The sequence below is a fragment of the Chelon labrosus genome (assembly GCF_963514085.1).
Source record: "Chelon labrosus genome assembly, chromosome: 4".
In the NCBI taxonomy this organism is placed as follows: domain Eukaryota; kingdom Metazoa; phylum Chordata; class Actinopteri; order Mugiliformes; family Mugilidae; genus Chelon; species Chelon labrosus.
This window is the reverse complement of record NC_140340.1, coordinates 9,306,211-9,364,243: the sequence shown is the minus strand read 5'-3', so window position 1 is coordinate 9,364,243 and position 58,033 is coordinate 9,306,211. Positions and strand designations below refer to the sequence as shown.

The 58,033-nt window shown below is 41.6% G+C and overlaps 4 protein-coding genes across 8 annotated transcripts; 2 read left to right on the top strand and 2 right to left on the bottom strand.

Moving 5' to 3' along the window:
- Nucleotides 1-290: 290 nt before the first annotated feature.
- Nucleotides 291-2,659, bottom strand: LOC311487353 (amphoterin-induced protein 1-like). The gene is made up of 2 exons (XM_084543605.1): nucleotides 2,385-2,659; nucleotides 291-2,098 (listed from the first exon to the last, which is right to left on the bottom strand). The coding sequence occupies exon 2, from the start codon at nucleotides 2,043-2,045 to the stop codon at nucleotides 510-512; it is 1,536 nt and encodes a 511-aa protein (XP_084399731.1). The 5' UTR covers nucleotides 2,046-2,098; nucleotides 2,385-2,659; the 3' UTR covers nucleotides 291-509.
- Nucleotides 2,660-14,737: 12,078 nt separating this feature from the next.
- LOC311486509 (G-protein coupled receptor 61-like) lies at nucleotides 14,738-16,429 on the top strand (the record flags this gene model as incomplete). Its single annotated transcript, XM_084542382.1, has 1 exon — nucleotides 14,738-16,429. One exon carries the CDS (start codon nucleotides 14,738-14,740, stop codon nucleotides 16,139-16,141), a length of 1,404 nt encoding a protein of 467 aa, XP_084398508.1. The 3' UTR covers nucleotides 16,142-16,429.
- A 4,895-nt stretch (nucleotides 16,430-21,324) lies between these two features.
- Nucleotides 21,325-50,553, top strand: ampd2a (adenosine monophosphate deaminase 2a). Of its 5 annotated transcripts, none has more exons than XM_084543726.1 (19): nucleotides 21,325-21,409; nucleotides 21,747-21,810; nucleotides 39,302-39,432; nucleotides 39,749-39,879; nucleotides 40,817-40,885; nucleotides 41,817-41,928; nucleotides 42,057-42,243; nucleotides 43,259-43,400; nucleotides 43,487-43,576; nucleotides 43,676-43,805; nucleotides 43,929-44,123; nucleotides 44,214-44,345; nucleotides 44,443-44,606; nucleotides 44,705-44,831; nucleotides 44,916-45,079; nucleotides 45,220-45,340; nucleotides 45,693-45,866; nucleotides 45,969-46,079; nucleotides 46,559-50,552. In XM_084543726.1, exons 2-19 carry the CDS (start codon nucleotides 21,801-21,803, stop codon nucleotides 46,772-46,774), a joined length of 2,406 nt encoding a protein of 801 aa, XP_084399852.1. In that variant the 5' UTR covers nucleotides 21,325-21,409; nucleotides 21,747-21,800; the 3' UTR covers nucleotides 46,775-50,552. The 5 variants fall into 5 exon arrangements, with proteins under 5 accessions (XP_084399852.1, XP_084399853.1, XP_084399855.1 ...); XM_084543727.1 differs by having other exon boundaries at nucleotides 21,360-21,393; XM_084543729.1 differs by lacking the exons at nucleotides 21,325-21,409; nucleotides 21,747-21,810 and adding an exon at nucleotides 24,902-25,274 and having other exon boundaries at nucleotides 46,559-50,553.
- Nucleotides 50,554-50,672: 119 nt separating this feature from the next.
- eps8l3a (EPS8 signaling adaptor L3a) lies at nucleotides 50,673-57,534 on the bottom strand (the record flags this gene model as incomplete). The annotated part of the gene is made up of 17 exons (XM_084542906.1): nucleotides 50,673-51,065; nucleotides 51,882-51,967; nucleotides 52,224-52,328; nucleotides 52,422-52,518; nucleotides 52,614-52,657; nucleotides 52,872-53,283; nucleotides 53,418-53,563; nucleotides 54,227-54,301; nucleotides 54,405-54,475; nucleotides 54,584-54,683; nucleotides 54,794-54,918; nucleotides 55,005-55,060; nucleotides 55,247-55,446; nucleotides 56,884-57,042; nucleotides 57,140-57,204; nucleotides 57,295-57,377; nucleotides 57,470-57,534. 17 exons carry the CDS (start codon nucleotides 57,532-57,534, stop codon nucleotides 50,873-50,875), a joined length of 2,082 nt encoding a protein of 693 aa, XP_084399032.1. The 3' UTR covers nucleotides 50,673-50,872.
- Nucleotides 57,535-58,033: the final 499 nt, after the last annotated feature.

Here is a 58,033-nt window from a genome sequence, read left to right as displayed (position 1 = left end):
AGCAGCGGCTTCGGTCCAACGTCTCATAATCTTATCATCCAGAGCATAAAGCGTCTGGTTAATCAGAAAATGTTTGCACGTTGTTTTTCCTCTAAATAAATAAGTGCTCCTCAGTGGTTAATGTCTATCCTGAAAGAACCTTCTAGGACTTCTTTTAATTGCACAGCGAAGTAGTTGCACATTTTGAAAATCAAACTCAGGACGTTCCCGAACACGAATAAAAATTTTCAGATTTTTAGTAAGAGTGAATATTTAAATTCTCAATCCTGCATAATAGGTCAAGTTTTTAGGCATAGAACAGATGTTTTAAAAATTGCTTTCACTGGACACTGCGTGGGTAGTTTATTACCTATCAAAAGTACAAGCTACTGCAACGGTACCACCATCTGTGAGAGCTGACCGAAGCTTTGTTTGGAAAATGCTAACGTTTGCATTTTGCGCACACTCAAAGCGATAGAGAGGAGCAGCAGGTCATCACCGTCTTACCCCGCAGGCTCCGCCGCTGACTTTCACACCACCATGGGGGTATCGGAGCACACAGAGCTGACAGACTCTGCATCAGACCTCCTTCTCTCCCTGTCCCCCCCCTGCCACTCCTCATCCTCCTCACCTATCGGATTCAACCTCCCGTTCTGCTCCAGTTGATCCTTGGAGTCCTGAAAGGGCACATGTCTGTAGGGGAATCCTCGCTCCTCCGCTCTTTCTTGCCCTGCCTCCTCGTGTGCGTGAGGGAGGCTGACAGTCGAAGAGTGGAGGCTCTCCACGCTTTTCTCCAGGTCCTGTCCCGGACAACAAGCGCAGCGACAGGGAGTGAGGTAGAGGTAGATGAAAACCATAACTATGGTGACCAGACATCCGACGAGGGTGGTGTAGGCCGTTTTGAGATTCTCCAGTCCTCCACTCATGGTGAAGTTAAACACCTCTACGGTTACATACAGTGTCTCATTGAGAGAATCACTTACAGCATAGCAGGTGTAGACCCCTGAGTCTTCGGCCTTCAGGGGTCCAATCTGGAGGCTGCCGTCGTGACGCATCACAGTGGTCTTGCTTACTGGAGGCAGTGGGATGTTTCCTGGCAGAACCCATCTCTTCACCGTGTCCTTCTGCTTGGTGTCACAATCTAGTACCAAGAACTGCTCCAAATAAGCCTCTTCATTCAGAATTTTCACCTCAGTGCAGTTCAAATAGATCTTGTTCAGATCCACCACCGCCATCTTTTCCTTCCGCAGGCCTGGTATCATGCATGTGTGGTTTCTCTTGTAGTCAACGGCAGAGCTGAGATCCTTGAGGAGCCACTGCGCCACGAGTTCATACAGCTCACAGCTGCAGGTCAGAGGGTTGTTGTGGAAGTACAGACCATTCTTGATCCAGGCGGGCAGGGACTGAAGCTCGTGAAGAGACAGGGATTTAATTCGGTTGGAGGAAACATCCAGAAGCCTCAGAGTCTCCAGGCGGCTTCGCTCCTTCACCAGCTCCAGGGGGAAGCGTGAGATCTGGTTTTGGCTCAGATAGAGCCTCTGCAGGGCACTGAGGGAAGAGAAGGCAGTGCGATCTATCTGAGAGATGCTATTGTTATAAAGCAGCAGCACCTCCAGGTGCTCCAGCGGCTCGAAGATGAACTCGTCCAGCAGGTGGATTTCATTGGAGGACAGGTCCAGGTAGCGAAGCTTTGTCACATGCACAAACGCCTCAGAGGAGAGGAAGCTGAGGCCGTTGTTCCTGAGTACTAGACTGTGCAGACTGCTGAGACTGTAGGGCGTCCACTCAGCAGGAAGCCTGGTGATTGAGTTGAAGCTGAGGTCCAGGACAGCCGTGTATTTCGGAAGATAGGTGGGGACGGTTTTTAGATTCGCACTGGAGCAGCTGATGATGTTGCTGGCACACACGCAGGTCGCGTCGCAATCCAGGTGGCTCCTCAGTGACTGGCCCCTGACTCCCGCCGTTGGTGACAATAAAGCAAGAAGCACAACTGTGACGACGAAGCTTCTCCTCCTCCTCCAGGCTGCTACGGTGACAGGCTGAGGAATCCAGACCGAGCCCCCCATCACGTTAAGGGTCTGTACGCTGCAGGATTCTGGATGTTGGTCTTCACAGTGAGCTGCAAGCACACAGAGTGATCAATAAATACGCAGTTTCACAGAAAATCCTAATGAAAGGCATGTTAGTCCATTAGCTATGGGATGATAATGAGATTGTAATGCCATTTAATGCAGGCAGGCGTGGTGCATTAGAAGTTATGGGTATCAGCAAAAATGTCATTAATAATATATCACGTGATCCATAAAAAAAAAACACAGTCTAATTAATGATAATAAAAACATTGTATATAAAGCCTGAAAGGTTGAAATCTCCCAGCACGCAGGGGCATCCCGCTGCTGCTTTACCTTTTTCTCGGTTTCAAAAGATCCGAAGCGACAAGAGGGGGAGTCTGTAACAGTCCGGTGCAGGATAGCCGCATCATCCTAGTCACAGCAGCACATATCCGAGGTGATCAGCGGTATCCCCAACCTCTACCCTGTCCATGATCGGGACCTACAGGCGAGCGTAGTCTACCCCCGTACGGCTCAAAATGACCGGAAAAGCCCGTGTGCGGTCCTGGAGAGGAAATGAAACCATGTGATAGTTGATCCATGAGCAGAGGAGGGGGTGTGTCACATTTCCTCTCCCACTCCCTCTTCTTCTTATTTACATCTGCACACACAGTTGGCAAACGCATTCAAGGTGCAACGTTATTCTTCAGTCTGCAAGAACATTAAACGATCTTTGTAAAGATTATCACGTGGTGAAGAAAACATCTGGGAAATTAAATGAAATGAGGATGAGGAAGAGGACTGTCCCTTGTTATCATTAGGCTAAAATGGAGCCTATTATGCATTTCTTCTGAGACAATAGTCAGAGGTTGCATGGGATCTTCAGGGATGATTTCATTTCATTTCCTTTCAAGGGAAATGAATGTACTGCGGCTCATTCAATGCCACCATGTCTCTGATGATGAAGTCTTTCCTTCTGGATCGTCTCATTACTCCGGTGAAGGACAGGGCAAACACTCATTCTGTGTGTGTGTGTGTGTGTGTGAAATGGTGCTGCAGCAGTCTTTAGCACAGCACGTGATGTGCATGCAGCAGCGTGTGAGGGATCAATGTGGAGGGTGCAGAGCGACGTGGGCGCCGTGAGGTTCCCGAGTGCAGGGTTCATCAGACAGACGCAGGTGGAATCAAACAGAGAAGGACAACAGGTAGGCAGGACATGGACAGGTGGAAGGGTATACCGCTGTAAAAAGCAATGCAAAGGAGAATTTCTCAACAATGGCAGTGAAAATTGGTCTGTGTATTGGTGAGGGAGTAAGGGACAGCTGGCCAGGAAGTAGAAAGGCAATCAGAGAGAAGCAGACCTTTTGACTTGCCACTGCGGGGAAAGCACAAGTGCTTCATTCAATAATACATCTGTGCCTTCCCTACCGTGAAAAGTCAAAATGTCAGCATTTCACCCAGAAGAACCGTCTTCACGCTCTTTATATAGCTTGTGTATAGCTGCAAATCACTAATGATATTAATTACACCTGTAACTCCTGTCAGAGGTCAAAATGTCTGCCGTGAAAGAAGTCTGTTTTCAGGGTGTGGCAGAGACGACCACCGGAGCCATGATTGGAATCTAAAGCAGAAGAAGGTGAAAAGGGCAACGGTGCTGACGTCAACATGACGGACGACCGTCCAGCTCAAGCTCATTCATCTGCCCCGGCTATCAATCTTCTGGGTGACACGAGGTCGCCCCGCACACCCTCATGATGAAATTGTCTACAGGTCGCAGTGCTCGAGGCTTCAAGGTCAGCAATCAGGGTGATGGTGAAGGAAGAGAACCGTGTGCAGCGATTGTTGTGTGATGAATGCAGGTAGCATCTGGATGGTGTTTTGGATGATCTGAGTGAGATACAGTACGTCCAAGAACGTTGAAGAAAGGCAACTGGACTTCACCACTCACTCCAGTAGCTTCATCAGTTCTAAGGGACTAGTGAGGAGTTGAGGCTTAAACAGGAACATCTGTGGGTGTAGCTCAACAGAAACTTGCTTGACCAGTGTCTGTTAATGGCCAGATACTTAAGCACGGTTTATGCCTCGGCCTAACCTACGCACGTAGCCTACACTGGTGCGAGCCATTTATACTTGTGCGCTCGTCAGTCTGGCTCGCTCTGTAACAATGTCTTTTTTTGCCAGTCTGGTTTATTTTTGTTTCTACTTCCTGCTTCCCTTTCAACAACGACGACTGAAACTTTCACTGAAATTTCACAGAAGACGAGTCATGCAAATGTTTGTATCTCCGAACCTCCTCAGTTAACCTTTCCTCAGTGTGTTCCATCTTTATTGATCCAAAACAATGAATTTGAAAATTACTAAAGCAGCAACACGCTACTACCAAGCGGACCAATCACAGCTCTTGCGGTCTACGTCGCTGCAACTTGTAGTTACATTTCTGGGGAGGTGCACGTCAGGCACATCAGGCTACGGCGTTGGGGTCTGGGCTGACACCGTTGCTATGGTGTCAGATTGACCCAGAAGCATAAACTGCACATTACCTGTCATTGTCTCTGTCCTCTTTCCCTAATGACTGGTCCTCTAACGACTCATTATCAGTCAGAGGCTACAGTCTCAAGGTGTGAACGGGGGTGACGGAAGTTAAGACTGTATTGTAAATGGATGGGCGGGACAAATCAGGGCAGGACTTTGATGCAGGATCGATTCACACAGCGAGGTCTCACTTGCGGGACAGAGTTACATCGAACCTCTAAACCTTACTGAACTGAAAACGGTTAAGATTGTCATATTTCATCATATGCCACTATGGTCTTGCACTCATAACTAAAACTCTCATATAGACTCACGTGTCTATAAAGTACAGCGCTACTGAGGCTCAAGACTCGAGTAATGATTCAAATAAAGAGCTGATATGATGTTCACTTTTTTCCAGTATGTCAATTATTCATCAGTTATGGGTGATAAGAGCAATAAATAATACATACAGATAAAATGCTTGGCCTCTAATTGTATCTCTCCATTCCTATTCCCTCCAACATTTCCCCTTTATTCCATGATGATGATGATGATGAAGTAATACTTTCAAAGATGCGATCAAGGCATTAAAACATAAATGGTCGTAGAAGCTCAAAAATATTATATAAGAATAAATATTAATAATAAAACTTACAATGCAATAAGAAATATAGGGTATATGAAATATCCCTGTGGATGATAGTATGGATCAGCCTCTGTGGAGGGCTGTAACTTAAGAAACGCAATCTGCTGTTGTCACCATTCATCTTTTTGTTGGTTGTCCAAATTGGTTTGTGCAAATTTGTTTGTATTACATTGTGGACGTAAGAGGGAACTCACAAGAGACGAAGACACAGCGCAGAGTCAGAAATATCAAACTCTTATCACACTATATAGAGACATGCTTTTAACTTGAAGTGCATCATGGCCCAACCCCAAAAAAGATAATCCAGAAGACAATTCACTGTTCAGCAATGGTTTGCAGCATGGTATTTTGATGAATAGAGCAGTGCAGGAGGACTGCAGCCTCCACGAGACATGGATCTCAGTAGCGTTAATTACTCATCTGTACCAGATAGTATTGCACGAGTAGCCGGTGTCGGATTTTGTGTATTTCTCTGCGTGAAAGACTTGAATTACTGTTTTAAAAAAAATGACACTGTCCCACTGCTGTAAATATGTGTATTGATCTGCAGGTAAAAATAGTCCCCAACAAATACTCTATTTACTCCTGTTTGTGTAATAAACAAGTTTCAAGAAGACATTATCTGAGATAGTGATACTAGTATATGTTTCTGACCTGTTTTAAAGTTAGAAGTTATAGAACATTTAGAGACTGACATTTAACCTGAAGAGATCAGCCACAACATTAAAACCACTTACAGGAGAAGTAAATAACATAGTTCATCTTGTGACAATACAATGTTCTGCTGTGAAACTTTTGGACCTGGCATTCATTGGTGTGGATGTTATTTAGACATGTAGCACCCACCTAGACCAGACCAGACACTCCCACCCCATAGCAATGACACTCTTTGATGGCAACAGCCATCCCCAGCAGGATGCAGCCTGACACAGGTACACACACAAAAACGATTTAGGAACAACTAAAAAAAAAACATGAAAAACAGCACAAGGTGTTGACCTGGTCTCCAAATTCACTAGATCCCAAACTGATCAAGTATCTGTGGGATGATCCACAGAGGCCCCTCCCCTCAAAGGCCCCCACTAAAAACATTCTGTTGCCAGACACCACAGGACACCCTCAGAAAGCCCATGTCCATTCTCTGATGAGTCACAACTGTTTTGGAGGCACAAGGGAGACCTACACAATATTAGGAAGGTGGTCATAATGTTATGCCTGATCGGCATATGGCATATACCCAGACTTATCCTTTAAATTCATTAAGACACATACACAATCCTGATCACATGTTGTGTCCTGGAAGATGTGATTTTACTTTCAGAGAGAGTCAAGTGAACTCTCGTCTTACTGTCCAAAAAAAACAACAACACTAATTCAACTTGATGTGCATTCAGCTGAGGAGTGTAGAGCAGATTTGGTCAGTTCACTCTGAGAAGATTTACAGTTCTCCTGTGAGTTATAAACAAGATGCAGCTCTGGGCCAGTGGCGGCAGGTTAAGGTAAAATCCATCTACAGCGCTCCATCAGCTAAATGAGGTCAGCCTTTTTCAGGAGAAGAGTTGTTTGCTGACCACAGCTGGAAAATAAATGGATGTAAATGTTTTATACAGCATGAGACAAACAGTGAGTGAGTGTTGAAGAGGGCAATCCAGCCTTTAATAAGTTATGGTAGAATATGTGTGGCTGTACAGCGTAAAAGAGTCAAATGGCAAAGCTACATGTCACAGCCACAGTGACACTCACAGGAGAAAAACAGTCTGCTGATTCATATTTCACCTGGCAAACAAAAAATACCACACGACAAACATCGTAAACTAGTAAATATACATTCAAGTTCCTCATTTGCATTTACCCTCATGTGGCTAAACTGTAAAAAATAATGTGATACCAAAATAGCTCTTAGGTGTATTACTGTTAACTCTGTGTCACTGAGTGAAACAGGCGGCTACTGTACCACAATGTACAATATAGTGGACACACTGCCACCATCTGGCATAAGCAGCATGTTCAGGGGCCTGATGATTAAATCTGGATAACGTTTCAGAGTAAAACCCAGAGTCAGCCTGCTTCTTTCAACAGGCTTCAACCCAGACGGGCAAAGATTTCTAAGAAAAACATGTACAACCAAATGTGCTTTCATAAATTTCCATGTAGAAAAAAACACTACAATCAGATGTTACTTCAGCTTTTATTGTAGTTCACCAAATTATTTCAATAGGCTTTCAGACGGTAATAAGTAAATAATTAGATATTATGCTTATGTGAAAATAGCAATGCTATTTTAAGTCCTGCACTCAATATTACTGAAGAAAATACATTTCATAATTAACATAAAGTTAACCTTTTTGTGTTATAATTGATTTGCATCATTGTCCAAGCATCATTTAACGCTGTAGCTGCCAGATGTAAAGAATGTGTATTTACAGTCTGTTTAACTCGGGAAACTGATCATTTTGTGTGAACAATCTTATGTTAACGTACAGAAAAGTACAGTAATTCTGAAACCATGAAGTGAAGCATCTGGAAATGTAATTAAAGGATCACTCTCAAAGATTTTCCATTTATAAATTAATGAACCAACACCCCATGGGATGTAAATCACCATCCATGCGCAGTTACTGACACGCGTTCAGTGAGCCAGCGGCTGTCTTTTGCCGCAGAAGCCAGGCAGAGCTAAAACCTTGGTCTTCAGCTCAAGTCTGTGAAGGGCACATACTGTCAGTGTCGCCAGATCGGACAGTTTCAAGTACAACCGGGCAGGTAAAAATAATTCAATCATCGTTTTTTTATGCTGATTTGGGATCAAACCAAGGTGCACGTGTGTGTGTGCGTTGAGTACGTTGCTTTCCAAAGAGCAGAGAAGGCTCCATCTGCCGTCAGAGTACATGACGTTATCAAATGGTTTCGCAGTAGCCGGATGTGGGTAGTTGTAGTGGTTGGCTCCTGCAGATTGTCGCCGGATGATTTCTATGCTTCATGATAGGCTACAAAGTTATGAAAAGAAGCCGACCGTCAGAGATGGCATCATCCAGGTCAGAAGACATCATCTGGGGTCTGTAGGTCAATTCACAGACCCTGGATGACGATATTAGGTAACTCCAGACTCAACGGGGAATAGCACTAGCGTTTGATAACAAAATATTGGTGAAATGAACAAGTTTCGCGGCAGATAATGTGTTATTTACAGGCTGCATTTCGGTGCCCCAGTCACTCCCACTATATGGATATACGCAGATCTAAATATCTCCCGAATGACTACAAATAACACAAAAGTCATATGGGTGAATAAACTATTGTATTTTATGCCACAAATAAGGTCCAGGTTGTAAAAAACAGAAGCTCCCCTTTAACATGGAGGTCTTCGGGTACTGTCTGATTGCTTTTGGAGTCAGCCTCAAGTGGACGTTTGAGGAACTGCAGTTTTTGCGACCTCTGCATATGTGCTTCATTTCTAGATTCTCTCGTTCTGTATCGTTCTACAAAGAACCAACATGACTGACAAAGTCTCACAAGCAATCCTGTCTGAACATCTGGAAGGTCAACACACGTGCAGTTAAAACTCATCTCCATCGGTGCCGCCAGAAAGAACAAAACAGAGATCTTCAGGATTGCCCCTTTAGGAACGCTCATTCATTCATTCTTCTGGGGGGGTCACAGCTGGGGCCTATCATGCCTATTATCTGTAGCTGCTGACTCTACGAGCTCCACGACATGGAAGTATTTGGATGGACCACATCATCATACCAAAAACATACATTGCTTAATTAAATCCAGATGTTTGAGCCATCTGAACGCACTTTGTTTATCTTCAGTGGGAAATAAAAACCTGCAGCCTAATGCGTTTGACTGATAATATAAACCTTCCTCGCCAAGAGTCTCCAAGGCAACATTCACCAGTCCAGGTTTTATCTCCAGTAACATCCCTCCAACACTCTTTTACTCTTCCGAGCTATCTGAAAATGTGACATGACAGGTGCTTGTTAGACGTTTGTAAAGAATCTCTCCGTCAGCCGTGTCAGGTACTCCAATCAGCTGGAGTGAACGATCTCTTTGTGCTTTTTGCTTTAATGTTATTAGACACACAGCCGGTTAATGTTCGCCCATGCTTCGGTGCACCCGTACTAAAAGCGCATTTGAATTAGAGTTGATTGTTTGTGTAGGCTGTAGTAATTGTGTTTTGGTAAATGTAATGGCTTGATTTTTATTTCTGAGTGCTGCTGTTATTTGTGCGTCCGTATCTATGGGTAGTTATTATTGGCAGTAGGGGCTCTCTGGGGTTATTGCAACGTCTTTTGCTATTTCTGAGTGCGAATGTGGAGTCTATTTTCAAGGTTGCCATGGAAACCATTGTATTTGTGGTGGCAGTGATTGGTGCTGCCGGCCGAGCAAGACTCTGCTATTTTTGTCATGAGTCAACACCTGATATGCACACTCTCACATACACACACACTCCGTCTCTCTCTCTCTCTCTCTCTCTCACACACACACACACAGGTGAACATGCCTGAATACAGATGCAGAGAGACATTTACACTCGCACAATGCACACGCCACATACCTGCAATGTTGTGTCACTCATATGTTGCATTTGAGACGCGTTATGTGTTACACAAGCACATTTTTCCATCTTTCCTTAGTGTTGCCAGACGTCTTGATGCATCCTCACCATGACAACAGTAGTAAGCGCTGTCTATTACATCTCCACCCTAATGCATCTAGTTGTTTTTCTTTTTTTTCTCATGTTCTGCTATGCCGTTTTATTTTTGAAGCTTTGGAAAGAAGAAGCAGATGTTGTCAGCTCACCAGATGCAGTACATGCAGAAGATACTGGACGTCTACAACAGTGATATGTGATGTTCGAAGATAAATTGTGTCTGAATTGTGAGACCGTGGACATTTCTGCAAATTGTCAAGTAGTTATTCACATGGTGCGCATTGGCATAGGGATAAGTAATTCATTATCTGTCCATACTCATGTATATGATGTCGTCATTTCGTCATTAATGGATCGATTACTGATCCAATCAAAGCAGTTTTTAGTGTCATACATGAAGCATAAACTGTATAAACTGACAGCAACATCACTCAACCACCGGTACCATGAACCAGTGACAGCCACTGCCCATTGTGACTGCATCTACTTTTCCTAGTGCAGCAAATACACTAATATGATGAGAGCAACAAACCGCATAATATTTCAACCAGAAGACCTCCGTTCTCACAGTGACTTAACCAGCGACATTATCATAATAAGCCTATTAGGGAACTAGATTAATCAATCAGTGCCTGAGAGGTGCTGCAAATTAAAACATGCTTTTTAATGGTCAAAGGGGTGCAAGATGCGATTCACATGAAATGCAAATGTTGTGTGTATTATCACGGGTGGACCTTACAAATGCAAATGAAAAACAACCAGAACTCAGCAGCGTCATGCCCACTCCTTCAGAAGAGAAGCCTTATCCATAATAGCCCAGATTTCATTGTCCTCCAGCAGACAGAGCAATGAGATGGACTGTATGTGAAAAAGATCACCGTGGCAACAGGAGCCCCAGATTGAGAAGCTGGGATGGTGGTGGAGTATGAGGCCTGGCCTAATCAATGCCTCACTATCTCATAAGTCTTGTACGGTGGCCCTGAAGTGCAAATCACAACGGCAAAAGCGAAAACACAACGGCAAAAGCGAAAACACAACGGCAAATCAGAAAACACAACGGCAAATCAGAAAACACAACGGCAAATCAGAAAACACAACGGCAAAAGCGAAAACACAACGGCAAAAGCGAAAACACAACGGCAAATCAGAAAACACAACGGCAAATCAGAAAACACAACGGCAAAAGCGAAAACACAACGGCAAATCAGAAAACACAACGGCAAAAGCGAAAACACAACGGCAAAAGCGAAAACACAACGGCAAAAGCGAAAACACAACGGCAAATCAGAAAACACAACGGCAAAAGCGAAAACACAACGGCAAAAGCGAAAACACAACGGCAAATCAGAAAACACAACGGCAAAAGCGAAAACACAACGGCAAAAGCGAAAACACAACGGCAAAAGCGAAAACACAACGGCAAATCAGAAAACACAACGGCAAAAGAGAAAACACAACGACATTAACCAAAACGGAAAGGGTAGTGAGGTATATTGACTTCTAAAAGAAAAACATTCTTGTAGGATTCTGGCGGATGGCCAGATGGTTAAGTGTTTATATTAGTGTCAGGACCAGCAGACTTGAAGTTGGGAGTGATAGTTTGGGAGGCCTAAGAAAATATGCTATGTAGGAGAAGATGGTATGGTGTATAGTATGTGTGATATGAGCTCATGTTCAGCTGGTATGCATTAAGTTGTAGACGAAATGCATGTTGTGTTTTCTGATTTGCCGTTGTGTTTTCTGATTTGCCGTTGTGTTTTCTGATTTGCCGTTGTGTTTTCGCTTTTGCCGTTGTGTTTTCGCTTTTGCCGTTGTGTTTTCTGATTTGCCGTTGTGTTTTCGCTTTTGCCGTTGTGTTTTCGCTTTTGCCGTTGTGTTTTCGCTTTTGCCGTTGTGTTTTCTGATTTGCCGTTGTGTTTTCGCTTTTGCCGTTGTGTTTTCGCTTTTGCCGTTGTGTTTTCTGATTTGCCGTTGTGTTTTCGCTTTTGCCGTTGTGTTTTCGCTTTTGCCGTTGTGTTTTCTGATTTGCCGTTGTGTTTTCGCTTTTGCCGTTGTGTTTTCGCTTTTGCCGTTGTGTTTTCGCTTTTGCCGTTGTGTTTTCTGATTTGCCGTTGTGTTTTCCCTTTTGCCGTTGTGTTTTCGCTTTTGCCGTTGTGTTTTCGCTTTTGCCGTTGTGTTTTCGCTTTTGCCGTTGTGATTTGCACTTCAGGGCCACCGTAGTCTTGTGCTGGAGTGCACTTTAATCCAAGAAATTACAAACCGAATCATTAAATGACTGACGAAAATAAATAAACTGGCTGTGGAGCGAGGAATGGGGGATTAGGTATTATGAAGAGGTACACCTGTAGATGCCAGGGTATATTAACACCAAGAGGTCATTTGGGGGTCATCTGTTCAAATCCATGCTAGCAGCTCAACAAGGCTTTAATGTGCATTATACTCTAGAAAACACTTTGGATGTACAATAAATAGAGAGATGACTTTTATATTTGTGCAATAAGAGGAGAACAGAATCATTACTCCCTGTCAAAAGGAGGGACTGTTTTAAAACTTGGCTTGTCAGACTCAGCGCTGCGCTGTTACAACTGGCTCAGATTACAAATGTACATGAGCCAGGAAGCTAGATGAGCGAGCTTATGCGGTTACTGTCCGGTTATAGTTTTGTCGGGCTCCAAGCAGCAAATTAACTTTCTAGCAAACTAGCAAAAAAGCCAATGGATGGCGTTTAGCAGCATTTAGCATATAACATGTACACATATGCAGCATATTAGTACAACATGCACACATTTAGCCTGTTAGCGTGATATTTTAGCATCAATCTAAAGTTGCAGATCAGTGGAGCATAGGGAATAGGTGTTAACTACTAAAAATATCAATCACATCCCAATTTATACATATTCAGAAAATTTGACAAAAAAGTGAGGACACTAGGACCCTGTGGAGACAGTAGATCTGGGTCCTGCTTCTCACTGCCTCCTGCTCCATCTCTGCGGTCACTGTGTGTGAGTGGAGGGGGAAACCAGAGTGTGAGCTGGTGCCTTTGCAAGCATTTACATCAGCATCGTTTCAGAAAAATCTCTGCTGCCACAGCTGTAGTCATCCAGGGAGAAGGATGCACAAGGCAGATCAAGGGATGGGAAAAGACACAGGCTCTTCCAGTGGGAAGTACCTCAACAGCATTTACAAGGTACAGTGACTGATTTCCACTGTGCACCTCAGCAGTGGGAGCTCAACCAGGTTTTCATCCTCAGAGACCAAAGCAGCAGACAGCTGCATCAGGAAAAACTCTGATTCAGGTACATAATGCTCTCTCTGCCTTCTTCTCTGTCTGTTTCTTCCCATCGTTTCTTCCATCTTCCGCTAATCTGCTGGTTATGTACTGCTCAGTGCAACAAATACATTTAATTTGATTGTATTCCATTATATAGAATGCTGGCCGTGCTTTACACAATGGGTGAAATGCATTAACGGTCAATATATAAATGAGTAGGCGGTAAGACATGACCAAACCAGGCAGGAGGGTTAAACTGAACTGGGAGTACTCCTATGTGTGATATACAGTCATTGCTCAGTGAGGGCAATCATTCATAGGTGATGAGAGGGGTTAGAGCTCAATTTTAACCCAGATTCTTTTGCATTGCTATCACTGTGGACGAGAGCATCCTCGGCTTTTGTGACATATGTGGCAGACAGCGTTCACAGGCAACTGGGTTTTCTTGATCTGACACACTCATACAACAGCAGTCAACCATGTCTGTTTGTTGTCTGTGATAGCTATGCACAGTTAATATGCACGACAGCCTCTGCAACCTATGAATACCCTTGGGTTTTCCATCCCAAAACGTTAAACTCACTCATACCAAGTGGTCAGTGCTTCCTTAGTGGGAAACAGTCTATTCCGGTGCAGGTGCACGAGAAAAATCATAGAGTACACCCAATCTCAGACCTATTTAGATACACAGGCACACACTGGCAAGGCCTGGAAGAATGTGGGATGGCTGGAAAAAGGTGGCCATAAACATTCGGTTAAATCTCCGGGCGTGCAAATTCAGCAAGAGCCTTCACTTCAGTAGGTGTAGATGTGGCGGAAAGGAGCTATTGCCTATATGAGGACAGGGCTGGTTTTGGCGATTTAGGTTGCATTCATGCATTGACAGGATGTGTGCCTGAAAAGTATTTATCACCTGCTGCTGCTCCAGAAGGACCACGCCGGATTTATATTTGACCTTATTTAGAAAGTCTATTAATACAAAATGAAAAAACTTTCCACAACGTTTTATTTGTTTGCATGTGCTTTACATTAGAAATATGTTTTGTTTTTTTGGGAACAATTGTCTGTGCAAGTGACTTTACTTATGATGCTTTATGATTCAGCCTGCGATATACTGCTAAAAATGTGCTAAAAATTTCCACGCCTTGATTAATGCATACTTAATTGATTAAAGTGGTTTGAGGACTGGCTTTGGATTACATTATCAGTTAGATTGCCTTAACACAGATTTGAGAAGCTAAGGAGGATCGGATAAAACTTCATCCGAGTGAGTTAATCTCGCTGTCAGGTGGGGAAGAAGTGAAGCCTTGCATTAGCAAATGATTGGAAGGTTTGGTTGACGAGACCGAGAGTTGCAAATCAGGTCACCCATTATATGAACACACACATGCACTTACACTTTTTCTTCTTCCTTCTTTAGGGTCGGTTGTGACTGATGGCAAACATGAAGATTTGAATCCTAAAGTCTGAAACTCGTAACGACCACAGGATCATCTTCTGGACTACAAGGCGTATATTGACCACTTTTTAAAGCCACTGTTTTCTGGCCGCACTTCCTGACTTTGAAGGATGGGTGATGGGCCTGTGACTGCTCCTGCCTGCCTGAATCATCCCGCCCTTCAATGGAGCCGATGTGGAACTCCTCCCACACACCTCCACAGCCCACATCCAACATGTCTGCCACCTCTCTGCATGAGGGCTGGGCTCTGTCCCAGTCACTAGCCCTACTGGCGATGCTGCTCATGGATCTGCTGGCTGTGGTGGGTAATGTGGCTGTCATGGCGGTCATTGCCAAGGCCCCGCAGCTCCACAAGTTTGCCTTTGTCTTCCACCTGTGCGTGGTGGACCTGCTGGCAGCCCTGGTGCTGATGCCCCTTGGCATGCTCTCAAGCCGAGCCTTCTTCGGGGAGGCCCTGTGCAGGAGCTACCTCTTTCTCAGTGTGTGCCTCGTCAGTGCTGCCATCCTCTCTATCTCTGTCATCAATGTGGAGCGTTACTACTACATCATACATCCAATGCGCTATGAAGTAAAGATGACTGTTGGACTGGTGGCTTCAGTGCTAGTGGGGATTTGGGTCAAAGCTCTGGCCATGTCTGCTCTGCCGCTACTCGCTTGGTTCCTGCAAGGTGGAAGAGCTCCTCTTCTGGAGAGTACTGGGGTTGGTGGAGGAGGTGGTGGGTCCGTCCCATCTCCCCCTGCTCAGGGTCACAGGCGCTGCTCACTGCACTGGACCGGGGGAGGCTCAAACCGCTTGGCCTTCATGGTCCTTTTTACTCTGGTGTATTTCCTGTGCCCACTACTGCTCATTCTTGTTGTGTACTGCAACATGTTCAAAGTGGCGCGGGTAGCTGCCATGCACCACGGGCCACTACCTACCTGGATGGACACACCTCGGCGCCAGCGGTCGGAGTCACTCAGCAGCCGTTCTACAATGGTTACCAGCTCCGGGACGGGCACGGGGACAGGCAGAGCGACTCCCCAGCGCCCCTTTGGTGGAGGAAAGGCTGCAGCAGTGTTAGCAGCAGTTGGTGGGCAATTCCTTTGTTGCTGGCTGCCCTACTTTACTTTCCACCTGTATTCAGCACTGGCGGCCAGCCCTCCAGCCGCACTGGCCTCTCTGGAGGAGGTGGTAACCTGGATTGGCTACTTCTGCTTCACCTCCAATCCCTTCTTCTATGGCTGTCTCAACAGACAGATCCGGGAGGAGCTGGGCAAGCATCTGCCTTGCCTGTTCCGTCGAGCAGGTGTCGAGGTGGAGGACAGACTGCCCAGCCGTGAAGGATCCATAGAGGAGAATTTCCTTCAGTTTCTTCAGGGAACCGGCTGCAACTTGGATCCTCAAAACTCTCACAGCACTTCCAGTCCTAAGGGGGAGGCCTGCTGCCCCGTGACTCAGCCCCAGTCACCTGAGCCGGCACAGCCATTACCTATTGATTTCCGTATCCCCGGACAAATTGTAGAGGAGACTTCAGAATTTGTTGAGATTGAGCAGGGGAAAAACAACCATATATATACGGACAATTAAGTTTATATTCTGGAAATACCTTTGAAGATATTAAGTGTTTCAGGAAAGCTCTTCATTTAAATAAATTGTACCTTTGAATCATTGCACTTTGCTTCATCGGTTTTCATCCCAGGTTTTGAAAACTGTCATGGTTATACATTTAAATGCAGCTGTTTGAGATAGATTTCTTGTTTCTTGTAAACAGGGAAATTACTGCTAGATTAAAAAAAAAAAAAAAAAAGGCTGTATTTTGGCCTTCCACACAACCGCTCAGCTCTGTATCATAAATGACTCAGTGAATTAATATTGATGTACCTTGCCCTTTTTTTAAAAGATAAAAATAACATGAATTAGGTGTTTGCTTCAATGAAGGAAACTGAAGAGATTTCAGAGTGAAATGTTTTCAGAACATCCCTTTTGATCTCAAATTAGGGAACGCTTACTGAAACACACTGGCTCCCTCTGAAATAATTTGCCGTCCTCTAGTTATTGGATAAACCGCCTTTAGGATTCAAACACGAAGATTAAATGGTACTTGCAAGTCAATTATTTTTAATAAGAGTTTTATAAATTACTGCGAGTAATGTCAAAGAAGAAAGCAATAAAATGATGAGAGCTGATTAGTAGCTGGGCTTTAATCAGTGACAATGCCACTCTTGAAGCCACTCTGATGACAATAGATTAGGAGGTGTACATATTGTGGGCCTAACCTCTCATGGAATTGCCACAAGCTGTTTACAGATAAACTTTCATTGGTGCTCGTCCGAACACATCCCTTCATTAATCTCCTCAAAAGAAAGACAGATCTAGCGTGACTCCGTTTACAATGTAGGTGGACTTTATAAACTCATCTTTAGGGTCACCCAGCTTTCTGCCATGTGGTGTATTTATCAGTGTGTTTGGATGTAGATCTTAAAAATCTCTTGTGCACCGCATTATGTTCGAATATGATTCTATTCTTTACATTGTTTAATGTGGCAAACTGTGTGTTATGTTTAGTAAAGCTACTGTGTAAGTTTGCACACGCATTTTCTTTCTTTTTTACTGGTGAGCGTGTAACACGACAAGGAGGCCAATGTATTTTGACGAGTATGCAGTAACTGCCTTTGTTTTTTCAGATGTGGAGATTTTTTATCCTGAAGGCGAATGCGTGTCAATTTTATTTATTTATTTATTTATTTTGGCAACCCTGCTCATCAGGGTTTTTACAGTACCTCAGTGCAGGAAATACCCTTATTTTATAGCAACACGCAGTTTCATGTCAAGTATGATTCCTACACACTGTTTCAATGTTGTAAGGAGACTAAAGCGGACATGATTTTCCTGCTGAGGCGTTATTAGAAATAAAGGTGCAGACCTTGGTTGGTTTTTCATCTTGATGACGAGTTGAAGTGGTATTTTTTCTTAGAGATGTTAAACTATGTGTGGAAACAGTTGACTAAAATCTCTCTTATGTATCTTGGAAACAGGGTTTTTAAGAAGCTTTTTTTTCAGAGGGTGTTTTAGCACAAAACATCAATTCAAAATCAATAGCTTGCCAAGCTTAACACCTTCTTTTTCATAATGTCTAAATATCCCAAACTGTGAATGATGTTGAGTGTTTGTGTTAGGATTTTTTTAATGCTGTGATTAAAATAAAGAATGACTTCCACTGTACTGCGATGATATGAGTGTGTGTAGAAAATAAAAACATGGCTAAAACTTGAGCGAGAGATACTGTACTTGTAATAAAGAGTTTCTATGTTTGTAAAACATTTTGGATGCATTCTCCTAATTACATCCGTGATGTGGGGCTCGTGTGATTTACATTTATTTATTTATAACATTTATGAGCCTTTTTTTTTTTTTAGCATTTAGATCTCAGCTGCTTTATTTTTGTAGCCTCTGATTCTCTTTGTGCCTTCATCTGTCTGCCTTGCCTTGATGTCCCAGTGAAAAGAGGGGCGGTGGGAAAATACAGTTCAAACACTTTGACCTTAAGGTAACATTTAAATTTCAAAGGCCAAAATCGGCAGCATGACCTTCAGCGGAAGATAGATAGATAGATAGATAGATAGTGTTTCAGTTGGAAGATGCTGTTGCACGACAGGCCTCACACCTCACTGATGGACCTCAGTCAAACCGCCCCCAGCTTCAGCAGGCTCTGCCATCCCCATGGCAATTATTACCTAGTGACATTTCTCTGTGCAGTAGTGGGCGGTAGGAGGAGCCTGGAAATATCCAACAAGACATCCTTATCTGTGACTTCTTAAAATACATTCTCCAGACCAAACCGGAGCTGACATTTGCTTTTGTTATGTTTTCACATTCTTAGGACCGCTAGTATGACTATATCATGCCGTTAACTGAAATAACCTCAGTCAACTGTACTCTGTTGTTAAAATTACCTCTAAATATTGCTGCGATTATTTCTACATTAACGCATAAATGTCAGGGTCCGATAGATCCTCTCATTATCCGAATTCTTAATGGTTATTTCATATTGTTTGAGATGTTTCTACACAGACATTTTGTTTATATATATCCTTGCATTCCCACTGAAAGTTAAAGCTACAGGACATTTACATTTAAGTGAACGTCCGTTACATTCAAGCGAGAGTTTGCTACAGGGGTCCACACAATGCCGATTGGCTACATCAGTGCCAGGTAGATCTTTATGTATTTTGCAGAATACTGGATTTTGTAATCTATTTTCTGCTGAGATGAACTTGGGCTAAAGGACGCGTTTCACACCAGCCAGCAATGATTGTTTGCCAGAGATGAAGGGGGGAACCACTGCAATGATGGATGTCGCAAACGGCAACTAGGAGTCTGTGGCAGGACAACAAATGTTCAAAGCTGCAAATGTAACTTAGGCTCCATGTATTCACCGTCTCTGTCGGTCAGAGAGGATGAAACAGAATCTCTGAAGCATCAAAGGAAAAATTTCTGATGCTCCGGATAACAAAGAAACTCATTGTGCAGTGGAAGGATTACAGTCTATAAAGGATCGCCATCGACGGTAAGGACAAGCTTGCATTACCGTTGGTGCTTATTTTTTCTCGTAGCACTGAAAGAAGAGAATGGACTGAGGGACTAACTCAGACTGTAGACATACTTTATGGCATATGCATTCGTTAGCAGTGTTTGTGTAATTACTCTCACTACCAGAAGGGGGAGCCAAAAGTTCCACACTCTGGCTTTAAGACTTGGCTTCAAATGAACATTCTTGTCCTCAGTGTACACAGCAGTTGTTCATTCAAAATATTATTTCAGTTGTAAGTGTTAGTGGCCTCATTCGTGAGGGTCGCAGCCAGATTCTGTGGCAGAAACAGACCTCCAGATAAGGCCAAGGAAAACACCAATATATGTTAGATTGCAACAGAAGAGAAATGATGGGGACATAGTTAGGGGTAGGTGTGTGTCTTCTTCAAGAGGACTTAAAATGTACTGCACATGTGTGTGCTTGTGCCAAAACAGGCACTGGTGAGAGAAATAATCATCATCCCAACCTTTCAGCTACAGTAAACATTACCTCAAAATCATATAAAAAAACAGGATCTGTTAGAAATCTTATCTTTTGTCGGTTTTAATAATGGTTTGAATGACCCACATGGTTGACTGAAATGTTGGACTTTAGTCTTAAAAGCCCTGAGTCAGCCAGCACTGTGTGGTCATGTGTTCCTCTTTTTAGTTGTCAGTCTGTCTTCCTGTTTGCTTTAGTAAAAAATCTCTTTGACTGTTGCACAACAATGAAATACAGCACATAAATCAGAGTGAACTTTACTTCAATTTACTTCTTAAATTAATTAACATGTATGATCTGGTCAGTAGGTATAGCTTTGCAATACTTGCAACAGCTTTGCAATACTACATGTATCTGACACTATATTATTTGTAATAGCTAAGAGTATATGAGTAGCTTAGAAGTGTTAAATCACTGCCTGCATAAGTACTTCTACTTTCGATGAAATCCTTCTTCTTTTTTTAAGAGCAATACTCCTATTGGAATTTGTCATCATTTACGACACTCATTAATTGCAAAAAGGCGCCACTCCAGTAGTAGATTGTTGAAGCAGCTCGTTAAGATTCTCTTGTTCTTTTTCATAATCATCGTATTACCATTTTACACAAGTTTCACTACGCACTGTTGCTCTACTTGCACAACATACTTATTCACATACTTACTAGGTTCATACTTACTTCTGACTGTGCATATAATAGTACATAGCTTGTCTTGTGCCATTCACAGGCTTATATTCATATTTAGTTTATACTGCAAACATTTAAGACCGTTTTTTATGCTGTATACTGTGTATATTTTTTGTATTCTGTAGTATTTTGCTGTAATGCAACAATTTCTCTTGCGGGATCAATAAAATCTACCTTTTTGGCCAACAGACCAACGGGTCTGTTTTCTTCATAATGTGCAATAACAAAAACCATGTACAATCACTACAATCACAATATTTTTTAATCTTTATTTGGGTGTTGGTTACTTGGGGTATTTTGTATATTTTGTATATTTTGTACATGTATGTCCAACAGTGCTGTGTGTGATGGAGATGTCAATTTCCTTCAAAAGGGATTAATTAAGTCTATCTATCTATCTATCTATCTATCTATCTATCTATCTATCTATCTATCTATCTATCTATCTATCTATTTCTCAATATGTATATCCAGCCTTCGCTATTTCAACATTTTATTTAACTTTATTGGGCTTGTTACCTGTAAATACTGTATATTGTATGCCACCAAACTGTAGTAACTAGTTAGTTGTAAAACTGGATACAGTCTGTTTGTTCCCTTAATAAATTTTCTCTTATAATAGTGTTCTTCTCTTACCATATTCTGTTTGTATCTAACTTGCAGCCTGCAGCTGTGACACCTAAATTGGGATCTTATCTTAACACTGGAGACAAATTAGGTGTTTGCATTGTTATTTAATTTCATCAGCAGCCATCTTTGACATTTTACTGTCAATTATACACACAACAGAACTCCTTTCAAAGATTGGAGTTATCTAACTCACATAGAAATATCCTTCTTTCTTTTTGTGTGTGTTTATTTCTATAAAATGGACCTTTGAACCAAGTTTTAAAAGCCCAGCCAAAAGGCAAAACGAGAGAATGGCCCCACAACGTCGGTATTCGATAAGGGACTTGGACCCCACAACTCCATAAAAACAAGACACACACACACACACACGCGCGCGCGCACGCTCAAAACTTCATCTTTGGAGAAAACTGGAAACGCGTCAAAATAAAAACCCACCACCCAGCCGAGCAAAGGTGAATAAAACCTCCGGTAAGTGGTTACTTGCGTTATTAAATAACACCAATAGCACCTCCTCATTTAGTTTATTGTCCGTTGCTACGGTTTAACCGCTGTCGAAAGTAGGAAATAAACGTTAACGTTCCAGTTAAGAAACGTTAACCCTCCTTCATACCTTAGCATCCAGCTAACTAGTTCAACCTAAGCTAGCGACAAGCACGTGTTCAGTGTTGTTTTGTTAAATGAGTTATTTTAATGCAATTACACGATGGTTTCTAACTTTTCAGTGACGTTAATCAGCTACAGGGTCAGCTGGCTAGCTAGCTAGTTAACACACCTTCCCCTGCTGTTTTGTTTGTTTCTACTTCAGAACATTTCCTGTCCTGTCTTCTCCCACATCTTAAGTGCTAAAGAGTCCTCAACCATGGCAGGGGGTGAGTACTCACACGGTTATATTAAATGTTAAATATACACTACACACAGTAATACACAGTAATCTTATTTATTTACAATTCTAAACGTTTGAGTCCAGTTAGTTTACACCTCACGGGATGTAAGCTGTCAGTAAGTCACAGTTATATATGTGCACCAGAGACTAACTAATGCATTGTAATGTACCAACACTGCATGACTGTTGTAATGTACAGATTATGTTGTTCTGTTATTTACTCTAGGCCATTGTCATTACAAAATAATACAAACATGCGTCACTACAACACTTTTAAATAGCACTACAAACTACAGCCCCCAAAAAGAAAAACACAGTTGAATCAACAGCTGTCTCAACATCCATGTTTAAATATCAATATATGTATTATATATGAAGATATGATTTAGTGCATGGCTGTTATGTTAGAATGTACTCATTTTCTAGAGTGTACCTAATGAACTGGCAACTAGGTGTATATATCCTCTGACACAGGCTTTCAACACAGGGCAGAGTGTTGTTTACATAGCCTAAAGTCACACTTATATTCCAAAGGCATTTACAATCTGTAAAATATACAAAACTCAACAGACCATTGCCTCACGTGCCCTGAATATGTGCATATTTGTAGCTAATGTGCTATAATATAAGATTAACTCCTAATGTTTAAAGGCTAATAATTGAGTAACAGACTTTTGGAGACAACTTTTTTTTTTAGCCACAATGGTAATTGTAAACAAAGAAATATAAGAAATGCATATACAAATACGGAGTTTATAATGTTGTGAACATTTGGTGGAAGTCATGTTTCAGCACAGTTGAACACAGCTATTAAACAAAAGAGGAACAGTTATACTGAAAAGGGATCATTTAAATCAAAACATGAAAAAGAGAAACTGAATATACAAAGAGCAGATGTGAGGCAGGTGAAACACTTTTAAACATTACGAACAGCGTCCTAACTTTTTTTTTTATTAATATAATACTTACTCAAAAAGGACAAAGTGCTCAGTTTCACATCCGTTTTTGCAAATGGTTAGTATCCCTTTTCCTGGTGTTTATCAGAAGCCGTGCTATTAATAAGAAAATGTAATAACATGTATTATTGGGTATAATTGTGTTTTAAAGTTCACATTCCCTATGAAGAGACTGTTTGTGGAAAGGGAGCACACTGTGTCCTTTACTTTTTTTTTTTGCCATATGGCCTCTGCAAACAAAATGCTGAATTTCGTGAGCTTTGCTCTGAAGGAGTGAAAAAATATCCCTAAGCAGCCAGTGATATGCACACTGGTCTCATTTTAAGCAAGAGGCTGTGCAGACAGACAGCTTGACCAAGCAGCAGAAGCAAAGAAAAATCCTAAACAAGAGCTTTCAGGTAGTGTATCTGCTTTGTGTTTCCTGCTAAGACCTTGAGAATGTAAGTAAATGTTTAGCAAGAATGTCTAACATACTGTTAGTGGTATTTTTTTTCCCCTTTCTCACAAAAGTGGGCCTCTGTTTTGGCCTTTGCTGTTGCTGCTGCACCAGATGGTGAGTGCACAGTCTCTCAAAAACTGGGTCAGATTTCAGAAAAAGCTGGTGACTCCCTGAAACGTGTTTTTCTTTTAAGTTTTCAAATATGAATGATTACTTATTTCAATTTGTCATCTGAAATTGTCTTTCAAAGACGTCAGTGTCAGAGATATTTGAATTGAAAGACTTTTTTGTTGTTTGATTGGTGCACGTCTTCATATCATAGTTTGAACACTTATATATATTGTGCTTTAGCTTTACAGATCGGTTGGGTGTTATTGTCTCAACTGGACTGGTCAAACTTGTGTCATTAAATATGCGATTAGTCAGTTTATCGATGCGTTTTTTCTCCAGATTTTACATGCGAAAAGTTTTACTCTGATCCTGTAGTGCAGTGAAGTGTAGTTTTTTTGTGTAATTACAATGACAATGGAGGTGGTGTTGTGAGAAAATCTTCTAACTCCAGTACTTATGCAATCCTTTAGTGGCATCCTCGTTAACCATGTTTTGTACTGTATATACTTTGTAAAATTCACCCCGCTTGATGAAATTATTTATTTTATTTGCATAGTTTTAAATTTGGTAAACTGAGTTGCCTGAGCAAAAGTGGTGTAATCTGAAAGGAATTTGTTTCAACTGCATACAATTTTTACACCACTAGATGGAGATCTCTAACCTTTTTCTGTGTCTCTCTTGGTCAATACTCTCTGGTTAGTGATACAATCCAAAATATACTTTAATGTCATTAAACATAATCAACAACTAGTGTCTTCTAGCTCCAGTAATTCACTGATGCATTTTTTGAATATATGAATGTTGTCTGGTTATGAGTAAAATACTTTCACTAAGCCATTTTGGTCAAGATCGTACTTAAAAAAAAAAGGAAAAAAAAGCAAAATTTATGTATGGCTTCATTATACGTACTGGAACAAGAACTTCCAAGAGAGTCTGAAAGTAATAGTGAAAAGCGAAAATAAAGTGAAGCGCTTGATTTTGAAAGGCTCTGCAGACTTTTGGAAGCTTATGTTTTTACAACACTTATAAAAGAGCTGGTAAATGAATTCTTATTATGGTCCTAAACTACACTCTCCAAGTTGGGGTAATTGTGCACGTACTGTACTTATCATAGGTTGTATTACTAGCCCTTGCTAGGTATTGGCTGGCACTATTTATAATACTTCATGTCGGGCGGGCTGGTGCTGTGTGAGTTTTAGGCGCTCTGTCTCCCCTCAGAATTTTCCAGCAAAGAAGATTGGGAGTTCACTAGTCAGCTTACACACTAAGTTATCTGCGTTGTCCGTTCGGTGTTCTTTGATTTTTTTTATTTTGTCATTTCTGGAGCCTTTGTCTTTTTCTTGGCTGAATTGACACATTCCTATGATATCTTGTGTATCTAACTGCTATTTTTGGACGAGTGGAAAAACTTTTGTCCTTCGTTCACCTTGGAGCTCAGCTGGGGGGGGGGGGTGTAGTCGATCTCCGGACTTGCTGGCTGTCATGCTAGCCACATACTTTCACTTGCAGTGCCCTCCTCTGTGGTTGTTTTTCACTGCATGGGCTGTTGGAAGCTCATTCCCTGGTTGCTAGGGCAACCAGGGAGGATGGCCCCCAGCAGGAGCTGGGGAAGCCTTGGGCTGCCTTTTAGCTCGTTGTTGTGCAGCATGCCTGCTGACCTGCTGCTGGCTGGGAGGAGGAGGAGCCAACTTTGCAGAGGAGCCTCTCCCGGGCTGCTATGGGTCCTGCCGTCCCATTGCCTCACCATGAAACAGAGCAGAGCTAGAACTCCTCTCTCCCTCTGCTGGCAACTGCACAGCTCTGACTCGCTCAGCTCTAGTAGTAACTGGAGCTCAAGCAGCAAGATGTCATCCTCTTCCTCCTCCTCCAACGATGGACAAGGGAAGCCTAAACCTAAATCCCCATTTCACAAGAGGGGAAGCCTGCAGAGCACCACCAGCCCTGGTTAGTGTGTGTGAATGGGGGTACCATAGAGAGAGAGTGAAGGAACTCTAGGCTGTTACATAGATGTGGAGAAAATTAAAGATGCTTGTGCAGCGGTGCTTAAAAATTTATGCCAGAACATTAGGAGAAGGAAGTGAGTACCAAGGTGGAGATGACCGCAAATCTAGTTGTTTAATTTTATTTTTATCTGTTGTTGATACATTGATTGAATTTGTTTGACGCTTTGCTTTGTTGGATATTTAGCATTCAGCACGGATGAGCGTTTGCATGTATTGCACTGATGTCATCCGCTTAAAGAACGTATGTAAATCATGAGTAAAATTCTTACTATATTATTACTAAAAATGCTGTGAATTAGAGGATTAGACAGAGGATTGACAAATCTGTGCACAAATACACACAAAATGTGGATCTTTCTAATTTTTTAACTGATTACTGCCATAATCTTCACAAACGTCATATAAGCTATTATAACTCACTCAGATAGATGTATTCATTATGTCTTCCTTTAAAATCCAATTAAATTTGTAACATTTATTTCACTGATATTCAAACTTTTGTTCACTGGTGCATTTACTGTTGTTCTGCAGCCCAGTGTGATGGGTTACTATTGGCTCCTCAAATCTTAAAAAACACCGAAACTAAACTGAAATAATTTTTTAAACATTTACTTTCTATGTTTACACAATATTCAGAAGAGATTTGTTTGTAAAAATTGATTGATTGGCTGAGGATGTGTGGATTATTACTGGATTGTAAACGGACGGCCCTTTTGGGCGTCTTCCTCCTCCCTTACTACCGTTTATCAGAGTGTACCTGCTGTGGCCTTTCCTTATCTCATCAGCCAGAGACAGAGCAGAAGGATTGGTTTATCTTGTAACTCAAACTTTCTTGTAATGATACTTGTTAAGTCTGCTAATCCTTACTTAAGCTCATCCTCCTTGCAAGTTTCAAATAGATTTGTCTTTTAGATGCAATTATTAATGAGGTTTGATTTAGTCTGTTATTTAGTTTTCATTAGTGACAGTGATTTTTGGACATTATAACTGACATTGAGTGGATGTATTAATCGATTTACAACAAAGCAGTTCTGTGTTACGTACACATTTCTATGAATGCAGTATTTGCTACTGACCCTGGATTGACACTGGTGTATTGAAACTTGTTTTAACAGGCCTGTCTCTTACAGGCATATGGGTGGATTAATGTGGGGTACAGTTGTGTCAGTTCACAGGGATTGCGTAGGTGTTTTTGGTGTGATGGGATACAGGCCAAAGATCATAGCTATATGATTATGTTTGAGGTTGAGGCTAACTAGTCTCTGTGGGGAGAAAGTAGAAAGTTAGACCAGTAATTTATCCATGAAAGCAATTAAATGTTAATATTGATTTACTTTGAAGCAATATCCTCAGTGTGCCGTAGCACAGCACAGAAGTTGAGCGTTCGAAGAGATGCAGCAGCAGATCTCGAGCAGTAACTCATGCTGACACACACTATTGCACTATTTGCTGAGGAAGCCCGTCTTTGCTGCAGTAATAAATAACTTAGAGGTCTCTCCATCCATGCAGTCATTTAAGTCCTCTCAATTAGTCGCTTGGCTGAGCCCTCTGCACTCACACTCTGTCTTAAGTGCTGTATGTGGGCTACCCGTTGTGTACTTCCATGAGAACACACCACCCTTGTTACTGTAAATAAATTTACTGTAGCTGCAGCTTGAACAGTTGGAATTTTAACCAAGTCACAAACTGAAACCATCAATATTTTCTTTGTTACTTCCTGTAGCATCTTCAGAAATTGCTCTGCTTCATTTCATCTCTTACCTTCGTCCAAATATATCTCTTCACCACTTGTAAACATTTTGAACAATTTTTTTATGTAATAGTTTGGGTTGGGTTGATTTGTTGGTGGCAATATTGATTACTCAGTCAGCTTTTCCCTCTACAGGAATCTGTCTCTGCCTCGATGCCACTCTCTATCACTGGACCATCACTGCATCACATTAAGCAGAATATGTAATGTCTAGGCTGTGCAGCTGAAGTTACATGACGTGATATATGGAGGTTATTAAAGTTTCTGTCACAGCGGTGCGGGGGAATCTCCATTTTGAATTATTGCCGTGCTTTCTATTGCTCCCAGATACAGATTCTCCCAACTTGATCTTTTCTAACTCAACACTACCTTCTCTGGAGGCTGTTTGATCATCTATTTGATGCTTTAGTTGTGACAGATTTTCCTTTTTCTTTTAAAGATTGGTTGTGAAATCAGTAGGATTTCCAAGTGATAGTGATTCCTACATTGTTATCTGGATTTTACACTGATTTGTGTCTATATGGATACTTTAAAAGTACTATAGATGCTCTCTGGTGCATACATTTCAGATACATAATTGTATTTGCAGGGTAAAATTTGATTTCTACTCCTGCGATTTTTAATTTTTTTACCTGCACTGGTTTGTCTGTACTGTTCTGTAATGACACCATTAAAACACTAGGCGGAGACTGGTCAGCTGTGGTGAGTTTCACTCTGTAATTCACACAGTGGTGAGTGGAACTGGGTAGCTCTTATTGGAGTTGAGGTTAATAAATGTTGATCAACAGTTCATCACTGCGGCACAGAATATGGAGAAGACATCTGAGTAGATGGTGTTTATGGGCTTGAACAAAGGAGAACCTTCTGTGCTAGTCTGGCCGCTGAGTAACGTGAACTAGGAAATGCATTTTGGACCAATCACAACCGTTACAGTCTGTGTCACTGTGACGCGAAGTCATATATCTGGGGAGGTGCACGTCAGGTTACAGCGTTGGGACTGGAGTTATGTTGTACCTACACTGTCAAAGTGACGCGAGACTATAACTTACGCTTAAGCTGTTTCTTCTATAACCACACCACCTCGTGATCTAAACAAAAACTATGTCCATTATAACTGGGAGACCAGTCCATTTGAACTGTCAGTTCCACGTTAGTCTGCATGCTTCTTGCTCACTATACATTATTGACTGTAGTCATCCTGCTGCTGGTTCATTATTAACTGGATATACTCTTTTTATCATGGTATGCCTCTGTGGGTCCGTCTTGAATTTATGCCTACTCTGTATCTCATGACTTTCCAAATCATGTGAACTCTGTTCTGTTACCCCCAAAGGACTTTGTTACACCCTTTCTTGAATCATTAGCACATCTGCATGTTGTTGCCCTGTGGACTCTAACCCTGTTGGCAACCCCCAGCTGATCTCACTCCCACTCCCTGACTATACATTAGACTGAAACATGTAACATGCTGCATATCTTCACTCTGGTTACAGCACAGGGGGAATAACCACTCCTGCCGAGAAGGTGTCAGTGAGATATATTCTTCACAAATGAGAGACAAAGCAGAACCTTGTAAAATGCAGAGCATTATAAGAACCAGCGATAGCAAATTTAGGACTATGTCCAATCACAAAGAGAGGTCAATATTTCCATGTGTATACAGGCGTTTTCTGATGACCCACTCTTTCGACAGAGAACTTTAACATCACGTTAACAAAATGAATGTCCTCACTTCTCTATTTCACCACTAGGGGGTGGTTCTATAAAAGTATTTTTTGTGAAGTCAGGCAGTTTGAAACAAGTTGTCAGTGTCTTGAGTCTCTGGATGCTCAGTCAGATGCGACTGACACCTGAGGACCCGTTTGCTCTGTGTTTGGATGGAAAATTCCAGGGCTTTTCTTTTGCTATGAATAGCTCGGTTGCTTTCCATGTTACAGAGGAAGTGTGTCAGTTCTGGAAAAGAGATTTTGAAGGGCTAGGAACCAAGGCCTTGAAAACTATCACACCAACAGGTGGGCCTGTTGCTGCTGAATGCGACCAGATAGCAAACACAACCGCAATAACAAAACACACAAACACACACAGAAACACTCAGCCGCTAGGCTCAACATCATACCTGTCTAACATTTCTTACTGGGGTGATTTGCAGGATGACAGACAGTGCTTAAACACATTGTTACAATGGGTTGTATTTCATAGCTGAGGGACAGTTAAGTATGCAGCTTTGGTCTGTCTCTGCTCCCAACATGACTCCTAATGAAGATCCGCTTTCTTTTAACTCATGTCTTTTTATTACAGATGAGCTAGTCTCAGCAGACATTTGGTCTCAGACTGGTCTTTTTATTATCTTGTGACCTCACTGAGTCACCAAACCACTTGCCCGCCACCTGCTGTTCATTTAATAATCTCCCAGGTTCTCACTAGGAATATGTGATCACCCATGTCCCCGCTCGCTGATGCTCTGAGGAAAGGTGCAGTCAGTTTCACCACATTTATCGTGTGCATTGTCGCTGTTTATGTAGCCATTTGTCCAATCAGAAAATTGGCAAAGTTGCACAAGCCCCCACGGCAATTATCAGATGACAAACAATTTGTTGTTTTGCTGCCGTCACGTTTCTGTCCCTGGCGAGGACTTGTCAACAGTGTCTGATGTTAACCATAGATGGAGCAAACATTCATTGAAAGAATGTTTTTATTCCACCCAAAGAGAAACAATCGGATCAAGCGTCTGCATGCTTCTTAGATGCTAATATTTTCCTAATGAATGGATAATGAAAGGTTTACGCCTCTCGTCTCAGTCCGATTGAAAGTCGTGGTACTGAATCAGACACAAATTGTTACAGTAAATAAACATGTTACTCTTACAGAATTCTTCCATTGTTAGTTATACAAAGCAAGAATGGTGAGTCCATACAAAGAGCGGTGCCAAGGTGTGTACACATACATGTGAGTGTATAGTGTTGTTCATGGAAACTGAACATGTGTTATCAGAAGCCTCCTCGCTCAAATCACCTCAGTGAAGCAATAGTCCTTTTATTGTCTCTGACTTTGATCCTTGACACAGGCATGGGATATTGACCTCTGGATGTCCATGTAGTGCTGTGTGTTACATGGCGACACCGTGTTCCTCTTAGCTATATTCAGATATAGTGAGAGCTGCACTGACAGAAGTGACACAGACTATGCTCTGGATAATCGCACAGGATTGAAAAAAGGGATGTGACCCAGTTCATGTGTCTCCTTTTGAGTGTGTACATCCACAAATGTTTTTGCATGCGCACACAGTCGCCAAGGGAGGACTTACTGTTTTGAGAGCATTTCTGATGGCCTGATGGAAGCATCAGTCCAAACGCTGGGAATCACTTTTATCTGCCCACTTTTATTCACACGGGATTTATTGACGATGGTGTTAACAATAATACCCGCTTCTCCTCTGGGAGAAAGGGAGTTTATGATAAGGCTGTTGATAAGGCTCTTGGGAAAAAAAAAGATGTGTTAGCCGCAACAGAGATAATAACACAAAGGGTGAAACTGGGGTTGAAATAGCAAACAGAGTGCCCTTTGAGGAATGTGATGGTCTAAATTGAATTCACACCAACATGTGTTTCGCTGATTTTTGGTAGCAAATCCTGCTACGTTGCCTTTTCTGTTGTTATGTTCAGAAGAGAAAGTAAAAGAAAAAGCCTGCAACAAGTTAGTACAAGTTTATAGAAATGTAATGCATGTATGAGAAAACCGCACAAGCCCTAGGCCTACAGGATAGGTGACATGCCATTTACTGAACCGCCTGTAGACATTTCTAAGCTAACACAATGAAATGTAGACAGTAACCTCCTACATATATAGGTTCATCTGTAGTCTTTGTGAATAGATTTGAGATACCATCCTTGTGACATGCTAATAAACTATGCACTGAACTTGTTTATTGTTAGGCTACCATAGATTTTATTTTGCTGGTGCTATAATTCAATATGAGAGGTTTCAGCAGACCTCTGTAGGCCGCTGATTAATAGTATAAAAGCACACCCAAATCTATAATAGAATTGTGTGCAGCCAAGTAGCATTGTGGGTGGCAGGTGTCAACATGAGGAAGAGCACATGGAATACAAAAAGGCATGGGCCGCATCGGGGCTGTAATGTTTCGGATAATGTGGCTGTGGTGCATGCACGTACGTAACTCTCCACGGAAACAAGCCACCGAGGTGGCGGGTTCTTTGGGTGGGTGAGGTTCAAATTAAAGATCAATTACATGTGACAAATCAGTAGGCTCAGTCGTGCTAAGTTTTAGGCTTGTGTTGATTTTGTTTATTAAAAACCCATTTGCTGCTTTTTCTTTTTGCAGAGTTTTAAATAGATTGTTGATTTCCTGTGGCGTAGTAAGACCTCAACTGAGCTGTAGGAGTCCCACCCTCAGTACACAGGAAAAAAGTTTTGTAAATATATTACTGTATCCCAATGTAGCTGCACATCTAGAGCAATGAGAGTATTGTGTGTCTTTATTGAAATGCTGTGGATAGTGGGTCAGGGCTGATTGTGGTTAGAACGGTATGTACGATTTCACTAGTTTCCTCTGCCATTAAAATGCATATAAAATTTCAGTGTGTTTTTACTCTCAGTTATAAATGTCTATAAATCACGCACAGCTGGTACTGCTAAGTTTAAGTGGAGTTTTTTTTCATCATCTTCTTGCCAAAGAAGATCAAACATGCAGTGATTTCTGGATGTCACGGAGCTACTTTAACGGCAGGTAGAGCAACGTTGTTGACACGTGTGTGGGAGTTCAGTGTTATCGAACTAAAATGAGGATCTGTCCAGAATTCAGTCCTTGTTGTTGTGTGCCTTTTGTGTATCTTTCATGTTTTGTATGCCTACAGTTGTGCGACCTTCATCTGGAAGGTTTGGTGACGCTGTTTGCTTCGAGTGTTGCTTTGAAAAAAAAAAAGCAATAGCAAAAAAAAATTAATGGAGGGTTAGCACAGTTAGTTTTGTGTTGTGAAATACAGCAAGCAGCCTTTCCCATGTCGTGAGAGAGGAAGGAACTAGCCCCACCATTGGTATCATGTGATAAGTGGTGAAACATGGCATTCTTTATGTAGATGAGCTCTCTTGAGTTTAAATGCAACCGTTCTTGGTTATACAGATATTGACATATACAAAAAGTAATCACAGACACTTCAGCCATAAAAATAATTAAAATCACGAAGAATAGTTAAACTGTGTTGTGTAAGGAAGTGACGTTCGCAGCATGACACAAACAGAGCAGCATCAAAACAGACATGTCCAACTGTAAACACAATGAAAAACATTGGTTAGAGAGAGAGTAGAGGGTGATACCAGTAAAACAAAATCACAGCAATAAGATGATTAAATTCAGACACAAGTATTAGCAGCTATTTATAAATAAAACTCCACATTGTAACTTCTTTTCAGTTCAGACATATTTGTATTAAAGCACTGGCGTTCACAACATAGTCCAGAGGTTTACAGTCTTGAACATAACTGAAACAGTGTGTTCATAAATAAGAGGTGGGAGGTGGAGAAGAAGTGGGAGTGGCCACTTACCCAGGGCCTCCTCCATTTTACAGCACAATAGAGAATAAAGTGGTTCACCCCAGCCCGTCCCCTTTTTTGCCACGTGGTATATTCCAACCCAGTATTTAAATCCGGGAGCTTGAAGGCTGTGCTGTTAATGCACCGAAGACCGGTATAATCCAGGAAGCAGCTGAGAGACAGAGAGAGAGAGGAACAGCATCAGGGGAAAGAGGAAAAAAAAACTGCTTCACCAGCACACTGGAGGTAGCGGCAGTTGCAAGAGGAGAAGCAACGGGAAGACAAAAGGAGGGAGACTGTCTGCTCCCAGTGTCAGAGCTGTTCTCTCTATTTGCTGTCATTCTCTCTCTCTACCACGGTACCAGCGGGGGAGGGTACATCGACTGTCCCGGGCCTAGTTACATGTCCCAGCATCCCGCAAGAGCTCAGACAAGGCCACTGCGACCATAACGGAGACTGTGAAAACAGGACAAGACAGACAGATAGAGGTACTGTAACCTATGCTTAATCAAGGACAGTACCTTATACTGTAGGATTTGCTAATATGACTACTGTGTTACTAGAAGTTTCAGCAGCTATGTGTTAAGTGTTATCACTCCAAAAATACTGCACAAGAAAGCTTCTAGTGACAGATGAGGAACCAGCCGACACAGTTTAAGCTGTTAGCTAGCATGTAGAAGACATTGGTGGGAAATATCGAAATGAGGACAAAGAGGAGATGAGGAGTTTTTTTTGTTTTTCTTTTTAAATAAGAAAGGATACAGGTTTGGCTGTTGTTATAATTCAGATTTTTGAAAAGCTGAATATGTTCCACATTTTATACAGAGTGGTTTCAGTGAGTGAACATCTGGGTCGTTAAGTCCCTGCTGCTGTTTGCTCCATTTCAGTGTGATGCAGTGCTGTAACCCAGAGGATTAATCAATGAAATTCTTCAGAGTCAGAAGGCCAAAACAAAACATATGCAGTTTATCGCACTTGCTCTACATGACTGTACAGGTTGCAGCAGTGTGTTAATTCCTTAACAGATGCTGCTCAAGCTGGGAGAAAATAAACTGAGGCAGTTTGTTCGAGAAGATACTGCCTGAGTTTTAAATGTCCACCTGAACATGTTGACCTTCCTGGTGTTTAATGAGAACAGCTGGCGTCTGTTTTCTGTGTTGATGTTGTTTTTTCCTGTTCCTGGGTTTATGTATATATGCCCCAACTGTTTAGATAGTGAAATTGCAGGTAGTAGTTTTTAGCTTGAAAATGTCATCACCCATGTTTGCTCCCTTCTGAGTGAAGGGTACCGATGTTATACTTTAGAGACGAAGACCCAAAGCAGAGGTTTATTCTCGTCTTTGGTTGCTAAGGAACATCGGAAGTGTGTGTCATCTTTCTCCCGCTCAGGGAATAAAGTGAAATCTGTTAAAAAAAAAAACACGAGTTTCTAAACAATGGAACCACAGTCATGGCAGACCAAATACTAAACCAGTAGTACAAGATACTACTGTACCCACATAAACACTGCTTTATATTTATGCTATCAACAGTAAGTCTCATTCTGAGATGCCCACAATGCATTGTTTGCATTAGGCATGTTTTTATTTAATTAATTTGTCTCTATGATTATTCTTGTGGTTTGTTAATGGTACATAAAATCTGGTTGTGTTGCATATGTCTGACAACTACATTTACAGACACAAGGTCAGTACACAAGTATAACAATATGTAGGACTGGGTGATATGTCAATATTATTGCTTTACTGACTGTGAGTGTCATTTAATTTTGACACAATCAGTTATGTATTGTTATGCAAATTGATGTAGTCAAGGGTAATATTAGAAAACATACTGTAATTTATAAATAGTAAAATGATTGAATTATTGAGTTATACATTGATTTCAGAAAACATTGAGTTTCATTTATTAAAATATATATCAACTTTACTGACGTATTTCTAATTGTCATTACTTTTTTTCGCCATCGGCGCCAGCTAAAAGGATTTTCACTATTAATGATTATTGGCGGTGGATGCAGTCAGACTTCAATATGCATCTGCAAGACACTGACATGTGCACCAATTATGCAAAATATCAAGAACACACACCGAGAAGCATTGCTGGCTGTTTGTTGCAATTAAACTAACAGTGGTAGATGCATTGTATAATTTATGGCATTATGTTAGGGTGTGTTCATTTTACAGTTAGAACATAGAGGAGAAAACAGCAGTTAATGTCTCCCTGCTATTATCGCCACATTCACTTTTGGAAAATAAATTAAAAGTGAAATCACGGTGAGATATGGCTTCATTTCTAAGTGGCAGAAGCCAACAGAGGCTCAATCTGTAGTAGTTCTTTAGGTTTTTTTATACTAACATATAAAACACATTTATATGTTAGTTATATTTAAAAGTCTTCCTTGTGTCTTGGTGTAAAACAAAACATGGTACAACTTGTTGGCATTTTTCCTGATTTTAAGAAGCACTCTGCTTGTTCTTTTGGTATTTGAGCACCCAGCAGCGCGTGCTTTGAATTAAGGATGAAGGAGAAGAAAAACAAGTTGAGATCCATGCAGATGAGGCAGTGCAAGGCCAGCTCTATTCACCAAAATGCCTGTTACCTTGGAGGTTGTTGTTTTGGTTAAATCTGTCGCTGTTACTCTGTACTGTGAAAAGATGACTAAGAACAAGGCGTGTTTTCTGAACAATATCCTACAGTTCATACTCATGAAATGTAGGATTAATTCATCATTAAACATTCCCACCAGTGGCAGACAAATACAGAATAAATTCGGAAATTAGACCTATAAACAAGGGAAGCACAGTTCATTTCCACAGTAACAGCAAAACCTAGGGTTAGAGTTGAATCACATCTATCCAAATCCTTGCAATCCTTCCAAATCCCTTATCAGATATCATTAAGATTCACTTTCATCCTCTGCAAACAACTGAAGTTATGAATATCTATTGTTCATTGATTCAGTTGAGATCTATGATCATTTTTCATTTTATTTAATTTCATTTTATTTATTTATTTAAAAAGGACATTGCACATTAATCAACTTAATAGTAAATGTGCCAGTGTTAGCCAGCTGGATAATTTTCAACTGTAGTCCTTTTGGTAAGATGTTTTAAGAACCATTATCATATCTGTATTAAAAATCAAAGCTGTTAAAATTACAAATCAAAAAGAGTCATTCATCACTAAAAACTAGGCATTGTTGTGACCTGCAGTCACAGTATAGAAATGAGATCTGCAGCAGAAGATATGAATTGTTGATTGATCACCTGTTGGGCAGCCTGGTTGTTCAGTGGTTAGAACTGTTGTCTCATCGCAAGATAATTTCTGGGTTCGAACCTGCTGGACAGTTGGGGCCTTTCTGTGTGGAGTTTGGATTTTCTACCTGTGTGGGTAGAAGATGGAATTAATTGATTGTAGGTGTGAATAGGTGTTTGTCTGTAAGTGTAAGGATGGATGGATGATCTGCTGCAGTAGTAACTGTAACATACTGCCTGATTTTTCAATGTAGTCTTGATGTAGAGCTCAATGAGATCAATGTAATGATTTCACTGGGACTCTCCTTTGGTAACGTGCTGCTTTGTTGAACTACAAAATCACAGTTTATTGTCAGACTGATGTTATAGAGTGATGTATTTTCATTCATCTATGTCAAACCACAATCTCTGGTGTGGAAAGATCACATTAAATATACCTCAGGGAGCTTTCTTGCAACAGCCTTTTTCAGTGTTACTCACTAAAAGTTTTAGTGTGTATTGTTGGGGTTTTGAGTGATTTATTGACATCCGTGTTTACTTTATTCAGTATTCTTTTCCCTTCCTTTGCAGGCCTTTTGCTGGGATATTGTGACATCACTGGTATAATTTTGTGCACACTGTAAACAAAACGGGGACCTCCTCTTAGAAACAGCTCCACAGCGCGACTAGTGGTCAAAACTTCAACCAACAAATATGTCATTGTAATTCAATAGGCATAGCTGACAGAAGCTGACGCTGGTTACGTTCATTTTAAATGGCAAATTAGAAACCTGTGGGGCTTCTGGTATATTTGTTTTATAAAAAGTTAATTTGCTGTCAAAATATGCTTTTAACACCATTAAAGAGAAGAAACTGATATTCTTTGTTTTGCTGCTTCAGTGTGATCAAGAATGACACTGCCAAAACTAGTCTGCTGCTACTCCTAAGGGACAGGTAGGATGTGACAGACTTGAAGGACTGTATTGATCCTATCCTGAGAAGAGGTAACGCTGCAGATACTAAATGAGCTTATGCAGACTCGAGTCCTTGGGATGTGACACAAATATCAGATGGAGCTAACTTGGATAAGAAATAAACTCACAAGGAGTGGTTGAGACATTTCTTTCTAAAATAGGCAGACACACAGTGAACATCAGGTTTCAAGGTGAAGCTAGAGGTTTATTTTTTGGCCAGCCTGTGAACAAAAGCAAACTGATACAAAAAAACAACGGTGATTATATAAAGATTCACAAAAATACTAGAAGAGCTACTTTTGAGTGTTGAGTTTTCAGTTTTTCTGATCTTTGTTGTGTTTACTTACATAGACGTCTCCATAAGGTTTGTGCTGCCTATTGCAGTGATGTCACTGAGATAAATAGAATCAGGGGTGTACTGGATTAAAAGTCATCTGTGATGGAAAGGCCGGGGGATTACGGGGATACTATACTGGGGTTGTTTGCCCATCTAAAAGTGTAATATGACATACCGGCCGAGCTGGTATTCATTTATTGCAGAAATATATAGTTGTAAATGTTGGCCTGTATAGCAAGTCAGTACAGAAAATTCAGAAATATGTTTGAAGTAAATTAGAAACAGTGCTGGCACAGTACAGTGTTCCGGTTACATGGCTTAAGAAAAATTCAGCAAAATATGGTTTGGTGACGTTTCATTCAGCCAAATGATTATAATGTTAACGCCTGTATATTCAACGTCTAGTAATATAGTGTCACCTCTATATTTATTTTTACTGTTTACTGTGGAGAATTACCCTCTGCTCGTTTCTGACACCACTGCCTTAGAGGCAGTCAGCAGATGGTGGAGACTAATTGTCACAGGCCAAACACAGCGCCAATAATGGATCCAATTATAGTTGAGCATGAACACACCACTCCGAAAGCCATACTTAACTATGAGTGAGTGAATTACTCTGTGTGCCCTTATAACTATGGTAACTGCAGCAGAAAGCAAACAAGTATCAGTAGATTTAGTGTTCCTCAGCGCACCATAATTGTATTTTCTCTGTTTGGTTTATCCTGGAGAGGTGTCATCTGTTTCCGACAGTTGTAGAGTTGGGAAGGCCCCCTCTCTGTCACACTCAGGTGTGTCGGTCATTGTGTACATATGGCAATTCTTTTTCAAGTGTGTGCATGTTTATGTGAGTGTGACACAGTATCTGCTGCTACAGCTGTCCCTTGTTAAGCTGGCTTCTCTTCTCGAACATTTTACTAGGACTGTCATGCTCTGTCACAGATTGCAGCCATAACCGCTGTTGCTAAGGCTGCATAGTTAATCAGAGATATGTCCTCTTTGCATTTCTTTTTTCTGCCAGACTGTTAAGCTTTTGCAGTAGATTTCCTTGTTTCTTCGACATTTAAAAGAAAATGCCTACTATATAATTTTTTCTGAAAGAAGGAAATGAGAAGAAAGAAAAAGCCATTTGTCGCCATAACTTCTGTAAAAATTGTTGTAGCTGACCGAGATTCCAGTTTTATGTAACAAAGTAATTAGAGTTGTTTTAAAGACCCGTTTGTCTGGAATACATTGATTTAACTTTTTTTGAGTATGCGTTTTTAGGTTTACGTGAGACTAAGCTGCCGTGTCGGAGCCACGTTTGTGCTTGTTTCCTCCTTGCAGACTACCCCACATTGCAATCTTGGTTCGACCAAGCCTAAATTATTTTCTATTTTCGTCTGTTCTAGTTAGCTCACAGTGTTTTTGACATATTTTGCTGTCTGTCTGTGTCTGTTGTCACACCAAACACCAAGATGGTCCATGCATATATGAACATCCATGACTTTCGGCAGAATATGTTATACACAAATACCAACTACCTTGCTTTGAGAGCTGTTTCAATTAAAAACAACAGGTGTTGTCACTCCAACATTTTTTTTTTTTTTGCATATGTACACACTACACATATCATTTTGACAGTCTTTGCTGGTGTAATTCTGGTTCACTTCAATCTGTGCAACAGACAAAAGTTAAAGAAAATTAAGTTGAGTTTATTTTGCTATGTTACTTTGCAGAAAGGAGAAGACTTTGCTAGATGTGGTCTTGACTTCAAAGTTAAAAAAAAAAAAGATTTTTGTATTCCTGTTGGGTGACTGCAGATGCTAAAAGCTGTGTAACTCTGTGCGGCTAAAGGCAATCTATATACCATTCAGTAGTCTGTTCAGTAATATCTCTTACACAGCTAAGATCGTGAGCATAGGTTACAGAAAAACATATATAAATATATAATAAACATTTAAATGTACTTTCTGGCTTTTTATCTTTTCCCAGTATATGGCCATTTTAAGTTTATACAGTGGCACATAGATCATTTGGAATCCAAACAGGTTGACCTGCAAGTAAAGACGACTAAATGTAAGTAAGTGTTCCAAATCTCATACTTGTCATATCCCGTAACCCCATTTTCTTGTGTTCCTACAGACTTGTACGCTGCATCTGGACCTAAGCCCCTGAAGACCCAGCGATCCCTTCCTGGGACGCCTGTTTCTCTCTCGCACTACCCCATCGACCTGCGAACATCAATGGAGGAAAAGTACAAAGAGATTGCAGAGGTGAGAAGTTCAAATTGGAGAGATTTTACTTTTAAACAGTAGAAACTGAAACGACATTATCAAATATTCAACCTTCTTGATACAGCTGATTTTAAAACATTATACTTGGTTCAGTATAGATTTGTTTTACAACCAGCAGGTGATGAAAATACAGGTTGACAAGTTTAAACATCACTTCACTGCTTTATGACATTATTTAAATGAAAATATAACAGATGGTTTTGTGTAAGCGTCAATGTTTTCCATATTTACACAGATATTGACATGGATTTCTGTTTTATGACACCATGAACGATGTACCTCTAATTTGAACTAGGAGCTGTTCACACGCAGCATGGCGGAGAGCGAGATGCGGAGCGCTCCTTATGAGTTCCCAGAGGACAGCCCCATCGAACAGCTGGAAGAACGCCGGCACCGCCTGGAGAGGCAAATCAGTCAAGACATTAAGTGAGGAAATGCAAACGCACCACACACACAAAGTCAGTTAAATAAACTGTTTATATGACCTCAGAGAGACGTAGCTCCGTCTCTTCCTCCAGCCTTTTACACACTGTCTTGCTTTCACCCGTGCACACATGCTTATCAGCTTCCAACATGCTAGTGTGTTGAATAACTAACCCCAGCAATCAGGTAACTGGGCTAGCTTTTACAAGAAGGTGGATTCTTTCTCAGATGCCAGTGTTGACGCTGCCTTCACCACTAAGCCGATTGTTGGGTGGATATGTGACAAGTTCCTGATTACCAATCAGGGTTTACCACTACTAACTGATGATGGTTTTCTGTTTGTGTCAATCACCTTTTAAGGAGACCTATTATGCTTTTCCTTACTTTCTATGTCATTGATGAATGTCAGATGTTTGTGTTAAACATTCAAATAATGAGGTACGGACCCTAATTATATATGAGTTAAAGCCTTGCTATAACAGAATAATTGAGTCATGTAAAAATTCACCCCCCTACAGTTGTCATGAATGAATAAACAATTTAGAGAGACAAAAAAGTACCATAAACATGTGGATTGATTCACATTTGCAGTCAGCCTCAAGTGGGCTTTTCCTGTACTGCCGTTTTTGGCATTGTCTTCCTTTTTCAGTCCCAGAGTTTGCTGTTGCACCGTAGCAAAAGCACAAGAGTGAGGGGATTAGTGGAGTCACAAATAAGCATAATAGGTCCCCTTTTGTCACTTAATACCTAAAATTCTTTGTGCCTATATGTATGTAGTGTATCTGTGTGTGAGAGAGAGTGCTTATTGGAGTGTGGCTTGTGCCTATATTTGGTCTCTCTCCCTTTGTGTGCTTGATTTCTTCTCACTACCTCTGATGCCGATCTGCCCCCTGCCTTGCCCACACTATGCTGTGCCGCTGCAAACTGTATCACCCCCCAGGCTTGAGCCAGAGATCTTGCTCCGTGCCAAACAGGACTTCATGAAAATCGACAGTGCTGCAGACCTAGAGTGAGTGAGCTCTGCCTCAGTGTGTTTCGTTTTGTTCAGTGATTACTTATGTGGATGTTATATTGTTTTATGTTCCTCTCTTGCTTGTACACTGTGCATGAAAACTTATAACTCATATTTATCTTTATCTTTAATACTATACTTACCAAAGCCTAGTCTACACTATTGAACTCTGGACTAGTGTAAGTACTTTCCTCCAAAACCATTGACAGACATTACCAACATATTGAGATGGACCACGTCTCCCCCTGCTGGTGACTTGATAGGTGTACAAATGGGTACCTTGTACTTTTGCTTTATACTTTCTTTAAAAACAGAAGATATAATTCACTGTGCGTGTATATCGTTTGTTGGTACTGAAACTTGTGCCTTCAGTGGAATCAGAGTAACTCTTACAGTTCTGGTTATTAGGAAACTTTGTGGATTAACTCTTCCATTTTATATTTTAGATATACTAATGCCTAATTAACTAATTGTTAGCCACGCACAGTTGGTTTGCAATGTATTTTTGATTTTGACTTAAATTAAGTGGATGTGTGTTTCAATAGATTATACTTGGCAGAAAATCTTTCACATGTATTAACTTTTGAATCAGTGGTTAGTGTGTCAGACTAGCCAATGTTACACTTAACAATAAGTTCAGTTCCTATTTTCTCTTTAAATCATCCCCAAGATGGCATAAATAAAAGGTGTATGCAAGGTTTAATTTGCCTCAGTGTTTAAGTCTGTGTGCTTTAAGAAAATGCTTTCCAAACCAACTGTTTACATTGAACTACACTAATAACTAACTATATCAAAACTAATGCACCAAAAAACAAATCTCCCATTTGATTTGCTTCTCTGCCACTCCTCAATTACCTCCTCCTGTTTTCCATCTGTTGTGTGTGTGTCCTCATTTCTCTTGTCTCTGACTTCTTTTCCATCCGTTAAGGTTGATGAAGGAGAAGAGTGCGGACACTGTCGTGGATGGCTTTAAAGCGAGAGAAATGCCCATGGAGAGAGAGTATCAGCGGGTCTCAATATCTGGAGAGGAAAAATGTGGGGTGAGGATCTTTATTTAACTGTTCTCATTTATGGATCTGTATGTGGTCTCGCCAGCATTTTGAATAACACTCAGGCTAAGTGAATTCCATTCACATCCATTTTCATTACTGTGTTTTAATATGCCTAGGTGCCCTTCACTGACCTGGTAGATGCCGCTAAGTGTGTGGTGAAGGCATTATTCATCCGGGAGAAGTACATAAACCGTTCCATGCAGAGCTTTTGTAAAACCACAGCTCACGCCTTGCAGGATCTTGGGGTTAAGCCTCTGGAGCTGCGAGTCTACGATGATATACCAGAGACCCCTGTAGATGCTGGTATAACATGCACACATCCAACACATTTTCTATCAGAAGCTGGGAGCAGCTGGGAAGTGTTCTTCAGAAAGGACAAACCCTTTAGCCTTTAATATGAGTAAATGGTTTTGTTCAAAACAGAAATAACTGTTGCACCATTGTCTAATGGTACTAATAGCCATACTGCATAGTTAGACCACTTCTTTTAATCTGTCTATAAGATGGAAGAACATTTGCAGGTACTGAAGCTCAGAATAGTTTAGAAGTTTGCTTTTTTACATTTACTGTTGCACCTAAACTTTTGTTCAGCGATTATGTGTTGACAGAGAGCACACAACCATGTCAAGCTTACTTGTTTTCATATTATGGCATCAAATAATAAGAATTCTTGCATTAACTCTTCTTGATTTGCCGTGTGGTTTATGTTGATAACTGCAACATTAAGGCTTTTTATGATTTTACTTGAATATTTTTATTTTTATTTATTTTTTTGACATTTTCAGATAAAAATGGTGAAGTGTCTTTGTTCCAGCTGATCAAATATCAGACTAATCTCATATGTGTCCAGCATTGGCACCTAAGAATCCTTCCATTCTATTGTGCTCTTCTAACTTGCCGTGGATTTTCCAGAGCCACAGCTAATGGGTGTGTTCGAGCATGGAAAAGCTTGACCATCTAGACAGATGAGTGTTTTCTGCAATACGTAAACTGGTATATTGCAGTATTGATATTGCCTAAGAATGTGTGGTGCCTGCTAAACTGACACATGCACACTCTGCAGTATTTATACTAGGATAAAACACTTAACATTTTAGTGATAAGTAACAATTAATTGAATCACTGTGTGTGAAAAGACATAATGATCATTTTCTCAAATGCTGTTTTTATTATTCAGCCTGCAAACTAGATCAAATAAAAACAACACATCTTGCTTCTTTTACCTGCCATTCACAATACCATTGCTATTTATTTAATATATGAATATAAAATGTTATTGCAGCATGAAAGATTGATTAATGTCCCCCGTTTTTCCCAGACGCCCCTGTGCACCCACCTGTTTCAAAGACACACCCTTACGACAATCAGGACCCCAAGAATATGCCAGCAGACACAGGATATGGTTGCAAGATGGTGGACGGGGTAGTCCACGTCTACACCAAGAAAAACAACATGGTCAAGTAGGTGTTTGCACCTGTAGAATGATGTGTTAATAAAAATAAAAAAACAAAAAGTGATTCCACTGGCTAACTGTTCTCCTCTCTAGAGGTGCAGAACTTGATCTGCCTTATCCCGACCTGAAGGAGTACATTGCAGACATGAATGTGATGATGGCTCTAATCATCAACGGGCCAGTGTGAGTGCTTTATTAATGGAATCATTAAGAAATGTTGTTTTATTTCTCAGTGTCATTTAAATGAAACATATTCTTGTCTCATCTCAATGGTTTTAACAGGAAGTCTTTCTGCTACCGGCGTCTGCAGTACCTGAGCTCTAAATTCCAGATGCACATCCTCCTGAATGAGATGAAGGAGCTGGCAGCTCAGAAGAAGGTTCCTCATAGAGACTTCTACAACATAAGAAAGGCACGACCCAAAAAATTAAACCCAGGATTACCTTAACAGCTCACATGTACAAAACAGTAAAGAAAACACTTCTTCACAATCAAGTAAAGAATATCTTTGTTGGTTGCTTCGTCCTGACTCCAGGTGGACACACATATACATGCATCTTCCTGCATGAACCAGAAACACCTGCTGCGATTCATCAAGAGAGCCATGAAGAAATACCCGGAGGAGATTGTTCACATTGAGCGCGGGCGTGGTCAGACCCTCAAAGAGGTTTTCGAGACCATGAACCTGACAGCCTTCGATCTGAGTGTGGACACACTTGACATGCATGCGGTGAGACATGGGACACAAATTCATTGTTCATAAACAAAGACATTTGGTATTTTTAGAAATAGGATTTACATGGTTTCTTTTGTGCATTAGGACCGTAACACGTTTCACAGGTTCGACAAGTTCAATGCTAAATACAACCCCATTGGAGAATCCATCCTGAGAGAGATCTTCATCAAGACTGACAACCACATAGAAGGAAAATACTTTGCACACATAGTTAAGGTGTGTAATAATTCATATGTAATGTACCTCAAATGATTCTTAATATATTATACTCAGACTAATACGTCCTCCTCTCTGACTGTCTTTATTTGTCCAGGAGGTGATGTATGACTTGGAGGAAAGTAAGTACCAGAACTCCGAGCTACGTCTGTCTATCTATGGTCGCTCCCGGGACGAATGGGACAAGCTGGCTCAGTGGGCTGTCAAACACAGAGTGTATTCTGATAATGTGCGCTGGCTCATCCAGGTCCCCCGTCTGTTGTAAGTAACCCCTTAATTTGATTTACTTTAAAGCTGATGACAAACAAATAATGGTTTCTGTGACAATAACAGTTACTTTTCAATTGCCACCTTTCTAGTGATGTGTACCACACAAAGAAGCAGCTGGCAAACTTCCAGGAGATGTTGGAGAATATCTTCATGCCTCTGTTTGAAGTCACCATCGACCCCCGCAGTCATCCTGAGCTGCATCTCTTTCTGCAGCATGTGAGTGTCACTTCACAAGTCCAAGATGATCCAGACTGGAAGACAATGAGTGATTGTTGTTTTGTCTCTTTTGTGTGTTAATAGGTGGTGGGTTTTGACAGCGTGGATGATGAGTCCAAACCCGAGCACCACATTTTTAATCTTGACAGTCCGCTGCCAGCTAACTGGACAGAAGAAGACAACCCGCCCTACTCCTACTACCTCTACTACACCTATGCCAACATGACTGTGCTCAACCACCTGCGAAGGTATTACATACACTTGTAATATACAATAATGCTTCCTTTCAGTTAACTCAACCTCCTACTATAATTTTAAACACATGAAGACCCACAAACACTCAAATAAAGATGCACCTGCCTTTAATGGTAAATTAATTTGTCTACAGACGGCGAGGCTTCCACACGTTTGTGCTCCGTCCTCACTGTGGGGAAGCAGGGCCGATCCATCACCTGGTGTCAGGTTTCATGTTGTCAGAGAACATCTCCCACGGGCTGCTGCTGAGAAAGGTCAGGACACCGCACACTGTTTCCAAAAGACCGTTAAGGAAATGTTTGGCTTTAGAAAGTTTGGATTTCTAAACTAAATCTTATTTGTAAAGCTAGCTTAAGGTTTTGGTGTTGATTGTTTTATTTTAGGGAATGTTTGTATCTTCACTCTGCCATTAACCATGTAGCAAAAAAGAGAGGCAGTATGTTTTAGTCTGTGTCAGGTGGTCTTCATCTCTCACCATGTTCAGTAGCAGGTAGCTAGTGATGTCTTCTTGAGCCACTTCTGCTGAGTCTGAGATAAAGAAGAACTTGTAGCTTGCAGATATATTTTCTGGCTCATGTGTCTCTTTCTTTGTCTCTTATCTGTCAGGCTCCAGTCCTGCAGTATCTGTACTACCTGGCTCAAATTGGCATCGCCATGTCTCCACTGAGCAACAATAGTCTTTTCCTCAGTTACCATCGCAACCCACTGATGGAGTATCTGTCCAGAGGCCTCATTGTCTCTCTGTCCACTGATGATCCTCTTCAGTTCCACTTCACAAAGGTCAGTATGAATCTATACATAACCTGCGTTTGAAGTAAAAAAGTAAAACTTACATGTTCCCTGATGTTGTGTAATGTGTGTTTTTTGGTTGTGCACATTCAGGAGCCTCTGATGGAGGAGTACAGCATTGCAGCCCAAGTGTGGAAATTGAGTTCCTGTGACATGTGTGAGCTGGCAAGAAACAGCGTCCTGATGAGTGGATTTTCCCACAAGGTTTGTATTTCTTTCCACGTTTTTTTGTGTGTCAGGCGTCATACACTAATCAGTTTAAATCACATACCTTTAAAAAGTTTATATTGTTCAGATATTGTCAGAAATTTTAATTAGATGCTTATTACTGTGATCAAACTTAAAGTTGATGATGAAGTTGACTACATTACATGGAAGGGCCATAATATTTGGAACAACTTTGTAAGTCAGTTCAGCGAAACACATCACTAACTATAATCTCTGTGCTAAAAGGTGTAATTAAATGAACAAAAACTGAAAATAACAAACGCATCAAAAGTAGTATGGTAGTAAACTTACGTTGTAACAGTTGTGTTCAGATGAATTTAGTTGTACAGGTGTACCTAATAAAGTGACCTGTGGTAAGAGGCACCTTGTGCAATAGATATCTGTTTGGTTCTGTGTTTCCCTCTGTTTTCATTCTGATCTCTTTCCACTGATTTATTTATTTTTTGTTGTTCCAGGCCAAAAGCTACTGGTTGGGCCCCAGTTACAGTAAGGAGGGTCCTGAGAGCAACGACATCCGGCGCACCAACGTCCCTGATATTCGCGTTGCGTACCGCAGCGAGACGCTGCTTGAGGAGCTTCATCTCATCACTCACGCTGTGCGCACAGACGAGCTGGACACTATCGACGAGGAGGACTCTCTGACTATGGGTCCTCTCCCGGGACAGCGTTGAAATGACCTGGTCTGTAAATCCCCAACCCTGCGGCCCACCCAGCATGACACCGAATAGACGTGCTGTGAGAGTAATTCTGCCATATAAACACAATCAACCATCACTGTAGATGTATATGCTGCACACTGACAGCCACAAAGCTAAAAAGCCAAGGATACAGTGCTGCCAGGTCACTTCAGCTTTAGCGGTTATCATTTTATTTACCCAAATATTTTTTAACCTACAACTTTTGTTTCTATAGTTATCTCTTTATCTTGTCAAGTCTGAGTCTGCATCATGAAGCTTTGCAGAGATCAGGAGGGTTTTTGTGAATGAACAGCAGGGAAACAACATGTGTTTCTCATCCCATCACATCTGTCACATGATCCCTGTCAAGCATTCTGTTTTCATAGTAATATTTGCAGAAACACTGACAGCCAGGACATTTCCTAACAGCAAACCTCTCCTCAATGCTTACCTTCCACAATACAATCATGCTGCTTAATTACCCTCAGTGCATCTATCATCTTTATTATACTAACATACAGTATAATGAAGTATTTTAGATGCTGATTTATCTGCATAACATGCTGGGGTTGTTGATGTAGGTTGGACATGCCTGCACAACCAACAGCCAGGTTTCATCTTTTAATCCACTGAATGCTGCAGCACTGAATAGTAGCCATGCGTGGGGGTCCAGGTGTGGTTTTAGACCATTTATTTGCCGAATTGCACATTTAGATTTGTTCTTCCGTGACTCTAATCAGCCCAGAAAGTAACGTACAGGAGAGTTAAGTCTCCGTTGCAGACTCTCTGTGGTTGACTGCAAACATTCCTTGAAGTGAACGGGCCTCTTTAGCTGCACACAGAATGATTTCCTGTGCTCATAGAAAATCATTGGTATATTTATGTTGTTGGAAGGGAGATGTGCATCGTAGACTTTGATCACAGCACAAATCGATGTGGAAGAATTCTCGTTGTTACCTCACTGTGGCCACGAGGCTCCCTCCGAAGGGCCGTGATCACACTCATTCCTTTTCCGATGAACAAACTAGAAAGTCGTGGAGGGTTTTTCCCTTTGCATGCAGTGCACTGTTCATATGCACCAAGCCAAGATTTCACAGTGCCTTTTCATTCTTAGCGTGAAGCACCGCATGTCCGGTTTAACCACCCGCTGTAAGTGTTGCGTGTATTTTTCCTCGGGCCGATATACAGTAGGCCTCTGTGCTGTGCTAACGTCCACGCTGACGGAACCGAAAGCACCCGGCTGCATGCTCGGTGTTAAGTAGCTTGTGCTTTTGGCCTTTTAGGAGAAATGCTCATTTCTTTCTAGCTCTCTGCTTATAAGTGCATTTTTTTGCATGCCTGCATGACTCGCTGGTGGCAGGAGATAATGAATTTACATTAAATTGAATGTAAAGCACCTTGACTAATTCAGGGCTGCCGACCAGCTTTTGATTGACAAATCTGTTTGCAGTGAAGGAAACAGATTTAAACAGTGTCGTAGAAATGAGCAAACCATGCTGGGACGTGGTTAATACTCTTGCATGGTTCTCGTAGCATATTCTTTTAACCCCAAAGCTGACATCACATGCCTCAAGATTTACAAACACCCATTATATTATCACACCACGCTGTCTGCCACTGGACATCAAACTGTGGGCATCCCTACCGTCGAGTAATGATGCCAAGATAAGACGAGAATAAATCAGAAAATGTCTGCCTTCGTTTGAATAACCAGCCGTAAAGTGTTAACATACACATGCGTTTGCTTTATAGATAATTAGAACAAAAGAAGAGAAGCCATCATTGTTCTGCAAGAATAAAAGTGTTAAAGGGTGCGCTTTAAAGCGGAGGTGAACGCGGTGGAATATGTGTGATTTCTTGTATAAAGTGTATTTTTTTAAAGGCAAGATAGAGATAAGAAATTTTATATTCTCACCGTATTGATGTTGAGATTTAACGTTTTATTTCTGTGGATTAGGATTATGTCATGAAAGTAGAAGAGTTATTGTTATTAGTGTCTGTTTGAGACACGATATCTGATCGTCCTCTCTGTCTGTATAATATTACAGTAGCCGTTTTGATTAATATTCCTGGTAACTCATTACTTTAGGATAAAGATTGGTACGTCCTACTATGAAGACTCTACAGTAGCCAGTCACATAAAAACTGACCTATCTTCTACATCACGTCGGTAGAGTTGACCTCCTCCGGTTTTGTCGGGTGCGTATTTAAAGTGTTTCACTTTTTCATCTGAGCCGAACTACCCGATGGATTTGTCATCCACGCTCCCTCCTCGTCGTCTTTCCGCCTTTACAAACGCTTCTTTTGTAAGGTTTAATGTCTCACAGTTATCTCGTGGACATGACAGGAACAAGCACTCTGCCGCGACACTTACAGTCTGGGCCTTTTCCATCCATTCATCTAGTTGTTTACTGTTCATTGTGTCCACAACAGACGTAGAGCACCCTACCTCACAAACACAAATCTCTCATATTGACTTTTTTGTAGCCCCGTAATTTACGTCAGCAGTGTTGCATTCAGGGCAGCAGCTCGCTGTTAATCAATTAGTAGTTTGGTCCGTGAACCATCGGAAAATAGTGGAGAAGGTCCATTCTACTTCCTCATAGCACAAGTTGGCATCATACATAATCACATAGTTTTGTTTTGTTTTCCTAAGCAACAAAGTTTTAGTTTCCTGTTATAAAAAAGGGAAAGAACTGCAGTTAATTTGTAATTTTTGCTTAAAAAAATTATTTAAAAGATCAATGCACAGTTTCTGGGGGTATATATGTATATACATATATACCTAACTGATTAGTCCCAGTGAATAGTGGTCGATTAGAAGGGTTAGAAAACTATCAAGATATTTTAATCTTCATGGAAGCAAATTGGAAGCAATATTTCTTCAAACATTGACCGTTGCTATAGTTTACCACCTGCATCAAGATTTTCTGTTCAGTTTAGATTCATTTCCATGTAAAAAAAACTCCGTGCGTTAAGTATTCTGGTACTCGAACCCAATATACGTTCGGTCTCTGTCACACCGTCATGTCATTTTTTTATTCTTCATTCCACCTGTTGATCTGTACCCTTATCATTGCTTGAGACGGACTGCCACTGTTATACAGGTTCTGTTGAGGTTCATGTGTAATGTCTGAACAACGAAATAAAGCATGTTAATTCACTAAAGCTGTGTCACACTTGGCTTTTATTTACAGGTTAAATATTGACTACAAAAATTAGGCTCTCAGGTTGTTTTTGTCACGGAATCCAGTTATACTCCGACCGTGCCAATATTAGTACACGCCGGCTGGATGCTTTATTTTTATTTACTTAATCAAATCCTCACTCGCCGGTTTGTTAGGTACACTGATGAAACATAAAAAAATAATGCATCTTAATATAACAGTCCTGCACCAAGTCCTCCTTCATGACTGCTTTAATGTTCAGTTTATGTTGAAACAGGCTCAGAGAGGTGGTGTTTTAACTGTCTGATCATTTCAGAAGATGTAGTTTATGGTGCTGTTAAACTGGATTGAATCAAATACAAAAATTGGGTTGCCAAAATATTAGAAACACATGTCAATGCAATACACAATATAATTCAATAGTACCACAAACCACATCCTCCGAAATTAAAACACAGCTGAATCAACATTTCTCTCAGTTCTTTTAAACTAATGCTGAAAACTATAAGCTTTATGAAATTAAGATTTATTGCACGACTGTCATGTTAGAAAGTATTAGTTTTCGCTACTGGTGTACCTAATGAATTGGCAAGTGAGTGCATAACCTATTGATTCGTTGTACATTAACTAAAAATATTTTCAAATGACAACTGCATTAATATATATTTCAAAGTGACATTCATAGTTTAATACAATTTACGTTCCAGAATATTCACTGATTTCAAAGGACATTAAATACATAACTCCCAGCACGCCTGCTCTCATCTTCATTGATTAGCTGAAAGTCTGATCATCTGTGATCGCCGTTTGGTCCAAGAAGACTCCCTCTTGTCATCATAGATGTCTTTTTTCTTTACTGTGTCCTCTGTCTCTCTTAGTAGACAGAATTCGCCTGAATTGTTTAAAAAGAAAAGAGAGGAAGTTATTAAGCGTTGACATCAAAACGATGGACAGAGTTAAGCTGCTCTCTGGGTTCATCACTCACAGCCATGGTGGACTTGACTGCCTGTAACTTGAAGAAGACTCGTCCTCCTTCCTCTGGACACACCGTCTTCAGTTCCTCTCTACTCATCCCCAGGAGCATGGAGCCGCTCAGCCCGCCTAGACAGCGCACGGTGCTGCCGGAGAGAAATTATACTGATTAATCGTCATAAACCAAACTGTGACATGTGTCGGAAGAGGTTTTTTTTTAGAGTCAGCGGTTCCCTCAAACTTAAGCTCTCACAAGAAAAGCGTGAATATCCTGCAGATTCTGAATGCGTTAAATGCTCCAAGGGAAGGAGGAGAAATAGAAGACGTTAATATATTACACATACACCGATCAGGCATAACATTATGACCACCTTCCTAATATTGTGTACGTCTCCCTTGTGCCTCCAAAACAGTTGTGACTCATCAGAGAATGTACATGGGTCTTCTGAGGGTGTCCTGTGGTGTCTGGTAACAGGATATTGTTAGTGGGGGGCCTTTGGATCCTATGTGTTGAGGGGAGGGGCCTCTGTGGATCATCCCACAGATACTTGATCAGTTTGGGATCTGGTGAATTTGGAGGCCAGGTCAACACCTTGTGCTGTTCTTCATGTTTTTTTTTTAGTTATTCCTAAACTGTTTTTGTGTGTGTGTCTGTGTCAGGCTGCATCCTGCTGGGGATGGCTGCTCTCATCAAGGAGTGTCATTGCTATGGGGCGGGGGTGCCAGATCTGGTCTAGGTGGGTGCTACATGTCTGGGTGCAACATCCACACGAATGAATGCCAGGTCTAAAAGCTTTTCCAGCAGAACACTGAATTGTCACAAGACGGTCAACGTTGTTTACTTCTCCTGTCAGTGGTTTTAATGTTGTGGCTGATCGGCGTATATGCTTATAAGACAACTTCATGAGAAAGTTAAATTATTATCCAAAATCATTTAATACCAGATTTCCGTAAGCACTTACATGTGACTGAAGCTTTGGTCTTCGAGCCAGGCTTTCACTTCTGAGGGTTTGGACGATTTCTTCAGGACGGGAGAAACTACGATATCCTTTGAAATTAAACAATTGCTTGAATTAGACGTCAGTAAGAAAATTAACGAGTAGCTTAGACCAGTTATATGTGTCTGCAGATGATGAAGTTTAAATCAAGCTGCCAAACATGTTGAGTGTGTTCATTATTCATGTCGAATGTCGGCTGTAAGATATTCACTGGGGAGCCGTTTGAAACAGGAATGGGATTCCCTCCGTTTGCACCTGTGACTGAGATAAAAAAGCTGGACCTGTGGTGTTTTTGCCTGTGCTGACCTCGTTAGTTTGCCCGTCGTCGGGCTCCAGGACGTTGTTGGGAACAAAGCCTTCCTCCCCTCTGCTGTTCCTCACCTTCCACCACTGCTTGGACTTGTCCAGCAGCTGCAGACGGACAGAGAGCAAACTTGAACTCGATTGGCATCTGGTGCTGGATTACTTAAGGCAAGAACACAGACAGGAGCCGAGTGGTGATACCTCAACTATTTCTCCTTTCCAGATGGTGAGCTCTCTCTGGTTTCTGGAGATGAAGTCGTACTTGACGCGCATGCGATTTGGATTTGACTTATTTGAGCTGGAAAGCAAAGTGAAAAACATCCACAAAGTGAAAAACTCAAAGTTGAAACATTCTGCTTACACTAAAATTAGAATTCACGTAACTGTGCGTACCGCTCTTTTTGAGGGGGCCGTGGTGAATCCCACTTGGTGGAAACCTATGTACAAAAAAAATATATATGTATATTTTTTTTTTAATGTGATTTTTGTTCTTTTTTCTTTATGTTTAACTAGAGCCTGAGGGCTACACCAAGGCTCACATGATTCCTGCTCCTCTGACATATTATCATTCAAGCTATACACCAGCTGTGCACATTAGGATGAAATTTTGTAAATTCAGAAAGTTTTCTGCACTGAATATTTGAGCTTCACCTGGCTGGGTGGAGGATGTGGACTCTCCTGTCTCCTGAAAGGTTCCCTGAATGCAGCCGGTGGACTCTCCTGTCTCCTCAAAGGTTCCCTGAATGCCTGCGGACTCTCCTGTCTCCTCAAAGGTTCCCTGAATACCTGCGGACTCTCCTGTCTGCTCGCAGGTACCCTGAATGCCTGCGGACTCTCCTGTCTGCTCGCAGGTACCCTGAATGCCTGCGGACTCTCCTGTCTGCTCGCAGGTTTCCTGAATACCTGCGGACTTTCCTGTCTGCTCGCAGGTTCCCTGAATACCTGCGGACTCTCCTGTCTGCTCGCAGGTCGACTGAATGCGTTCACCTCTGGGGGGACCCAGCCATCGGAGAACTTCAGAGTGTAGACTGGGATGTTGTCATGATCCTCTGGCCATTTGTTACTAACAGTACGATCAAAAATCACACCTGGTTATCATACTGACACTTAACCACGCCCGTGTGCAGCAGTTATCTAAACAAGAAATGTGAATGTAAGGGTTAGGGTTAGGGTTAGGGTTTTTTAATGTTATTACACCTGGGGATGTTCCAGGGTTCTCCCAGAGACTGCCACAGTTCATCCTCCTTTTGGGACGCCTCCTCGCTGAGAAGACGGATGCACTCAGGCGTCAGCAGCGGTGCCACGATGTGCGACGCCAGACCCACGGGGCCGTGAGACACCACCTGGTGAGGACAAGAAAAACTCTCTGGTAAACGAACTCGAGTTCGGCAGGACGGCTGTGTGTGCGTCGCGCCCTGCTGCTGAATTGCAAGATTTGAGAAGAGTAAGGGCGGGTGGTGTTAAGATAATGGAGCAGGGCTCAAGTGAGGAGCTCAGAAGACAAAGGACGCACAATCAGGATGAAATGATATCAAGGCTGAGATAAATCATCGAAAACAGAAAATGCCGATACATATATTCAAGGTGAACGACTCATTCATTCATTCATTCATCTTCTGTAACCGCTTTTTCCTGTTAAGGGTCGCGGGGGTCTGCTGGAGCCTATCCCAGCTGTCATCGGGCGAGAGGCGGGGTACACCCTGGACAGGTCTCCAGTCCATCGCAGGGCTAACACAGAGAGACAGACAACCATTCACACTCACACCTACGGCCAATTCAGAATCACCAATGAACCTAAAAGCATGTCTTTGGATGGTGGGAGGAAGCTGGAGAGAACCCACGCAGACACAGGGAGAACATGCAAACTCCACACAGAAAGGCCCAGTCGGCCCACAGATTCGAACCCGGGACCTTCTCGCTGTGAGGCATCAGTGCTAACCACCTCTCCACTGTGCCGCCCCATTACACGTTATTAAAACCTTTTAATTAAATAAAGAGTCACTTACAAAGCCTATTGCAGTGAAGAAGGTGTGGACAAAGTCAGCAGCACTGGGATTATTGATCTGTCCATTAAGTTCACCCTGTTAAGAAAGATGCAACACTCACTGCACATGTCAGAGTCAACGGGATCAGGACAGGCGGCGTGGCAGTGTGAATAAAATAAATATTAAAGAAAACACAAACCAGAACGTTGAAGGCATATTTGATTTTATGGAGACATGTTGCGAATTCATCTGGAGAGGGCATGCTCATGGCTGAAATAACAAAAAAAAATAATGACAACAGGACCATACAAGGTTAAAACATCACAACTGGTAAAATGCCATTTTTTACTTCACTGCCTCCAACGTGCATTAAATTACCTTTTCCCTTTTTCTTCTTCGACTTTTTCTTTACGTTTTTGGCTGCGACGATTTGTCCCGTGAAGGTTTCTACGTCGTTTACAATGTGATTCAAAATGTCCTGCGAAGAGAAAGAAAGAAAGATAAAAGCAAAGATGTCACTGAGCGCGTTTTTAAAAATGTGCAAATGAGTTAAAAACGTGCTCCGGCCTCCACGCGAGGGACGCTCACCACATTCCTGTCCAGCTCCGTGTACGGATTAGCGGGAGAAAACTGCTGTCCAGTGAGGGTGGGCAGTGGTGTTTGTCTGAAACTTGAAGCATCCTCGTCCTGATTCGGAAACATCTCGTCGTCTTCTAGACACACAAACAGATGGAAGTGAAGATTATTATGGGAATGAATCAGCTGCACGTACAGCACACGTCCAGTCTGGGCCCCTCACCGTAGTCAGGAGAAGCCCACTGTGGCATTGCGTTCATTCTTCCATTTCCTGCATTGCTGTTTCAAAAAAGAAAAAAAAAAAAATGTTCAGGAAATAAAAAAAAGCTCAAAGCGTGTAACATACTACATGTACGTGGACATTACCTGAAGCCTGGATCATCTTTATTGTTTGACATTGCTCGTGCGAGATCCTTTTCAACATATTCAGCCTGCAAAACAACAACATTCGCACATCACACTCACTCATCGGACACGGTGACATCCAACTCCTCAAGCGAGGGGTCTGTCCTCACCTTGACGTCTTCGCACTGGAACATGAGGACGGTGGTGGTGTTTTTTCTCCTGGGCTGGACGGAGATCACGAGCAGGGAGTTAAACACTTCGGTGACCGCTCTGGCTTTTAAGTCCTGGATGTCACTGAGGGCGATGGACTCCAGCTCCTCCTGAGAGTGTACAGAGCAGCGTCAGAGCAATCAGAAGTAGAGGCATCCTCCCAGTCTCTCCTCTGATGCACCACATTGAGACTCTTCATCATTTGAAGGCATCCGGCAGCACAAATATACAGTATATGTGGGAGCTTGATGACATGCCCTAGCTCATTTTATCATTGTAGTGACTTCTATAACACATACTGTATATAGGGGGGGGTCATAGCACTACATAGAAAGAGGAAATCTAATCAGTGTTGTAGCACTGAACAAGTCTGTCTCCATTTCACCACCCGAGGTTATAACATGCACATGAAGACCTCATATGTCCACTTGATCCAATGGTTTTATGTCCTCTGAGTAGACGTCACGCGGCCAATCATTAACCTCAGTTATGTAACGAGCACGCGGCACAACATGACCATTTTCCACTCAAAGGATCTCACCACAGAGTCAACATTTCAAAGTTTCAGTCACGGCAATGTTAAAAAATATATATATAATATTAAAACATGGAGGAAAGTAAAAGACACACTGGCGTGTCTGCCTCTAACACGTCCGATGACCAGACAGATTCTTGTTGACTTTCGCCGAGGCCGACTTCTCTTGCTCATACCATTATTAACAGGATGGACCCTGCAGTACAGACATGCACCTGGGAGCTCAGAGAAGCTCACTGTGGCATTGAGTTCATTCTAACCCCAACCCTAACCCTAACCCAAGGCTAAAGGAGGCTGGCATTTAAAATATACACCGATCGGCCACTGCATTATAACCACTGACAGGAGAGGTAAATAACATTGACCATTTTGTGACAATTCAGTGTTCTGCTGGGAAACTTTTGGACCTGACATTCATTCATGTGGATGTTACTTAGACATGTAGCACCCACCTAGACCAGACCAGACACCCCCACCCCATAGCAATGACACTCCTTGATGGCAGCAACCATCCCCAGCAGGATGCAGCCTGACACAGACACACACTTTAGGAACAACTCAAAAAAAAAAAAAACAGAACAGCACAAGGTGTTGACCTGGCCTCCAAATTCACTAGATCCCAAACTGATCAAGTATCTGTGAGTTGATCCACAGAGGCCCCTCCCCTCAACCCATAGGACCCAAAGGCCCCCACTAACAACACTCAATTGAAAGACACCACAGGACACCCTCAGAAGACCTATGTCCATTCTCTGATGAGTCACAACTGTTTTGGAGGCACAAGGGAGACCTACACAATATCAGGAAGGTGGTCATAATGTTATGCCTGATGTGTCTATTCTTTAGAAAGCATCTAAATCGTCAACACATTGCTTTGAAATTCTCCCAAATTCGTTGACATTCCATCGACCTGTGCTGACCTCAGAGTCTCTGCCATATCACTTTCATGCACCATCCTGCTCTGTGGATTCAGACAGCCAGTAAGAGACTCCGGGTCACACATGCCGCTTACCTTAGATTCGATGTCTATGAGCCGCATGTTGCCCTCGCGGACCTCCAGCAGCATGTTCTGACCCCACACTCGACCCGTCTCATCCAGCAGCTTCAGACGCTCCATGCAGTCTGAGATGTTCGCCAGCTCCTTCCCGTCCAGGTCACAGGTGAACAAGTGCTGCAGCACAAAGACGTCCAAACACACAAAAATAACAAATCAGCCTGGCGTGATTCAGAGCAGGTGGCTTTTGTGTGACAATGGAACGATCCAATACCTCAACTCTGTGCTGGAATTTGTCCATGGCCTTGTTTATGGATGATGCGTACTCCTTCCTCTGCACTGGTGAAGCATAAAGACGAGCTTACGTGACCCTCATAGATAAAACCGAACAGATTGACTCACTTTTTCCGTACGGCAGAGTTCACTTACTGTAAATTGACTTTGCACTGGGCCTTGACATGCCGGACACGCCCGACACTTGTGACGCGGAGTCATCCATAGTAGAATAACCGCTGTCAGAATAGAAACATCACACCGTTGTCAAACTGTGCAATGAAACAATCAGCTGATTAAGAAACCCTATAATCATGAGTGAGATACATACTTGGACAGGAGTGATTCTGCATAGCTGCCGGTGTCATAACCAGGGGGACTGTTGTTCCTGAACATTGTGACTGAACACACCTGCAGTTATCACATATGACATGAATTATGCACGCCATAAAAATGTGAAGTCAGTGGTGAGAGCTGACTCACCGACATGCATCTAAAAATAAATCCTTAACTCGCTGCTTTCTGGAGACTTCTGTGTCTTAAACGAAGCTGAACGAAGATGAAAAAAATACTGGATATTGCTTGAACCTTGTCTTGTTGTGTGGATTTAAAAAGGGAACTTTTTCATGGAATAAAAATAAATAATGTGTCCTCGATCGATTCCCACATTGGTTATCAGAAACAAATTCATAAATGAGTCTTGATAATTAACCATAAAGTCACCATTTAAATGGGTCATTGCTAGGTTGCTAGCAATGACCCATTTAAATGGTGACTTGTTATATTGCATAAGACATGACCTGCATGAAGACAATAAAACAAAACTGAACCGATTTCTAACACAAATATTCAACATTATAGTAAAAACATTTCACAGTGTATTTATTCTGCCTTC

Excerpts from the sequence above, each read along its gene's own strand:
- LOC311487353 (XM_084543605.1), bottom strand. The coding sequence starts at position 2,045 with ATGGGGGGCTCGGTCTGGATTCCTCAGCCTGTCACCGTAGCAGCCTGG.
- ampd2a (XM_084543729.1), top strand. The coding sequence starts at position 24,917 with ATGGCCCCCAGCAGGAGCTGGGGAAGCCTTGGGCTGCCTTTTAGCTCG. Across the intron at positions 43,401-43,486 it reads AAGAAAAACAACATGGTCAA|AGGTGCAGAACTTGATCTGC; the intron begins GTAGGTGTTTGC and ends TCTCCTCTCTAG. Across the intron at positions 46,080-46,558 it reads TGAGTGGATTTTCCCACAAG|GCCAAAAGCTACTGGTTGGG; the intron begins GTTTGTATTTCT and ends TTGTTGTTCCAG.